Raw genomic sequence first — 72,089 nt, 5'->3', positions numbered from 1 at the left:
ATTCCTATAGAAGTCTCATTCATTCCCAGTGGACGGTCATTGCACAAGCTGTGCTTAATCAGTGATTCTCTTCATAATTTTTATGGTTGGATTTTTAAGGCATAGTAAAAGGGAAACAAGGTTTCAGGTTCAGTGGCCTCAGGATGATGTGATCCTATGGCTCATCAAGTGGTGACCTCCAGCTCATGCTGGGGCAGTTCGCAACTAGGCGTGAAGCACCTGGGAGGAGAATTAGCCGCTACAGCTCTGACACCATGGTTCCCAGCCAGAAAAGAGTGGAGTGCCTACTTCAGTCACAGAGAGACTGAAATATCTACATGTGCAGCTTCTCAGTGACATGTATGCTGCACTGGCCTGCTGTAGTGAAAATCTGAGCATTAAGGTAATGCTGTCAGTATACAATCTACTCTAATACCCACCGTTTGCCGTGTTTGAGCATGATTGTTCTTCATCCTTACTCTCCAAATGGGCTTGGCTCTTCCCTTAACAATCTGAGCCTAAACTAAGCGTTGAAGATCTGCACCGGGGCATGGAGAGTGATCACACTGCATACTCTGCCAACTGTGAACTGGGAATGGCACATGGTGATCACACTAGTGTTTTGTGGCTGCCCTAAAACTTACATCAATTTGTGCTCATAAGTTTGATATTTAAAGATTATTGTGTGTTTTTTCTTTTCCAAACCAAATTAAATGAGATGATATGCTTATGAGCATAAGCAGGCATTATATTGCTGTACACATTATTGAACTGACATATTTTTATTTTATGGCCAGAACTATCATACACTATATTTCCACAGTTGGATTTCCATAGAGGACTGTTGTCCTATCCACATTTATGGTACAGGGGTTGCCCTGATCAAGAGAGCCAATTGGATTTTGCAAGGATTGAATTCCCTTAAAAAAGTCTTCCCTCACGTTGGTGAAGGTTCTCAGTCATCCAGTCATCGTAGTCTAAGGAGCTTGGAAAGAAAAGCATCTGGACTTTTTTACGACACTAGCTGTCTGCCATCTATCATCCAGTTTTGAGATCCCTTCCCAGACCCCTTAATGCCCACTCACATGTTGGGCCATTTGACCTCAGTAATTCACACAATAGCGTGGTGCAAGGTGTGACAATGCTGTAACTAAGTTTAAGAATATAATCCACCCACTGTTATCATCTTCAATGACCTGTACCAACATAGAGCAGAGCAGCTATCTGAACGCTACTCCAACAGAGGTCGATTATCTTGTTAATAATTTTACCTCCTCACTACGTACGACTCTGGATACTGTAGCTCCTGTGAAAACTAAGGCCTCAAATCCAAAGTCCCTGACTCCGTGGTATAATTCTCAAACACGTAGCCTAAAGCAGATAACTCGTAAGCTGGAGAGGAAATGGCGTGTCACAAATTTAGAGGATCATCATTTAGCCTGGAGAAATAGTTTGCTGCTTTATAAGAAAGCCCTCCATAAAGCCAGAACATCTTACTATTCGTCACTGATTGAAGAAAATAAGAACAACCCCAGGTTTCTCTTCAGCACTGTAGCCAGGCTGACAAAAGTCAGAGCTCTACTGAGCCAACCATCCCTTTAACGTTAACTAGTAATGACTTCATGAACTTCTTCACAAATAAAATTTTTATCATTAGAGAAAAATTACCAATAATCATCCCACAGATGTAATATTATCTACAGCTACTCTTAGTACCATCAATGTTAAGTTAGACTCTTTTTCTCCAATTGATCTTTCTGAGTTAACTTCAATAATTAATTCCTCCAAACCATCAACGTGTCTTTTAGACCCCATTCCTACAAAACTGCTCAAAGAAGTCCTGCCATTAATTAATTCTTCGATCTTAAATATGATCAACCTATCTCTAATAATCGGCTATGTACCACAGGCCTTCAAGGTGGCTGTAGTTAAACCTTTACTTAAAAAGCCATCTCTAGACCCAGCTGTCTTAGCTAATTATAGGCCAATCTCCAACCTTCCTTTTATATCAAAAATCCTTGAAAGAGTAGTTGTCAAACAGCTAACTGATCATCTGCAGAGGAATGGCTTATTTGAAGCGTTTCAGTCAGGTTTCAGAGCTCATCACAGCACAGAAACAGCTTTAGTGAAGGTTACAAATGATCTTCTTATGGCCTCTGACAGTGGACTCATCTCTGTGCTTGTCCTGCTAGACCTCAGTGCTGCGTTCGATACTGTTGACCATAATATCCTATTAGAGCGATTAGAACATGCTGTAGGTATTACAGGTACTGCACTGCAGTGGTTTGTATCATATCTATCTAATAGACTCCAGTTTGTACATGTAAATGGAGAGTCCTCTTCAGACACTAAGGTCAATTATGGTGTTCCACAGGGTTCAGTGCTAGGACCAATTCTATTTACATTGTACATGCTTCCCTTAGGCAACATCATTAGAAGACATAGCATAAATTTTCACTGCTATGCAGATGACACGCAGCTCTATCTATCCATGAAGCCAGGTAACACACACCAATTAGTTAAACTGCAGGAATGTCTTAAAGACATAAAGACCTGGATGGCCGCTAACTTTCTGCTTCTTAATTCAGATAAAACTGAGGTTATTGTACTCGGCCCTGAAAATCTTAGAAATATGGTATCTAAGCAGATTCTTACTCTGGATGGCATTACCTTGGCCTCCAGTAACACTGTGAGAAACCTTGAGTCATTTTTGACCAGGACATGTCCTTCAATGCACATATTAAACAAATATGTAAGACTGCTTTCTTCCATTTGCGCAACATCTCTAAAATTAGAAATATCCTGTCTCAGAGTGATGCTGAAAAACTAGTTCATGCATTTATTACTTCCAGGCTGGACTACTGTAATTCACTATTATCAGGAAGTCCTAAAACTCGCTGAGAAGCCTTCAGCTAATCCAAAATGCTGCAGCAAGAGTCCTGACAGGGACTAGAAAGAGAGACATATTTCTCCTGTTTTGGCTTCCCTTCATTGGCTTCCTGTTAAATCCAGAATTGAATTCAAAATCCTGCTCCTCACATACAAGGTCTTAAATAATCAGGCCCCATCTTATCTTAATGACCTTGTAGTACCATATCACCCTATTAGAGCACTTCGCTCTTGCACTGCAGGCCTACTTGTTGTTCCTAGAGTATTTAAAAGTAGAATGGGAGGCAGAGCCTTCAGTTTTCAGGCCCCTCTTCTGTGGAACCAACTTCCAGTTTGGATTCGGGAGACAGACACTATCTCTACTTTCAAGATTAGGCTTAAAACTTTCCTTTTTGCTAAAGCATATAGTTAGGGCTGGACCAGGTGACCCTGAATCCTCCCTTAGTTATGCTGCAATAGACGTAGGCTGCCGGGATTCCCATGATGCATTGAGTTTTTCCTTCCAGTCACCTTTCTCACTCACTATGTGCTAATAGACCTCTCTGCATCGAATCATATCTGTTATTAATCTCTGTCTCTCTTCCACAGCATGTCTTTCATCCTGTTTTCCTTCTTTCACCCCAACGGGTCGCAGCAGATGGCCGCCCCTCCTGAGCCTGGTTCTGCGGAGGTTTCTTCCTGTTAAAGGAGTTTTTCCTTCCCACTGTCGCCAAAGTGCTTGCTCATAGGGGGTCATATGATTGTTGGGTTTTTCTCTGTATTTATTATTGTGCTATCTACTGTACAATATAAAGCGCCTTGAGGCGACTTTTGTTGTGATTTGGCGCTATATAAATAAAATTGAATTGAACTGAATTGAATTGGGTTCACCCGAAACCTTGGCTGATAGTGAGCCATGCCTGTTTTCACACTTTGGCTCGTGTGATTAGGCAGAGGATCAAGAGGGGGTCCACGACCCTTATAGGGACCATCCCAGATTTTAGGGACTTAAAAATCTGGGACTCTCCTTCAATTGCTCTTAGAACTGAAGAAACTTCTCGGATGCGAGGTGAAACGTCTTCAAGAAACGTCCAGATGCTTTTCTTTCCAAGACTTCCCTCATGTCCCTCATCCTACATGTTTGCTGCAGTATCTGCTCAGTTGAATGATTAAATTTGGCAGCTATATGCATTAGATTTCATGGCTATAAGAAACAAAGTAGTGATTGGGACCCCTAGTAACATTTAACTATCAAAATAATGAGACCACTTTTTTTAGCAAAGCGTCATGTTTACATCAAAATCTATATTTATGTTTCTCAAAGCAACATCTCATATTCAAATGTCAGACCCTAGTTAAGACTTTAACTGAAAAAACCCAAACGAAAAATAATTATTCAGGTGGTTTAATGATGTTCTGATAACTTTTTCATAGACATCCATTCAGCTTGTTTGGTGCATGCTTTTCTTTCCCTTTGCTCCGTATTGTGTTTACTGATGTGTGCCCAAATGACTCTTTCTCCTTAGCACCTGTGAATGCTTCTCTTTATCCATTACTGGAATGATTGTGCCTCTTACCGTTGCCCCTAATACTTGACTCGTATCATTAAAAACTGCAAGCTCCTAACTAGGGGGAGCCTTTGACTTGAAAACCAAATGTTTTTGTTGATGGTACCAGATTTTTAAGATGTGTTTTCACAGAAAAAGCCACTTTTGAGCTGGAAATGCAGCTGGCAGTGTGTACTGCTGGTTATTTATCTTCTTAGATCTCTGCTTTGCTGTCTGTTTCCAAGGTTACTACTGCATATGAAGCGCAAACAGAGCCACACTCCTTTATGGACTTTATGGCATTCATCCAACGGTGTGCTAGCCTATATTGCTGCAATAAAACAAGCAACAAAAGTAAAGAAGAGATTGTCAGTTGTCTTGCAAACAAACAGAAAAGAAACAGCGGGACGAGAGAAGCCTTGGCGAGACTACATTTCCAGAAAGAAAATGAAAATTATTGTCTTTTATCTCAGTTCAGTCACTCAATTCAAATTATTTACTGACTGAAGATTTTTTATTTCCTTAAGCTGGAAGAATGTTTTTAAGTTTTCAAGTTCTGCCTCTTTGTCTTGTCAGGTAAAAGCCAGTATTTAGACTGTGTATCTATTCCTTATAATGAAAAAACAAATGCTTAAGCTAGGTCATTTGACTCTAATTTTCCTTTTACTGAATTCCCGTCAGTATCCCATCACTTTTCTCGTCTCCTCAGACCAAAAATGTTGAAGCAGATGAACCTCTAAGTCCCTCAAGGTTAGGGATTAAAAGCAATCCTAACAGATACTCTCAAGATGTCAGTTAAATGCTAGCACTGAGTTCTTGCTCCTTTGCTCTCTGACTGCATTTCAGGCTTTCATTTCAAGTAAACCTCAAGACTTCAACTGTCAGCGTTCAAGTTTTCATTCCTGTTTTGTTCTCTTTATCTAAGGCTTTCACTGCAAAACCTCTTTCACTTTTCTCCTCCTCCCTTAAACCATAAGTCTTCCTTGGTCACTCATCTCCCTGTGCTTGCTGCACTGCCTGTCCAGTTGAATAATTTAATTTAGCAGGCTATATACCTTATATGTCACTGCTGCAGATGTTAAAAACATTATCTAAACGGGTGGCGCGCAAGATAGAAATAATGCCCCTTGGCTAGGTGTGTGTGAGAGATACTGCGGCTGACAGATTAATGTGCTTAATGATGACCTTGACAAAGCCCACAAACAGGGGCAGATCTACAGAGGGATCCCTCAGCTGCCCCACCCAACATTCATGTCCACAACATTGCTATAGTTTTTCTAGTAAGTAATGCAGGGTGTGAGCAAAGGTTTTCTACTTTAAAGCTTGTAAAATAAATCACCTTATCTTTGTTTTCTTAGAAGAGATAATAATATAATAAATAGTTTTGAATTGTTTTTTCGTGGATATTTTGTTGGTTCCATTTACATTTATGGAATTTTCACATACTTCTCTGAACTCATCCATGTAAAATTTTCTAGATCTGCCACTGGCCACAGATGAATCCATGTCACTGTGACACAAGTCAGCTTTTCCTGTAAATTTTTCCTGGATATTTTCCACTCTCTGTGCACTTTGGAAGTAGATGAAGGTGTACACAATTCCTTACTTTATGTCTTGTCAGTGGACACAACACCGTTCATGCTTTTCTTTTGACTAATGTATGTAATATGTGTGGTCATGCTTGCATGGAAATGAAGTTTAGTTAATGATGTAGTCATAGTCAAACCATCATTTCATAGAGAAAATTCAATATTTCATGTATCAAGCATACATGCAGGTTTATGCCTATATGTACAATCTTGGGAATTCATCATCAAGTAAGCCAGATAGACCAATATCAGACTAAGAAGTCAGGTTTCATTACTGTATCCCTCATTTTTCCTGAGTGACCTCGTTAGCTGTCGATCCATCACCATGTGGCACCACCTGTGGCTCAGCACACAGGATTTTTCTGCTGCTTCCATCAAGTGGAGTCACAAGACAAGTAAGCAAAATCATTCGTAACCATTCTTCAACTGTGGGATTATCCTGTGTAATCCTTAGAAAGCTGTACAGAGAGAAAGGGGTGCAGACGGTGGGTAATAAAGAAGACTCCTTGTCATTTTTTGATCAAACACTCCAGGGCAACATTTGTAAAAGAAAAAATCTATCTATCTATCTATCTATCATATGCATATATATATATATATATATATATATATATATATATATATATATATATATATATATATATATATATATATGTGTGTATATATATATATATATATATATATATATATATATATATATATATATATATATATATATATATATGTATGCGATAGGAGAAGGATCGTTGAGTGCGAGAGGAACTGACCTGAAAGATAGGATCATGGCCAAGCTTGAAACCTGGATCCCCGTGGCAGTTACCAAGATTACGTGAAGTACCCTCAGAAGGTCTGCTAGATGATGTTAATGCAGCACTACGGATGATACCTACAACCACGATTACCGACAATAACAAGCTGATCTACACTACGGCAGCAGTGATCAGTGAGATGCTTGGCTACAAGTTGAACAGCCACAAGGGGCAGTACCCTCCATGGAGAAGGAGGCTAGAGGGCAAGATCAAAGTAGCACGGAGGAGGTTAGCCAACTAACGGAGTTGCAGAAAGGCGCGACAAAGAAGGTGCATAAGAAATACAGCAAGCTGTCCATACCTGAGGCCTTGGAAACTGCCAAGCAAAGACTCACAGCCTTGGCCAGCCGCTTGAGGAGGTACACCAGAAAGATAGAAGGCAGGAGAATAAACCAGCTGTTCTCCACAGAACCAGCAAAGGTGTACTCTCAGTGGCAAGGGAACAATAAGAGAACAGCACCACCAAGGCTGGAGACGGAGCAATACTGGAAGAGCATATGGGAGAAGGACGCAACCCATAACGGCAATGCTCAGTGGCTAGTGGATCTGAGGGCAGACCACAGCAACCTCCTGAACAGGGTCCAGTAACCATCACAGTGGCAGATATCCAAGAAAGGGTCTCCAGTATGAAGAGTTGGACAGCACCAGGGCCCGACATGGTTCACGCCTACTGGCTGAAGAAGCTGACTGCACTCCACGAGCGTCTGGCAGCGCAAATGAACCAGCTGCTAGTTAACGAGAGACACCCGGAATGGCTAACTGAAGGTCGGACGGTCCTGATCCCCAAGGACCCCAAGAAGGACCGGTCCCATCCAACTACCGACCAATAACCTGCCTCAGTACTACATGGAAGCTCCTGTCAGGCATCATATCGGCTAAGATGAACGGGCACATGGGTCAATACATGAGCGGGGCACAGAAAGGGATTGGCAAGAATACCAGAGGCGCAAAACACCAGCTACTGGTAGACAGAACAGTCAGCCGAGACTGCAAGACCAGACTGACCAACCTGTGCACAGCCTGGATTGATTACAAGAAGGCCTATGACTCAATGCCCCACAGCTGGATACTGGAATGCCTAGAATTGTACAAGATCAACAGGACCCTAAGAGCCTTCATCAGGAACTCAATGGGGATGTGGCGCACAACACTAGAGGCCAACTCCAAGCCCATAGCACAAGTCACGATCAAGTGCGGGATCTACCAAGGAGATGCTCTGTCCCCACTGCTGTTCTGCATAGGCCTGAACCCCTCAGTGAGATCATTAACAAGACTGGCTACGGATACCGACTACGAAAACGGAGCGGTTGTCAGCCACCTCCTGTACATGGATGACATCAAGCTGTATGCCAAGAGTGAGCGAGACATCGATTCACTGATCCACACTACCAGGCTATACAGCAATGACATCGGGATGTCATTCGGGCTGGAGAAGTGTAGTCGGATGGTAACAAAGAGAGGAAAGGTAGTCAGAACTGAGGGGATCGAACTACCAGAAGGCAACATTGCAGACATAGAGGACAGTTACAAGTACCTGGGGATCCCGCAGGCGAATGGGAACCATGAAGAGGCTGCTAGAAAAGCTGCAACCACCAAGTACCTGCAGAGGGTCAGGCAAGTCCTAAGGAGTCAGCTGAGCGGTAAGAACAAGATCCGGGCCATCAACACCTCGCCCTGCCCGTGATCAGGTACCCTGCTGGGGTAATAGGCTGGCCAAAGGAGGAGATAGAAGCCACTGACATAAAGACAAGAAAGCTCCTTACCATGCATGGAGGGTTTCACCCCAAGTCCAGCACCCTGAGGCTGTACGCTAAGCGGAAGGAAGGGGGCCGAGGACTGGTGAGTGTCAGCACCACAGTCCAGGATGAGACAACGAACATCCAAGAATACATTGGGAAGATGGCCCCAACTGACCGAGTGCTCAGTGAATACCTCAGGCAGCAGAAACCCAAGAAAGAGGAGGAGACGAGGAACCATCATGGAAGGACAGGCCCCTGCACAGTATGTACCACCGGCAGATAGAGGAGGTGGCTGATATCCAGAAATCCTACCAGTGGCTGGACAAAGCTGGACTGAAAGACAGCACAGAGGCACTAATCATGGCAGCACAAGAACAAGCTCTGAGTACAAGATCCATAGAGGCTGGGGTCTATCACACCAGGCAAGACCCCAGGTGCAGGCTGTGTAAAGATGCCCTGAGACAATCCAGCACATAACAGCAGGGTGCAAGATGCTAGCAGGCAAGGCATACATGGAACGCCATAACCAAGTGGCTGGCATAGTGTACAGGAACATCTGTGCCGAGTATAACCTGGAAGTCCCGAGGTCAAAATGGGAGATGCCCCCAAGGGTGATGGAGAATGACCGAGCTAAGATCCTGTGGGACTTCCAGATACAGACGGACAAAATGGTGGTGGCTAACCAACCGGACATAGTGGTGGTAGACAAACAGGAGAAGACGGCCATAGTGATCGATGTAGCGGTTCCGATGACAGCAATATCAGGAAGAAGGAACACGAGAAGCTGGAGAAATACCAAGGGCTCAGAGAAGAGCTCGAGAGGATGTGGAGGGTGAAGGTAACGGTGGTCCCGTGTGGTAATCGGAGCACTAGGTGCGGTGACTCCCAAGCTAGGCGAGTGGCTCCAGCAGATCCCGGGAACAACATCGGAGATCTCTGTCCAGAAGAGCGCAGTCCTGGGAACAGCTAAGATACTGCAGGGACCCTCAAGCTCCCAGGCCTCTGGTAGAGGACCCGAGCTTGAAGGATAAACCGCCCGTAGGGGCGTGCTGGGTTTTTATATATATATATATATATATATATATATATATATATATATATATATATATATATATACATATATGTGTATATAAACTATATGCATTTTTAATTATAAAATCTCACACAGATATTCTCTTATCTCTGAGCAAACTTTAGACTTGATATAACTGATGTTCCTGCTGGTTTTGTGGGGGTACACATTGTGGGGCACAGAGCTTATGATGAACTTTGCATGACCTGTGTGAACAATCAAATTTTTGTAGCAAGGAATTCATTCCAAGATGTTAGTTGTTTTCAGTCAAAAACAGAATATAGTTCTGCCAAGGGGGGTAAGGGATAGGATAAGTATAAGCCACAAGGCTTCAGCCTATTCCTTTTTCGGTTACTATTTGAGTACTTTTATGTAAAATTATAATTTGTTGTGTTGTTGTTGACTGAAATAAATTTCAATTCATATATAACAAGCATGCTATTATAGGTATATAATACTATCCTATTTTTAAAGTATTAAATAAGAAGAACCTTGACTGATCTTGCTTTATTTGCAGACACTGAAACCAAACTCTTCAGAGGGAAAGAGTTTTCAGAGAGCTGTATGATGATGAAAACTTCCTAAAAGTTTTCTTTTCTCTTTGGGGCCATGGCTATTTCTGGATGAACTCCAGTCTGTGGATCGCCGGTGCCTTCATTTCCAGTTGGGCTTTATAGACAGCTGAGGTATAAACAGGACACCTGCCCAAGAGGGGCTTCTGTGGTCGGGCTCTTTTATGAATAGAATATAAGGACACTGTCAGATGATTTTAAGACCAAATTTTACTTTTGAGTCATAAAGTTTTCAGTTAATTTCTGTGCTTTTACTCAGATTATAAATGCATGCCTTGTTGTAAAGGATTATTTCTGTTCTGTGGTATTTCAGCCCCTGTGATTTCCTTACTTCCATTCGTCAATGATGAATATGTTGAAAGCGCTTGTTTACCACAAATTTAATGACTTCATCTGCAGTTTTGAGACTGTAATTCATCATGTTTATTAGAGCTGCCGCTTCCACTTCATTAGATGCTCATTTTCTTTTTCTTTCATATCCTTTTTACTTTCCTTGTTTTGAGTCCTCTTAAGAGTTAATTTAATGCAATAAAGCAGTAATGATCAAATAACAAGGGCTGGCATTTCAGAGTTGAGACCTTGAAAACAGCATTCTTTCTCCAATAATTACATATTAATCTCAGGATCAGCACTAACATTTCTGGATCAATTTCTCACTGTCTCACTGGACATCCACACACAAATATGCAGCACATGCAATGTCACTGTCAGTAACAGATCTATACTAAGATTATACAGGAAATGGGAAATGATGGCTATGTCAATGGTTATTACTTGTCTTCGCTAAGACCTGACCTTTTGCGTTACACCCCAGAGTAATGGATGACATCAATATTTTTGGAGACCTGTAATTTTTAATGAGTTAAAATAGAGAACAATTATATGTCCTTTTAAGATTTCAAGTACAAAATATGGCAAACAACTGAACTTTAATTTGTTATCAAATACAGAATAGTTGCACAGAAATGAAACTATGAACAAGATGACTACAAGATTAGAATTACATAGAGAAAGGACCATAGCAAGTCACAAACGCAGACATTTATCTACAAGTTTCCAGAATGATGAGCTGTACAGCACCAGGACCTGACATGATCCATGACTACTCACTGAGTAGTCACTGGTTACAGCATTCTATGAATGCATAAAAGGACAAGTAACTGGTGCCTATGCAGACTGGCTAACAGAGGGCATAACAATCCTGATCAAGAAGGGTCCCCACAAGGGTATGACACCATGACACTACTGGCCAATTATGTGCCTCTCCACAGCATGGAAGCTTCTCTCCAGTGTTGTAGCAACCAAGCTGAGTAGGCACACGAGTCAATACATGAATGCAACTCAGAAGGGCATTAGAAATAATACCAGAGGATAAAAAAACACCAGCTCCTGGTTGATAGAGCAGTACTCCAAAACTCTAAGAGAAGGTAGGTCAACTTGAGCATCGTCAAATGACTCCAAGAAAGACTATGACACAGTGCCACACATATGGATATTGGTGTACTGGGCACTGCACAAGTTTAATACATTAATGAGGAACTCAGTGGGACTGTAGAAGACAACACTGGAGAGCAATTCCAAAGCAATATCACAAATATCGCAATCTTCACTAAGAATGGATACGGACATAGATTCAGGAGTGGAGTGACCATCTGACTCCTCCTGTATATCGACAATATCAAGCTCTATGCCAGGAGTGAGTGAGACATCAACCTACTGATCCACCTCTACGGCAAGGACACTAGAATGTCATTTGGACTGGATAAGTGTGGCCAAATGGTTGCAAAGAATAAGAAGGTTCTCTGGACTAAAGCAGTGGAACTATCATGAAAAACCAAGCTCCTGCACAGGATATACTATTGATAGATAGAAAAAGTGGCTGACATCAAGAAATCCTACCAATAGCACAAAGAACAAAAAAGGGCAGTCTAAAGGACAGTACAGAGGCTCACATGAACAGGCTCTCAGCACCAGATTTATAGAGGCAGGAGTCTACCATCACCCACAGTACCCAAGTTGCAGGTTATTCAGCACATAACAGTAGAATCATAGTTGGGGCAGTGTACACTGAGACACACAAGAAAGTAGTTGGAACACCCCAGAAAGTTTATTCTTTTTATCTGGATGTTGCATTTTTACTGGGAGAAACATTTCATCACCCATCTCAGTGACTTGAATCTGGAATCTGTAGCAGATATCATTTAAACGCTTTAAAGTCCCAATGGGAGACCGAAGATGCCAAAGATAGTCAAGAACAAGACGGCTAAGATCCTGCAGGGCTTAAAGTTTCAGATAGACAGGCAGCTGCTAGCTAACCAACCAGGCGTAATTGCAGTTGACAAGGAGCAGAAGACTCCAATCATGACAGATGAGGCAATCGCAGTGGACAGCAACATTAGGAAGAACGAGCAAATCCAAAAGCTGTGGAATGTAAAGTCTTGAGCTGTTCCGGTGGCAACAGGAGCCTGAAAAATGGCCTCGGCAGATTCCAGGTACAACAATAGAGGTCACATGTTGTTTAATTTAAAATACACTATGTTGATGTACAGAGGCATTTTTTAATTATGTCATTGTCCAAATACTAGTGGACCTAGCTGTAGCATCTTCACATGGCCATTAGCTCAATAGCTCCTTTTTTCTTTCATCAAACACAAAAGGAAAATTACTGTACAAAAGGAAAGGTTGACTTAATGGTGGCGGTAGCTGAAAGGTCAGGAGATTCAAATTATTACAGTCCAGCCTACATTGATGCACACAGTGTAATGACTGTCTTCAGGTCTTCATCCTCATCCAGGCAATGTCTAAGCCTATTGTCTGGCCTTTGTTTTGAGGGTGAGAGTGAACATGTACATCTAAGTGCTTGTGTCAATGTAATTTTTGTGTGCATGTGTGTGTGCTTTCAGAAGTGTAGATATGCACATATGCATACTGTGTGTGTGCTGCCACATCGAGACTACGCCTCAATAGACAGGCTACATACAGCTATTTACCCAAGGGTCAAATTAATTTAGGAGATTAAGAGGCTAATAAGCAAGGCTTGCTGCAATTAATGACTAAGTAGAGATTGCTTCAATTAATGACTTAATTATATATTACATTCACTCCAAAGCCCACAAAGCAGAGATGGATTAAACTGCAGAGTATTACCATTGAAAAGATATAAATAGGATGCAGGCATAAATTACTGATGTGTGTGTGTGTGTGTGTGTGTGTGTGTGTGTGTGTGTGTGTGTGTGTGTGTGTGTGTGTGTGTGTGTGTGTGTGTGTGTGTGTGTGTGTGTGTGTGTGTGTGTCACTGCAGAGCTCTTCTATGAGGACAGCAGTATGCTTTCTATAAAACATATCTATTAGGATCTTTTTAAAAGTAAACATAACAGAGAGGTATACAGCAGTATTTCCAAAACTGTTTAATAAAAATGAATTTAATGATATACTCTGTTTAGCCTGTTTTGCACAGACACTGTAAACTTGTGCAAAATATCATCATGTCATTTGAGTAGTGGTTCTCAATTGTTTTCACATGGTAAACCATCATAGTCTTGCGCAATTGCTCCAAGTACACCTTCTTCAACACAAAAGTGACTATTATTCAACAAACAAGAAAGTGTAGAAAGTGTCAACGTTGTGTCCACTTATCTGTCAGTTTTTAGGCCATTTGATTTAACTGTTTTAATAGTTTGCACCTTCATCTGCTAATTCCCCTTTATCCATATAGTTAGTTAACAGAAACCCTTAGTCACATTTTAAAATAATATTTTATTTGTGCATTGTCTTTGGCTGTGATATTTAACAAAAAGTAAATATATAATTTGACATATGCATTACTCATCATTTTATGTAAATCTGGCATAACATTAGGTTTAAAATAATTAATTATGGCCAATTAATAATTTAAATAATACATTTATGTGTATATCATATTCATAATCAGCTGAAATCAAACAGGAGCATGGGTTTCGTGACTGTTAGACATTCTTTCCTCTTGCCTGTATGGCATATTCTCAGTTAAAAAAGTACAACTTTTCTAATTGTATTGCTCAGTAATCTCAAACATTAGCCATTTCAAAACATGACTCTCTTGGTATTTCTCTGATTTTTGACAAATGATTGTCCCCAATTGCATAATTTAAATTATATTAACCCAATAATACATAACCCAAGAGAGACCATTTCCATAAACAGAAGCTTTGAAGTGAACTGAATGTGGCATCTGCTGTTTTTTAGATTCTTTTTTTATTTTTAAATAAACTGGTAAAATTGGTAAAAACAAACAAACAAACACAGGATTAACAGGTTTGTCTGCATCGCACAGTTTGTGACACCAGGAACATAAAAGGTGATTCAGAAAGGTTGCAATATCTATTTCTTGACAGGAAGCACAAAGTCTAATTACAAGAAACCTTTGGGTTTATTAAACTTTTAATTTAAAAAAAACAGTAGCCTTTAATTGGAGGCCTATTCCTTCTATGATTACGGTGAGCACTTTAATCTTGTTATTGTTCCAATGTTTCACTGTTAATTTGCAGATGACATTTTATATTTTATCTAATTATTTTTTTCATATCTATGCAAAGTAATAGCTGCCTTTCACCTTGTAATACTAAGCCGTCTCACAGCCAACATTAATGTTACAAAAGCAACTGCATCCTACATCTCTAATGAACAACTTTCTTCATATCTGGGTTGAGGAAATTCTGCCAATTTTCCATTTTCTTCCTTATCTTGTTTTAGAGGTTTATGGTTTAACATTTGAAGGAGGAGCAGAATAGAAAGAAAGTGACTGAAATGAGCTCCCCACTCGGGTCTATCTTTGTTTGACTGTGGGTAGTAAATCAGACACCCAACTAAAACACAATTTTAAATGCAATGACCCATGGTCCAAAGACAAAAAATGCCTTTGAGCAAGAAAAAGGTGACCTACCATGGGTTTAAATGGATTTAACTACAGATCTCATGCTATCCCTAAGAGTAAGCCATATAACCCTCAGAGAAACCTTATTTTTGCCATTTTTGTCCACTGTCTTCTTATTTCTTTCACCACATAAATACATACTAAATATCAATGGTACTAAAAGTAGCTGTGCATAATGTTACATCTGTGAAATGGTTATGAGTAATTTTTCACCAATGGATAACATTTTATTTGTGAATAAATTCATGAATAGTTCATGTTAAAGGAATACTTACCTCAACAGAGCTTGACTTTTGTCACCCTGGCTACAGCGCTGAAGTTCTTATTTTGAAAATTAAGATGTTCTTTACAGATGGCTTTTTGTAGAGCAACAAACTATTTTTCCACACTAAATAAGGAGCTTATAACTTGCTATATTGTATCTCACAAAAGTGAGTACACCCCTCGCATTTTTGTAAATATTTTATTATTTCTTTTCATAAGACAACACTGAAGATATGACACTTTGATACAATGTAAAGTAGCCAGTGTACAGCTTGTATAACAGTGTAAATTTGATGTCACCTCAAAATAACTCAACATACAGCTATTAATGTCTAAACCACTGGCAGCAAAAGTGAGTACACCCCTAAGTGAAAATGTCCAAACTGTGCCCAAAGTGTCAATATTTTGTGAGACCACCATTATTTTCCAATACTGCCTTAACTCTGTTGGACATGGAGTAAACTAGAGCTTCACAGGGTGCCACTGGAATCCTCTTCCACTGCTCCATGATGACATCATGGACCAGGTGGATGTTAGAGACCTTTCGCTCACCTTCTGTTTGAGGATGCCCAACAGATGCTCAATAGGGTTTACGTCTGGAGACATGCTTGGCCAGTCAAGTACCTTTACCCTCAGTTTTTTTTAGCAAGGTATTGGTCTTTTTGGAGGTGTGTTTGGAGTTGTTATCATGTTGGAATACTGCCCTGGGGCCCAGTTTCTGAGGGGATCATGCTTTGCTTCAGTATGTTACAGTACATGTTGGCATTCATGGTTACCTCAATTAACCCCAGTGCCAGCAGCACTCATGCAGCCCCAAATAATGACATCCCACAACCATGCTTGATTGTAGGCAAGACACACGTGTCTTTGTACTCCTCACCTGGTTGCTGCAACATACCCTTGACACCATCTAAACCAAATAAGTTTATCTTGGTCTCATCAGACTACAGTCTTCAGCAGACTGTTTGCAGGCTTTCTTGTGCATTATCTTTAGAAGAGGATTCCTTCTGGGACAACAGCCATGTGATATAGTATGTGACGTATGGTCTGAGCACTGACAGGCTAACCCTCCATGCCTTCAACCTCTGCAACAACAACCTCTGCACTCATACCTCCATTTTCAAAAGACAACCTCTGGATATGATGCTGAGGATGCCCCCTCAACTTCTTTGGTTGACCATGGTGAGGTTTGTTCTAAGTGGAAAGTGTCCTGTTAAACTACTTTATGGTCTTGGGCACTGTGCTGCAGCTCAGTTTCAGGGTGTTGGCAATATTGTTATAGCTTAGGCCATCTTTATGTAGAGTAATAATTCTTTTTTTCAGATCCTCAGAGAATTCTTTGCCATGTTAAACTTCCAGTGACCAGTAAGAGAGAGTGTGAGAGCAATAACACCAAATTCAACACACCTGTTCCCCATTTGCACCTGAGACCTTACAACACTAACGAGTCACATAACACCAGGAGTAAAAGTGGCTAATTGGGCACAATTTGGACATTTTCACTTAGGGGTGTACTCACTTTTGTTGCCAGCAGTTTAGGCAATAATGGCTGTATGTTGAGTTATTTTGAGGTGACATCAAATTTACACTGTTATACAAGCTGTACACTGGCTACTTTACATTGTATCAAAGTGTTATATCTTCAATGTTGTCCCATGAAAAGCTATAGCAAAATATTTACAAAAATGTGAGGGGTGTACTCACTTTTGTGAGATACTGTATATCTATATCTATATCTATATCTATATATATCTATATAGAGAGAGATATAGATATAGATATATATAGATATAGATATAGATGTAGATAGTGAAACTCAATTTCCTCTCCAGGTTACGAGTTATCAACTTTAAGGTGTGCGTTTCAGAGTTATGCCAGAGAGTCAAGTGTTGATTGACCAGTAATTGGGCTTAACTCTCTCCCTTCATTACCTCACCAAAGCCTTTGAAACAATACACTGGCAGTCTCAGACTTCATTTTTTCACCACTTGTGAAGCCCCCTGAGTATTTGAAAACTCCACTTAAAGTAGTAGCTCAGTTGTAACCCCAACTGGGCAATTTACCTTCTTCTGTCTGACAACTATGGCTTCAGATTGGAGGTTGTATTGTTCATCCTATCTGCTCAATTAAGCTTCAGACCACCACAGTGCGAGCTGGAGACCACCACTCAATGAAGCTGGTCTGCCAACTCTGAGACCCTGTTGTGAGTTTCACGCAGTGTTGCACAGGAATGTCATCACAGAGAGCTGAACAACATCAGCTTAACAGCTTAACACAACATACTGTTGTGTAACAAAAGGCATACTATATGTAGAAGGAGCGATAGAGATATAAGATCTTGGGATCTATCATCTTGTAATCACTTGGTTAACATAGCTGTTTATTTCAGATGGGATTTAGGGACCAATTACTAGACAAGTGTGATGCCAACACTAGTAGAAACTATGGTAGCCTAATTATTTATCAAACCTAACTTGGGCATTCTGTCATAATAAAGAGTTTTAGAACTTGTACCTAATATCTGAACCATGTACTGTGACATTCAGTTTCCCTGTTAATAATAATTTTTACTTTTGTGGTGAGGAAAAATAGTCCTTGGCTCTCTCTAAAGGACTGCTCTGTAGCTGGAGCAGCAAAAGTACAAACAACACAATGAATGTAATTTTATTTTACAATATATATTATTTCTGTTGACAAATCTAGCCTGTTAACTGAAAATGATCCCCTAGGAGGAGCTGAAAAAACCTTTCAAGGGACAGGGGATGTCTAAACAACCTTTCTTAGCCTTCTACCAATGCAACTTGACATAAGCATCAGAAAATCAATGAATGGGTGAATGGATGGTTCCATAACACCTTGGGCACGCTGTCTTGTCAGGTCAGCTGGCCAGTCAATAAACAGTTTCTAGAAGTGGGATCACCATTCGGTAAAAATATCAACACAGGATACACTTACAGACCCTCTCTTTGACCTTGTGTAAAAAAGATTATTGTCACTGCTCTTGGCAATTTAAAGAGATATTCTTGATGATAGCAGACCACAGGGTAGTCCCTATTTCAAGGGCTGTAGAATGGATATGTAACACTACCTTTGCTAAACATTTGAAAGGCAACATTGTCATTGTGAGCAAGTTAGCGTGCTTGTTAGCATACAGGGATGACAGCTACAACACTTTTTTTTCATAACAAATACATTTACAAACGAGAATGGATCTGCAAATTAAAATGACTGCTCCCCTCCATTAGCTTTTCTTCTTACTGCATAGTCAGAGATCCACACTCTTTTCTAATCCACAACTGTTTGGATTGCTCACTTTGTACTTGAACTACAACTTCGTTTTTAGTGCTGTTCAGTTCACAAAATAATGCTGGACAAATATTTATGGGCATAAAGGTGGAAAAACATTTTGACAGATGTTTCCACTTAAATTACACTATTTTATTGAGTGGAAACATATCCATTATATACTGTATGGATTAATAAATGAAGGTTGGAAGTTTGGTTTCAGGAAGGGAAGCAGCTGGTAAATGCTAAAACAACGAGAGTAAAACAATCAGACCTTTAGAGAATAGAAGCAGAAGAAGTAGAAGGTGAAAAATCAGCAGCTCCGCTATTAAAATGCACCCTACAGAAACGACTTGCCCTTTTCCTTAATTTAAAGCATCTCATTGAACCGACAAGTGGAGGTGTATTTACTCCAAGCTGTGAGAGTGTGAGTTTCTCTGCGTGTGCGTCGCTCCTTCTCTGTAATGCAAGTGGAGCAGAAGCTGCTTCACAGAATGGATGGCTGCTGTCAGATGGAGTAGAAGAGCTAGATTGATAGTGGTGGAGAGAGAAAGAGAGTGAAAGACACGGGTTGAGACAGTGTGAGAGGTGTGAGACTGATAACAGATGGTTTGCAAGAGATGGAGTCCTCTGCTCCTCTTTCCACTCTCGTAGGGGGAGTAGAAGTGGAATGAAGATGAACTCTGAAGAAATAAGAATAATACTGTTGTTATTATTATTATTATTAATTCTTCTGCATTTCTACTGCATTTTGACTGAGTCTATCACTTCTGAAATATAACCTTTTCAGAAAAAAAAATCCTATTAATCAAATTCGTTATATTAATACCTAGCTTTGCATTGTACTTACCTACCAGCCACCACTCCACGAATCTTATAGCATATCAGATATACCGATAGAAACCTTGTCAAATAGCAGAGTGCAACACAGTTTGCTTAAAGAGCATTGACATGATGGTAAGTGAAATCCATAACCTTTTATCCTTCCTTTACAAGAAGGGCTGTTGCCTGCATTTAAATTCATGCTGATAGCCTTAGGTGATTTTAACTGTGTGTGACTGCAGGTCTTCGTGTGGTTCTTAGGCTTTATCTAAAGGAAGGAGCATTAGTTGTTGTCAGGATGAGCTGTCCTTAATTTTTCATTTTTAAAGTATTAGTTTTATATTGTGATAGATTGTTGACGTGTCCAGAGTGTGTACTGCCTCTTGCCCAAGGCAGCTTGGATAGGCTGGGAGAGGATGGATGGAAGGTTTTATATTTTTAGAAATTTGTTGTTTTGTTACTTAATATAAATCCTAAATTTCGAGTAACGTATTGATACGGTCAAAATGAATGTTTTGCCTTGGATGCTTTATTTGTTCCAAACACTGCCAGCTGAAATAACTGATAAACAATTTCAGGAGTGGGACAAATTAATTTCCAGGTTTATATGGCAGGGGAAAAGACCACGAATTAAGTACCAAACTATGCAGCTGGCTAAGGATAAAGGGGGGTTAGCGTTGCCATGTATGAAAGATTATTGCGTTCAGCTTAACTGAGGACCCTAGTGTGTTGGTGTAATGTAGATTACCAAGCGAGATGGAAAGAAATGAAAATAGCTGCCTCAAGAGATTTTCCAATTCAGGCAAGCTTAGGGGACACGACACTTATTAAAAAACAAATCAATCAAGGAAACCAATGGATTAACTTGCATTTAAAAATGGTTACAATTTCTTAACAAGAATGACTGGAATGAAGAGGCTAGGATCTTATAATGGTGCGCTTATGATCTTGATTTTTTACCCAATAAGTTAGATGCGAGATATAAAAAGTGGGCAGGACAAGGCTTAACGGTATACCGTACATTTTATGATAAGGGAACTCTTAGGGACTTCCAGTCAATAAAAGATCAATACCAGTTAAGCGATGCATATTTTTTCAGGTTTCTCCAAATCCGGCATCATCTACATAACTTTATACCCAAGAGAACAAATCTTTTCTCTCTTTCTGTTCTGAATATATTTGTTAAGGCATACCATTTGGATCAAAGTGATTTCTAGACTGTACAAGGGTTTACAGGAGGTTAAGAATTTGAATACAATTAACATCAAACAAAAATGGGAAAGGGAAACAAATATGGTAATTTCAAATGACACTTGGTATCAGCAATGTGCTTTTCAGGGGAGAATCTCTAGCTCTAATATATGGAGATGTTTTGCCTGGAAGAGTCTTTGTAGATTTTTTTATTACACCTGCGCAAAGTAAACATTATTCCAACTCCTCCAGCTGCTGGAGAAGCTGTGGGGCCCAAGGAGTAAAGCACCTCCACTTGTTTTGGTGAACTCTTGTTTGGATGTTTTCGCTCAGTAAACGTGGATAAAGCGACCAAGCTGTTATATGGCATTTTGAATCTGGCTGCCTGAAAGACTGTCACTAAGAAATGGCTAAGTGTAAAAATTCCATCACTAAATGACTGGCATGAGGTTGTCTATGGGTTGTTTAAAATGGTAAAAAATTACATTCTCTAACAGATTTCAATATGACACATTTGTTGAGATTTGGGACAAATGGAAACATTACATTTTGTCAAGGCATCCCGAATTTGTATAAACCGTAATCCAGCATCTTATACTTTTGAATTGTTATATATGTATGTTAACTAGTAGGTACATCCCTTGTTTTGTTTTTTTAATTCTTGTTTATACAGGTTGTGTTTTATTTTATGTTCCCTATTTTTAAAAAAATAAATATATATTGTATATTTTCGTTTTTGGTAAATTCTAAATAATAAAAAAAGACATTTGTTGTTGAGCGTTAAACCATTTTTCTTTTTCAGCTGGAATTAAATTCAAATATTTTTTCGCATAAGTTTGAAAAAAAATATTATTAACACAGGGGATATCTGCAGCTGAGTAATAGTTGAGTGGGTACACAGAGGCTAGCTTAGCTTGTAATGAAATCTGGCAGCAAGGAAAAACAGAATTGTGACTTGTTCCAAAGTTTAAACATACACATACTAGCATTTCTAATGCTTAGATTGATCTTTTTTTAAATTCACAAAAAAGTGAGAATTTAGTGTTATTATAGGGTTACATGGTGGTGTTATTTGTGGGCATTCACTAGTAGTAGTGTTACTGCCTGTTAAATCTCACAATGACAATGTTTAATATAATGATAATTATTCCACCCACTCAGTTTTAATGTAAGCCCCTTTATTGTCTCCTTATATAGATACACGAATGTCAGCATTATTCTACTGGAATGCAGTGCATGCCTGTCGCTCACCAGTTTCAAGCTCATGTTAGTTTGTGAACTTTCAAGGGGTTGGTAGCAGTAATATTTTACAACTATGTCAAGGAGGTCATGATGTCAGATTTTCAGTTCAAACTATAATAGTCAAAATATAAATAAATTAGGTAAAAAGAAAAAAAATCACAAAAGTGGCATCATTACAATATCTACAGAATACGTTGGCCGAAACAGGCATAATGTTATCGTCATTTTCATCTGTGTCTTTGTTTATTGTATTTAGCCACACAATAAGAAAGAACTGTACTAAAGAGTACTCAATGACCTGTGAGCTAATTATTTATATACTATATGACATGTATGTGAATTATTGACTCAACATTTCAGTTTTAAATAGTCAAGATCTGAGCCTACGATTCTTTTTTAGGAAGCAGTGGATTTTTTCCCTTATGGTTGGAGAGGGTTTTTACCCCAAGTCAGAGAGTTAAAATATAGCAGGATCTTTTTCACAGGTAACTGGAAGGTGAACCATGAGACAGACTGGCAGATTGGTGCAACATCTGCTGGAATGCATTAGTTTCAGTGAATAGTTTGATAGTTTGGAGCTTAGAGTGTATTTACTGCTCCTTTGTGTCCTCCTTTATGATGTGGAGTAAACTAGTCTCTCCTAGGAGCACCTCAGGTACCCCCTATGAAAAACTGGAAAACTTTTCTTATGAAAAGAACTTATGGACTACCTGGCAGGCGTATTTGTGGTGCAGTCTCACAGCAAGAAAGTTCAGATGGGGCCTTTCTGTTTGGAGTTTGCATCTTTTCCCTCTGCCTGTCTGTGTGGATTGTGTTAATGTAGTCTGGATTCCAAATTGATTGTAAGTGTAAATGTGAGCATGAACGGTTGTCGATCTAAATGTGTCAGCCCTGCAGCAGATTGCCAATCTGTCCAGGATGTAGCCCACGTCCTGCTCTATCACAGCTGGGATAGGCTCTAGCCCCCCGTAATTCTGGAGTGGGAGAAGATGGATGGATGGATGGATGGATGGATGGATGGATGGATGGATGGATGGATGGATGGATGGATGGATGGATGGAATACTTGGCTTATATGTATTCCATGGCAGTATATGATCTTGTAACATCCCCTCTTCCATATTTGCAGTCTTTCTTGTCACTAGATTTAAGATTCTAGACAATTTCTGTCACTTTGATTATCCAAATGCTATTGTGTGAAATACTTACAGGTCCCATGTAGCAATATCAGATAAAAAATAAGCTTTAAAGTAAGGAAAAATACTATAGTACATAGTATAAAAACAACATAAAAGGCAACAATGCATTAGGTTCTGGTACTGTACACTGTTGAGACCTGACATACACTTTTGCAATACGGTATGTATTGCTCGTGTGTTATATTCAGTAATGTTATAGCTTGTGGGAGAAATGTGTTCTTTAGTCTGCTGGTGTGGGATTTGTAGCTCCTTTACCCTCATACCCTCTGTTACCCCCTGATACTATCATGGAGAATAGGCTGTTGTGTGGATGTGTTGTGTCCTTTAAAATCTAAGGGCCTTCCTAGCTGTGTGTATAGTTCTTTCTGGTAGATTGGGCAGCTTACACCCAATAATGCGCTGAGCAATGCACACCACTCTCTTAAGGGCTTTCAGATGTTTACTGGTGTAGTTACCATACCAAGTAGTGAATCCACCAGTCAGAAGGCTCTCTACATCTTTTTCTGGTCAAAAAGCAGTAAGGATTTGAGTTCTTAGACAAAAGATTTTTAAACATCTGAGACCACAGAGGCTTTCTAAAAAACAACAGTTGAAAGGCGTAGCTCATGTTGAGTCTTTGTGTAAGGTATTTAAAGGTGTCCGCTTTTTCCACCACTGCATTATTTATGATCACTGAGAGATGAGTGACTCCCTTTTTCTGTAATTTCTTCACAATGACCTCCTTTGTCTCAATGACATTCAGGGATAAATGCCTGTTTTCACTTTTCACTTTTCCAGGGCATGCAAAATCATTCAACTTCACAGTGGTGTTAGTAACCTTCTATGCCATGCAGTTATAGCAGAGTTAGACTGAACGTTCATGCTTACCACCTGGAGATTATCAAAAAATCACCCAGGGCTGTTTTTAAGCCAGATCCCTATCTTACTGACAAATGTGGAGGGCAGTCTGGTATTGATTGCTACACTGTAATGCTGTGTGTACTACATCTCCAACATGGCATGAGGGGAAAACTATACAGTATGCACAAAAATGCAAAAGGGGAATGGCTGGTAAAGCCTGCCACTAGATTTGAAGATAAGAAAGAAATGGGCAGAGATGCAGGCAACATTATCAGTTTTTTCATCAAGTCATAAGACTTATTGACTTTATATTTTAAAGTTGTCCCTTACACACAAAAAACCTTTAGCATTTTATGTTAGATTATTTAGCTTTCAATTTGCAGCACACTGTATAAACATTTAACACTTCTCAATCCGATGTGTCTTGACTTCCTACCCACTGAGACTTCATGCAAATCAGCTGAAATCAGTTATGAAATGTGTGAGAGGGAAGCAGAGACAATTGGGATTTAGAAGCTTAGGCTGAACTGAAGACATGATTGTCACCCACCAGAGGAAGGCAACATACATAGTTAAGGAGTTAAAGACTTTAAATATTTATGGATTGATGTTGTTGATGCTCAGCTATTGCTTATATGTTCTTTTATTATTAGGACATGTCCTACCTGATCTGAGCAGCACAAGCTTTAAAATCAAGCATCATTGGACAAAGGAAAGGATGTCTTTTTCCTAATAAAATTCTCCGATAGTAACTAGATTGTGAACATGATCAAATATAGCAAAGCACATGTCTAGACAGGAGAGAGTGAGTATCTTTATACTGTATGTGTGTGATTCTGGATCTTTTGATGAGTTCTGCTTCAGGTCTGCTGGCAGGAGCAAGCCACCAGCAGCGTGACGATGTGCCCTGCTGATACAGCAATTCATAAACACAACGAGGCAGGCGCAGCGATGACAGAATCCATTCTACTTGGTCATTTAGGTTATGCTAGCCAGCTTTCAGGAGATGAATAAATAAATAAACATGAGGTAGGCTTAAAGGGACGGATTGTGTTATGTGGGCCAGCAGAAATGATACCAGCTTCATGGCAAACTCTGACCCAAATTTGATGTCTGGTTAGATTACAGGGTCTCTGGTGAGTACTGTTTAGCTGCAGGCACAAAGTGCATAATTGCACATACACATTCTAGTAAAAGCTGACCTCTACTGATGGCTCAAGCAGAGGTTTTGCTCATACCTGGCAATGTAAGCACCTGGCCCCTGGAGAGAGAAAACATCTTCATTTCACATAGTGTTTGATTTAATTTGATACAATGATAAATAATGTAACCACCCGCAAGGATTTGTTGAAGCGGTCATTGGCCCTTCACAGTGTAGAAGTCTTTACACAGTACACAAAAGTACCGCATGTCTGGAAGATGTACTAAATCTTGTACTAAGAAACAGAAGAGATATTGTTTTGTTACATGGTCTCAGACAGCTGGAGAGTTACAGCAGCCTTCAAAAAAGGGGGAGTTGTTTCTGTAGTTTCTTTCAAACAGAACACATCTTTGGAAAATCAAAGTCTCTTCAAATAATACAACATTTGTGATATCTTTTCTGAACCATGAGGGATGCAGTGAAACAAATGTGTAGAGAAAAATCACAAACCTACAGATACTTCAAAAGTCTTTGTTTTGATTAAGATTAATGGAGACAATGTAACACTTTGTCTGTTCAATCTGTTACTGAAGCAGTCAGCCTTATTAAATCGATTAAATCTAATGTGTAAGTAATGTTATCATTAAAGTTTCAATTAAAAAGTGCAATAATGAGTAAACAAGGTTACTTTTGCAAATACTTTATATTTTAAAACATCCAGTTGTTAATTCTACAAGTCTGTTGTACCTTTAGATATTTAATTGAGATAATTTCATGATCAAAGTTTTCAACAATTACACTATAAGTTGTAATCTTTTAGTTTCAGTTTCAGTGTTATTTATATAGCATCAGCTCACAAGAACAGTTGTCTCGAGTTGCTTTTGATTGTAAGTTAAACGCTTCACAGTATCAGAGTGTAAAACCTAGTAATCACTACACACTTGGTGACAGCACTGCTGCAACTGGTTGTAATTTGAAAATTCTGTCAGAACCTGATGTAAGTGCTGCCAAAACAAAACTTGTGATCTTCTCATCAAAGCCACTGAATCTTTCATCTGTGATTACTTATCAGGACTCTGTGATCCAGTCTGCAATTTCAAATAAAGTCTTGCTTATCTTTGAAGGCCAAAAAGCGACTGCTGCCACTTTTGTATCTGTGACATTATGTACATGCATGCATCCTTGCAGTGTTTTAATGCATCAGGTACAGTATGCCATGGGGCATGGGGTTAATTAAAAACTAAACCTCTGACTTAGGCTTCACTATTGCCTACCTCATCAGTCATTAACCTGTTTGTGTTTATAAGACATGGCTCTAGCATATTTACAACTATATGGCCTTCAGAAATTTATGGTAGTGATTTTTTTTTACAGTACTCTTACCCACAATCTGTTTCCAGAGCTGCTACATAGTATGCTGCTTCTTTTCTCTAAAATCAGTCTGGGTCTGACTAAACTGACTAAAAAATTCAATATGCAATCAATAGATACAAATATATATATATATATATATATATATATATATATATATATATATATATATATATATATATATATATATATATATATATATATATCGATAGATATATATATATCGATAGATATATATATATCGATAGATATAGATATAAATAAAACAATTAAATACTATAAAGGAAAATGCTGTTTTTTAAAAGACACTTTCAAATAGTGGAGATGATTATAAAGACATCTGGACAAACACAAGTCAATTTTTTGTGCCTTCTGAGATCAAAAATGTTTACATTGGTGAGATTTTTTTTTTAACTGATTTTGATATTGAGTATATGAATAATAATATGAGGCCCACAACCCTTTATTAGCCAGAGTGTTGACTTCTCTGGGCATCTTATTAATAAAAATGAACATCTACAAAGCAAATTTGTGTGCTTTACAAACTAGTACCTTTTAGTACCTGGATTCACAATTTAACCCCTTGTTTTGTCCTGAATCTGAAGAAAGTAGTTCTGGTTTCAATTTATGTAACTAGAGATTTTATTTTGTTTTAGCAAGTCAAATATTGGTGAAGCAGTAATGTCGACGTTTCATCACAGGCAGAGCAGATGGTCACACTGAGCCAGACAGTCGTCTGCTAAACAACATGAGCCACAGACCGAACAACAACCCACACTGGCTTTCTTGTTGAAGTCTCTAGCTTATCTAACTTTGAATATGAACATGCATCTTCTCCTGCACCTTGCCTTGATTGAGCCAGAGAGCAAACATTCAGGAGAAACAGCTCTTACCTTTCCAAATAAACTGCAAACAGCATGTAAATAAACCTGAAAATGTCAGTTCAGCGTGGTTAGATAGTGCCGTCCTCAATCTTCAGTTCCACTAAAGGCACACTGTCTGCTTTGCTTATAAGCTAAAGTACACACTTATTTATTGTGTATCTTATTCATTACATTTGCAAGAATAACAGCAGTAGTATGGTTCTTCAGCATCTGCTGTGATTCAAGCATTGACAAGAACAGATTTTTCCAGTAATCTACAGTCATTTAGAACAGACACTTTTCATATTTGTCTCATTTCTTGCTTTTTATAATAAGCAGCAGGACTAACAGCCACAAACAGTGCTTCTCGCTGTGAGCACTGTCACCTCCCAGTAAGAAGGTTCTGATTCATAGTTCCTGGTTCGCTGGAGCCTTTCTGTGTGGCGTATGTATGATATGATCTGCCTGCACTGGTTTCTTCCAGGTACTCCATCTTCATTCCACAATTCAAAGACATGTTAGGTTAGGCCCAATTAATCTAAATTGGATAAGTGGTTAAAAATAAAACAACATCATCTTGGCATTATTTTTGCCTGCTGGAATGTCCATATTAGTTGCCGAATAATTTGATTTTCTAAAAAGTGATTTTAAAAAGTGCTCCAAAATACACAATAACAGCACAAGAAAACAGTTAAGAGGTCCAGGTCAGTGACTTGAATGGGTAGAGATGAGGCCTAGCAGACTGTGACAGTTGGTTGTGTCTGCACTGCTGAAAATTAGGGTAACTTTAAGCCTTTATAAAAATCTAAGAGGATTAGTCATAAAAGGCTGTAAAAACCAGGCTGTAAATTTGTCAATTTCTTCTCTGAGGTTGTGTTTTAATTGTAATCTATGGGGCCTCTAGTGGCTTTTCATGGAAATATTTTTTGCACTTTTGCGAAGGCTTTATTTTTCAGCACTACATTTTGAGCTCTCACTAGTAACTATTTCTGAATTGTTTGACCTGAATGTATTTTACCTAAAACAATTTTTGACAATTTAAATAGGGGTTTGGGAGAAACAGGACAGTCAAAGAGAAAAACAAAGGAACCCAGCACACTGTTGCTAAAGTAAAAGGAAAATCATTTCAGATTTATTCAATCCTCCACATCTGTATAAATCACATGTGGAGGACTGCACTTATAACAAGCAGCCACAGCCAGATGCGCCTGATTGAAACAACTGCTGGTGCTCCTATGGACAAAGCAGCAAAGGTAGCTGCCACACTGTCACCACGGCTGGATGCCCAAACAGAATGATCTTAAATGATCCTGTGTGTCTCTTTTTCAGGTGTCTCTTATGCTGTCATCATTTCCATCACTCACTCTGACCCTTCTTCTGTAGTCTGGCCCTGCTGAATAGTTGAAAAATACAAGATATTTCCACATTTCATTTCTGAGATTCAGCGTAGTTTGTTTTTTTTTTAATCAGTGCATTTATCCACATACTGTGTCAGATCTTTAGCCTGGCTGATACTGATTTTTCGGGGCCATTAACAAAAACAGGGAGACATGGCAATAACATAATGTCCAAGATTATTTATTGATACATATTCATAAATAAATTTTAAGATGGAACATGTTAGACTGAAAAGGGAAAACAATGAGATCATTTTTTATTAACTTACCAGCAGTGCACTCCACTATGTTGCGTACCATGAAGACACTGCTTGACTGCACCACCATCTGCTTGGCGGCGACACGTACTCTGTTACATGTGTTGACAGTATTGTAAATAATGGAGTCAGAGCTGCTGCACTGGACAAATTATGTGATAACACCAGTTCTAAATTACACTGGCCCTTATTTTCTGTACATATTTGTTTAAAAAAGAAACAAAAGCAATTAGTTTCCTATTGGGTAACACATATATTAGATATATATCTGTCATATCTGCCAATATTGACTAAATTATATATTGGTTAAAATCGAGTGAACTCAGAATCAAGTATTTAAGCATGCAGCATAACATTACCAGTATCCCGGGGATTTGCTAGATAGCTGCCTGCTGGTTTTGACCTATTCACCATTTCACTTAGTCAGCCTGGCTGTTTGTGAAGGGGGGGAGTGTATGTGATGGCAAGTCTTCCCTCTTTGTACAAAGCAAAATCAAGACTGGTAACAAACTGGCTTAGTGAGAAATCTGCAGTGAGAAGTCAAGGTGCAATCAGAAATGTGAGGAAGTAAATCAATGGATCACTCAGACGGTGTGCATTTATGCAAACTCATAAAAGAAAACACCATTTTGAAAAAGCTGCTAAAATAATCATTTTTTAACCAGAACTTTTTTCTGAGTCTTTAGGTGGATTTGTTTCACCTTTGAAAAAAAAAGATTATTAGTCATATGTTGTGAGTCACACCAGCGACAGTTTTCGTGTAATAAATTAGCAACAGTGGCACAGCGGCAAAAAACGCCGTACAGTAACGACAAATGCACTCATGCTCTCTTGTAGTCTTCAGAAGATAGCTTAAGAGATTTCTTTATTTGATCTTTTCAGATGTGTTCAAAGCAGAGAAGTAAACACTTGTTCTTTTAGAAAAGGACAGAGGTTGGTGTAACATAGAAATCTTGCAGAGTGTTGTTCATTTTACAAACAAAATATTGTTATCATACTGATACATGTGTGATTATGAGGCACCACACAATAATACTGTATCATCTTAATTATTTACACTTGAACAAAGCATCAGCCCTTCTGGCTACAAATGCTTGAGATGGCTGTATAAATCAGTTTTATCTCTGTGCGTGTGATAATGATGTATATTTGTGTTCTTACTATATATGTGTGTGTGTGAGCAGCAGACACTGAAACAGCAATAAGGTGTTTGGTTTTAACTGTGGCTATAAGGGAGAGAAGTTGAATGACAAAAATAGGAAGGAGAAGAATAGATACACATTTGACCAGAAAGAGTCAGGCCATTTGGAAAAGTAGGTTTACACGCAAACATTCAGACATGCACACACATTCACTAACAGGCAGGTGGGATAAGATGCGGTCAGTGTTGGGGAGTAACGGAATACATGTACCGCCGTTACGTATTCAGAATACAAAATATGAGTAACTGTATTCCGTTACAGTTACCGTTTAAAAAGGTGGTATTCAGAATACAGTTACTTTGTTGAAATAAATGGAATACACGGCGGTACTTCCCTGTTTCATATTGTCGCGGGTCAGGATTATTTGGGTTTGTTTGACAGCTACGTAATGTTGTTCCAGGCGGCAGCGTTACGGTTGCCATGGTTACAGGGTGACGCGCTCTCTCTCTGCGTGTTTCCTGGGTGAGAGAGCGCTTTTTTGTTGTTGTTGTTGTGCTAAGCTAAAAGGCAGAATGCTACAGGCATGGCCCTAAAGAATGTAGCCTGATGGGCAGTGTAGTCCGTGCTGCAGGGAGAATGGACTACCATACCCGTTATGTGTCTGTGAGCGAGGGAGGGAGAGAAAGGAAAAGTCCGAGCTGTCACGGAGCAAAAACGGGAGCTGGAAGCATGTAAATATAATAATAACCACAGCAACCAAGAAGAGTGCCTGACGAGCCCAGCTGTAAGTAAGCTATTAAGACTCAACTGTACACTGTGTTCGTGTTTTCCTCCGGAAAAAATAAGTTCCGTTGGAGCAGCCTTTCAACGCCTCTCTCTGTCTCCCGCAAGCAAAGTTGACCCAGACAACAAAGTAAAGCTAGTTTTCGGCTACCAGCCCGACAGGGAACCGGACGTATTAGCCAGAGGTCCCTTTACTACGTTTGGTACTACGTACCTTCAGTAACAGTAATAAATCACAGCAATAGGACATTCATGTAGTTGTAAACAGCATGATAATATATTAAGTATTCCAAAGTATTCAGAATACGTTACTCTCATTGAGTAACGTAATGGAATACGTTACAGAATACATTTTGGGGCATGTATTCAGTATTCTGTAGTGGAATACATTTTAAAAGTAACCTTCCCAACACTGGATGCGGTAAACCCCCCAGACTGCACGCACACACACACGCACACACACATACAAATATGCACAAACAGTGAATGCCTCAGTAGATGCCCATCTGCTTCAGTACTACCTCAGTATTCCATCAGCTTTCCTCGTTAGTGTGAGGAAGGTGAATAATACCTGTCTGTGATACCACTCTACTGCACGTGTCATCCAATCAAAGTCCACCATAACATGATGAAAGTTTCCACTGCAGCACACGGTTTAGACATTTTTAAGTTCACACAGAACACTGAGGCAGAAATATGAATGTGTTTTTTTTTTCATGATGTCTTTTTTTGTTTGTTTGTTTTCTTTTGTTAGTTTTTTGTGTGAAACACTTTTGCTACTTTAACAGTAAGCAAAGAGCCCCTTCGTCCCATTGGTCCTCCTGTCGAGAGTGTGACATAGGAAGTTAAAGAAAAACAGATTTATAGATAGAGAGAAAAGATACATACTATTATCTAACGTCACAAACAACAGTTGTGAGGAGATTGTCAAGGCCTTCGCATTATATTCAGTGAATGAGGTCACATTGTAAATTGGCTCTGTCTCTGTAAACCCTTTGCCTCCTGGGAAGTTCATGAGGTGCAGCCAATGTGGCAGGCATGCATCAGTACCTGTTAGGAAACCATTTATGTTATTTAGGTGAAGACAAAAGTAGTATAGGGTGAACCAAAGCCCACATCAGGGAAAAAACAGCCTAAAAGTCATCAAATAAGCCTCCTCTGTGAATATTATCAGAGAACCTGTAGTTTAAGCCCCTTCTTTGTGCATTTGTTAGGTCTGTTAATCATGCCTTCATTTCTAATGCAGTCCCTGAAAGTACAGATGTGAAAACACCCGAGGCCAGCACATTATCAAATGGTTCAGAACAGCATAGCTTATTGTCTGCAAAGTAAAATGTCTATTACACACCCAGCTGTGCTGTATCCTTCAAAAAGAGCGTTTCCATGACTTACAAAGGATTTTCTGGAAGGCTCTGCGGAAGTCCTGGTTGAAGATGGTGTAGATTACTGGGTTTAGTGAGCTGTTGCAGTAGCCAATCCAAAAAAAGAACTTGAAAAGTGTTAGAGGGATCTTGCATGGTTCACGGCAGATTCCATACAGACTGTAGGAGAAGAAGAATGGGAACCAGCAAACAACAAATACGCCCATGACCACAGCAAGGACGAAGGTGAAGCGTTTCTCCCGAGCAGCTGAGACTTTCTTCCGATTGACAGTGCTCCGACGTTTGCGACGAGATGAAAACAAGTCTATGGATTTGGAACTGGCACGCGACTTCCTGCTGGAGTATTTAGAGGCGGAGCTGCTCTTTCGGCTAGCCTTCCTGTCTTTTCTGTCTTCATGATGATGTTTTGAGGAGCAAGAACTTTTTTTAAGTTTCTCATCTGACGAGCTACTATCTTCAAAGTCATCATCGTTGTCTGTTGGATGTTTTGGCTCGTTTGGTAGGGGGGTTCGAACTGCTTGCTCGTGGCAATGCCCATTCTGGCGTTCCTGATTTTTCATGCTCCCGCCCCTGTTGGACTTTAAAGACCCACCTATGCCCGGTTCAGCTTGGTCCATCCCATTCTCCAGCGGTGAATCCACATCCCTTTTCTTCTCTGACAATGTTCTGGTCCTGGTTTTTGCCACTTGGTAGATCCGAATATAGACCAGGATCATAATAACACAGGGAGCAAAGAATGATCCTATGCTGGAGTAGAGGATGTACCAGGTCTCATCATTCAGCATACACTGGGGACTGGCCTCGCTGCTGCTTCTGTCCATTGATATCAGTGGAGGGAAGGATATTATGGCTGAGATCAACCAGACCACAACAATCATGCCTTTAACTCGTTTAGGTGTTCTCTTTAAGTTGTACTCTACAGCCTGTGTCACAGACCAGTACCTGTCCAAACTAATAGCGCACAGGTGAACAATAGAAGAGGTGCAGAACAAAACATCCAGAGCTAGATAGATGTCACACCAAATTTTGCCAAAAAACCAGAAGCCCATAAGTTCATTTGCCAGTGAAAAGGGCATGACCAGAGTGGCTACCAGTATGTCCGCACTGGCCAAGGAGACGAGAAAGAGGTTCTGGGGTGGTTTTAGAGCTCTGCTCGTTAAAACGGCGATAACAACCAAAACGTTCCCGACTATGGTAAACAAAATCAGGAAGCTGACAAGTCCAGCCAGACCCCAGATAGCGAGCAGGGTATACTGGCTCTCAGAGGTGGAATTAGAGGAGATATTTTCTGCCTCTACCCCGTCGTCCAGGCTGGAGATATTAAAGAAATCCATTTTTAAGTCCAGTTTTGATTTTTACAAAAAATTAATGTGCGGAAGTAATCCGAAAAAAGAAATATCCAATTAAGACTTGAGTGCACATTTCACAATAAAAATATACATGAAATTGCATTTTTCTTCTCTCCGCAATGTTCCACATCCTCCATATAAGTCTCTCATATGCATTTGAAAACAGAGAGAAAGGGGGAGGAAGACAAAGAGCATGAGATGTACAAGTCTTTTAAGTCCTTATTCCAAGAGCGCACGCTGCTCAGCAGCAAAATTTCCATGGTTAGAAAGCGGACTCCTTCCTCACCGTGTCCTCTCCCATCCCGACTGCGCCCGCATCTCTCCACCTCCGCCTCCCCGCTGTGTCCTGAGAGAGGTTTGTAAGAACCACGTGTCTTTTTTTTCTTTTTTCTTTTTTTCAGAAAGAACTATCAGCGACGCGCTCCGCCCCGGAGAAGAGATGGGAGCGATTATTGGAGGAGAGGAAGCAAATAAGCAAGCAAACATTTTTTTTTTATAAGTTATACGGGAATAGTCGATAAGATCAGTGTTGGCTACTGCTGGGGGAGCTCTTGCTTAATGTGAGTCCAGTTTAGCTGCATTGTCGGTGTAAAGTGGCTGACAGTAACAAATTGGACAGTCGATCAGACAATCTCTTTTCTTATTTGACTCTTGAAGGTCTATTTTAGAGTACGCTCACGCCAAGCGCCAGTGTGCAGGAGCTGCTCGTTGGAGGTCACATTGCTGTCAAACTGACAGCGGCGAAGTCCCGCACCAAGGAAAGCACGCTCTGCTTTGTCCTTCTGTGCACACACTGGAGGTCAGTATTGTTACAGTCAGCTCCGGAGGGACAAATTGGCCAACACATACGATGCATATGAACATTAGCGATAGTTTTCTTAAACAAACTGAATATAAATTTTTTTATTATTATTATTATTATTATTATTATTATTATTATTATTAAGCTATGTGGCCCATCATTTAACTTTCGCCCTGGTTTATGAATATAAGAAGAGCACGTGCAAACACATAATGGGAATAATGTCCCCTCTTTTTTGCACTCTACTGCCGTTATATTTCATGTGTTTGCATGGTGGTAATTAAAAGGGTTACGCAGTTGTGTGTTCCGATGGAAAGTGAGACGCACGCGCCTTTAGGGAATTTCAAAGGCGCAAAATCTTCGGCGTGGAAAGCCCTGCAAATACATAAGCTAGAGAACAAAATAGGGCGTGCATGAAATATGATTAATGAGGAGACATCTTAAAGACACGAGTTCATCCCCTTGGATGCAGTAGCCTAATAGGCGGAATATGTCTGGAGCATGACATCCAGGTTATCCTGGCTTTATATTTTTTTTTATCCATTCTGTCCTTGGGACATGTGCATGCAAACTTTAGCCACAGCCAAAGGGACACTTAATTCTATTTCTCTTTCTCTCCTTATCTCTGTATCTTTTTCTCTTGCACACATGGTGCAGCAGCACAGTGCCAGGTTCTTTAAATTAAATCCAAGTTCTCTTTGGTAAGGTCAATCCCCAAAAAAGCCTGTGATAAGTTTTTGGACTTCCTTTGTGGACTTCCTCCGCTCCTGTTATCCCTGTCCTCTCTGGGTGGCTTTGCCTCCTGGAGAAACCCTTTCTTGCCTTTGGCATATAGCCGGGTATTAAGTTCCTTGGCCAGTGCGTTTATTGACCGTGTCTACCGGCTAAGTACCTGCCATTAATCACTAGAGCACGCAGCCATACTGAATTAAAGAGCAGCCACAGCCGCAAGAAATGCTTAAGTCCAAATTGATCTGCATCAAGACTATGAGGTGGAATGAGGAGGGCTCAGGAGCTCATGGTCCATCTGCCTGCGTGGAATCACAGTCACTAACCTTCCCCCTGCATCCATCCAAAAAACAGAGTGTTCCTTTACATGCTGCCTTTTCAAATTCAACCTAGGCTAGAGTGATGCCGTAGGTCAGTGTAGATGCACTCTAAGCTGATTTTGAACAAACAGTCAAGTCTTATTATGGTCATTAAGTTGTGTCCTGGGGCCACAGCTCATCTATATATAACTGGGGCATCAGTGAGGGATCTCAGCTATTACCAAGCCTTTTTCTTGTTTTCAATGTTGAGTCTTCCTCAGAGGGAATAAGTTGGCACTTCCTGCAACTAGCCAGGAGACAGCTTTGAGCTGTCAAAGAAACTGAGCTGATTATTTTTATCTCTTTAAACCAAGGATATGTACTTGTGTGCTCCGAATTACCGTGCTTTTTGTTCTGTTTCATTCTTTTTTATTCTAGTATAATCATAAACTACAGCTCTGTTTTTTTGGGGGGGTTTTTGTTCTTTGTTACAAAGTCACTCCTGGATCAGAAATCTGCATTTCTATTGAAATACTACAAGGCAGAATTTGTGGAACTGAAAACAGAGACAGTGCCCAGAGCTTTACAGCAGAGAAAAGTATAATGAGCCTCTCAGACTTTCAAAAATATAATAACACCTGATATGTTCTCACAAGGTTACATGACAAGCCCTTTGTGGCCCATTAAAGTGACTGCTCGAGTCACTGGCTTTTATCACACAATCAGAGCCTCATTATAGCCAGAAGACATAATTCCAAAGATGGCCACCTCCTCTGATCATCTCCCTGCAGGTATAAATGTTCAGCAAGCACATCAGTGTTTAAACCAAGTATCCAAATACTAAATACTCTAGTAAGGCACATGTTTGCAAACCGTAATTCCCCAAAGAAATCAAAGCTGTTACCAGTAACAACAGCCACTTCTAATTTCCACCCTCTCTAATGTAAGGTGGTTTCCATATTGGCTCCTCTATAAACTGAGGTACCAGCTGATGACAGTGACAAATGGCAGTGTTACTCGGGCAGATGACTATAGAGCCAAGAACAAATAGTTCAGCAGAGAAACATTCAGCCTAGGGGAGTTTCTCTTCTGCTAGCAGCACCTCACAAAGCAGGGTCTGCTTCTTATCTACCACCTTGCCTTTGACAAATTACCTATTAGGAATTTAGATTGATCTGAAATTGATTTTTTTTTTTTCACATGAAAGAGGTTTTCTTTTGGGTAGACCTGCATAACAAAAAATAAAGTTGTCAGTGTTTCTAAGCTCACATATCTCCTTCTGAAAAATTGCATATGTGGCCAAATGATCCCAACCGCTCAGTCACTCTCTTCATCATTTGTGGCAGTTTCTGTGGGATTGTCAGAGCTACTGGAGCTCAGAGAGATTTTAAAAAAAATAAATTTTTATTGTATGAATCATATCTTAAACTGGTGTCTTTCTCAAATTTTTCTTCCCCTAAAGATTGCCGGCAAATCCACGGTGACCTCGAAGTAGCTGTCACAGTGAAGCCTGTGGCTGGATGTCAAGCAGGATGCGTTTTAAAAATAACAGGTAAGAGATTTGTTAGCTTCTCTCTTGTAACTCTGGGGAATTAAGAAAAAAAAAAGAAACTCAGGGATGCATTTCGACTGTGTGGAAACTGCCCTCTGCGTGAACTGACAAATTAGTGGATTTGCACGATAATATGGACAGTCTAGTTAACAGCTAAGTCTTTTGATTATCAAGTTTAAAATCTCTGACTGCTTTATTATTCCCCAGTTTCAGAAAAATCTGCTTTTAAGAATTAATCTGTGCTGCGTTTTCTTACTTACTCATTTACTATTCAGTGAATGGTATTTGCTTATTATATTTCCATCTCTGAAACAAATATTTCTCTTTTCATTCACATTTTTGTGCTTAATCAGTTGTTGTTCATATAGAACTCCTCTGTTACAGTTTGAATGAATCAGCTTAAGGAGTATTGGGTGTGAAGAGATATTGTGCAACGAACTTAATGAATAGTTTGGCGTGCAGCCTTAAAAATGTGGCTGACATTCAGCTCAAAAATAATCATGTAGTCGGTAGATAGAAACTAATGAAACCTGTGTAGACTATGATTGTATAAAGTATGTTTTTACATTTTGGCATTTTAAAATTCAGTTTAAGCTGAAGGATATGTAGACATTTAGCAGCACAGATTGGATGTTATAAGAGGACAGATGTGTTGTACTTTTATTGGTGCCACGGCATTATCTGGCATTGAGTATTTTATAGAGTAAGGACCGTCTGAAGAGAAGTAAAATATCAGGCAAAGGTATGCATTGTGAAAATAACTGTAAGCCTCTTTCAAACACTGCAGGTTGTCAGCGTAAGGGACTCTTGTTCAAAAACCCACAGCTTTGAATTGAAAAGGACAAAATGTCGGGGGTGTTTGCCTTTGTGTGTTCCTGCCGAGTAGAAAGTGCATTACTCCGTCGCTCTTTTGGGAAAAGGTTTGTGTGCTGTCACTAAGGCAAATGGTTTTCTTCCCATTACACAATGCACTATCAGCAGTAAAGATATTAACTCTGTATTTAGCATCAAGAGATGTATCTTTTTCCTTTTCTGTGAAGCTTTTTGGTTCATAGCATTACAAAGAGTCAGCTGAGGGATTGAAAAGCCAAACGTTATACGTTATATGTTTGGATTTCATCCTCAGATCGTGCTAATATTAAAGTTGACCTTCAGCTATATATAAGTTACTAGGCAGAAAAGAAAGACTTCATCATTTCATTCTCTTACGAGACTCAAGGTCTTTTGTCGTGTCGCTTTTGTCATCTTTTATTAACGGCCTGTGTCTTTTCAAAAGAAGTCTCCAAAACTCCAGTTATAATTAACAGATATGACTACAATCACAAATCAAATAGCTTTTCCAAAATTGATTCTTCACAGTGGACATTATAAAACTATTTCAACCTCATAAAGCATTTGGATATTTGCTGTGGCACAACAGACTTTTGCACTGCAGATAAGATTACTCAACTGTCCCGAGAAAGGTTGACTGTCCAATTATAAGATGAGTGGCTGTGCGGTGTCTGGCCTAGCAAAGTCATTACTGTCCATCTGAGTGACAGTTGGGCCAAACTTGCCGATCCGCAGGCAAGTCGAGAATTATGCACAGCGTGAATGTGTTAGAAACGTGACACCCAGACATAGACGAGCACCAGTTGACTAGGAGTTGCATCATGATCTGTACACCAGATTGACTTGATGTTGGTGAAAAATGACCATCTGTGAAGTTTCACTGGCTAAGAGATCACAGATTGGCCAAGAAATGTTAAAAGGATTCATGTAGAAATCAAATTTTAGGCTGGAGAAAGGGGGGAGTAAAGGGTATACAGCTAATAATACACTAACATGTAGCTGATTGATTTCGGGTATATTATTCATTGAGTCAGTGGTTACTGATTGGAGAAGTAACATATTCTAATGCAAATATAAATATCACCTTCAGGGTCCTCTCGATACCAGTGCAAGTTTCCAGTCCCAAATGTGTCCGCTGCAATGGGAGCACTACTAAATACAATCAAACATGGGTGAAGACTGTAATGTACCATCTTTAAGTCAACCTGTTTTTTCATTACAATACCTCTTCCGTTTAAACCCTGGTCAACAGATATTTTCACAGCCTCCGATGTCCACAAGGCATTTTTTCAGATGTTTCCAGGCTTCTATGAGATTCCCGGTTCTCTAGTGCAATCAGTCCAGATGCTTCTGCTGCTTGAGAGCTTAAAGCTTAAACCAGTGTGAAAAGAACAAAGTTTAGGAAACATGAAAAGACAGGAAAACAGAAGAGGGCGGAAAGAACAGAGCTTCTTGTTCCTCATCGGTTAATTAGCGAGGTTATAAAGGTATTCTTCGCACTTTGGGAATTGAGTGGCAAAGCGTATTTCACTTTTCGTCTTCCTCTTAGTCGTGTTGTCACATCATTCTGCTGTATCCAGGGATTTTGTTGGCGAGTTCACGCTCAACATTTTTCCCTTTCTTTTTTTATTCCGTCACACTCACAGGTCTGCATTAGCACACGGGCAGTCTTAAGCATGTGCTGGTGAATGGCTACTTAGGGAGGCGCATGTTATTTCTCTAAATTAGAGTCATTTCATGGGTAGTGTAGTTCGGGCCAGATGGTCAGATGTTACCAAATGAACACATTACGACAGTTGGTGACATAAAAGGGATTTATTCTGTGGGTGATCTCACTGTGACCAGTGGTGAGGGTGTTCAGTGATTTTATCAGTGTGTTTTATTCTGCTTTTCAGTGGAAGAGCGCAGTTTTATTGGCCTGCTGACAAACGGACCGTACCCTATTGTTGCTTGATCTGATGTAGTAAACCTCTTCAAGAGGGAGGTTTGTCTTGAAGCTCTCTTCACTCTTTCATCGGTATCTCCTGCACTTTGTATCGTTCCTTGTGATGTAGAAAATACATTTACATTTGATGAGTTCTGGGGAAACTTTTCTGACACACTGTCACGCCGTTTCACTTCCAGTTTTCTTGTGTCTCAGCACATTACACGATGAAACCATTCATACCCATCCTGTCTTGGTCCTGGACTGTCATCTGTATTATCTCCAATAGTTTTTTTTCTATTTGCAATTTAAACCGTAACATCTTCCATGCTGTGAAAGTTGTGGCTCGATGGTGTTTCTTGCTGTGTGTTTGTATGTGCTTGTGGTTTTTTTTGCTGTTCTCCGCTAACCTTCCCGTTATCCCAGTCTCACTGGAAACATGCTTTTGTCAACAGAAAATCAAAGCAGCTGAATCTTCTTTAAGTTTGGAAATACTCCCTATCTGCAGACTGCCTGCTTCTAAGCCTGTTAATTCTCCGCTGTGGACAGGCACCGGCAGTGCTTGCTAATTCGAATACAGACTTTGCCTTTGTGGTGTCAGTGTGGTTTTTCAGCTGGAGCAGTGACATCTCAGCTTCACTGCCCGATCATGCCTGTTCCCCTTCACTGTGAATAATAGAGTGATGCATGTGTGAGTATGCGTCCATGAGAATTTGCATTGTGTAGTTGAATGATGCCATAGAGGGAGAGAGACAAAGTGTTAAACAAATTGTGTCAAAGCAGATGTGTTGGTTTCATCTTGTGAGGGTGTTTCTTTTTCTGTCACACTCAACACTTTTTATATGGTTGTTCTCAAATGTGTGTATGAATGTGTATCCATGTTTACAATAGTTTGACTGGATGGAGTTATATCGAGCACATAATGATTGGGGGAGATTGTGAGCCTTGGGCAAACTAGATAATACTGATTGGACTCAACTGGACAACTTTGATATCGTCAGACTGCATCCGAATAAAACTGATATAAAATCTTTTGAAGTACAGATCACAAAATGTTCTCACACTCCTCACCGGTGTTTTCTCTCATTCCTTCTCTGTGTTTTTCATTCATTAATTCTCCGGACACACGATCCAATCTTTCTCTCTCTGCTCTGATTTGTCATGCTCATTTCTTTTTGTATTCTTCTATTTGAACAGTGCACCAGTGCTGTTTTTGTACCTGTAAGTAGTGACAGAGGGAGGTTTAATTTCAGTATTTTGAATGGGTGTCATTCAAGGGGAAAATGTCGAACTTAAGATTGCAATCTTCCTGCAAAGCAGAGCATGTTTGTGTGCTAAATTGAGATTCTGGCACAATGGGGGAAAAAGCAAGAAAGCAAGCAAGAAAGAAAGTTCTCTTTGGCTATCTAGATGGAAAATCTAAAATACCCACTTTATATTATTGAATTATCAGTCAAAAGTATCAGACAGGGCCATTAACTAACAGCCTTGACTTTGCAGCCTTTCATATTGCATTTTCCTACTTGTGTGTGGGTTCTGGCACTCATTAAGCTTTGATTTTGCTTTAACTTTGCCAACTTTACATCTTTAATCCTTGCACTCAAAGGCAGGCTTAGCCAAAAGACAGGACATGCAAAAGCACAACATGTAACTATTTGTTTGGTTTTTTAAGTCAATCATGCTTTCATACAGAAGAGAAAACAAGACCTTAGTAAAATGTTCTTCTTATAAAAATTACAGCGCATGTCTTTACATGATACGCGTACCAACACCTTATGAGTACACCTATTCGCCTTAAGTATCACTGAATCATGTGGCAACATATGCTGTGATCAGAATTTGTCTCAAACAACATGAAAGAATGGCATCTATCCTGCCTTGTATCAATGGTTCATGCATCTGGTAGTGGTGTTGTAATGGTTTGGGAGATATTTTATTGGTACATTTTGGCCCCTACCAGTGGAACACCATTTAAATGCAATGTTCCAACTCACTGTGTCTTTATTACTATAATGTACCTATCTTCTAAATGTTGCTTGTAGCAGGATCCACAAACTCAAAGTTTGTGGTAGGATGTGGTAGAATGGGAATTTGCATTACATATGTGTAGCAAACAAATCTGTAGCAACTGCATGATGCTAACATGTTAAAATGGACAGAAATCTCTAAGGAAAGTTACCAGCATCTTGTTGAATATGTGCCACAAAGAATTAAGACAGGTCTGAAAGCAAAAGACGGTCAAAGCCAGTAGAAGCAGTAGTCATAGTGGAGTATAATTTAGGAACAGCCAGGAATTACCATGCTTCAGCAGCTGTTTCAAAGAAAGCACTCTTATAAATGATTCATGAGTGTACTGCTTTGATTCTTTTCACATTATATGTAAATACAGCTATGGGTGGACAGAGCCTCTTCAAAGTCTAAATCGTGAGACTAAATGAGACCAAGACTGGCTTTTTTTTTAAACACCATATAATGTGACCCTGTGTTAAATTTCCCAGTTAACTCTACTATGGAGAAAAAGGAGAAAGAGAAAAAAACTGAGAAAAAATTCCCCACGCACATAAAAAAACTGCCACAATCCTGACAGAATGTAACAGCGGCCATAGCCTGCTCCTGTCGATGCTGGATATGAGCATGGAATGACTAATTCAATTACAGATGCACATAATGAAGTGAAGATTTTACAAAACATGCACATGCACACCCATAATCAATCACATGCACACAGAGACTGCCACTTCCACATAAGTGAGGAGAGTTCACTAATTTTTATTCCTTACGCATGTATCCTGATTCCAGCAAGTAAAAGTGACCTCTCACACACTCGCTTGATAATTTTGTCACACAGATACACAAGAGCAGCTACAGACACAAACACTTGGTTGCCCAAGTAAATAGGAAGACGTTTATCTCCAAGTACAGGCCTTGATAAATTAAAAGAAACGAGGCGAAACAGGATTCTGGCACACCATCACTACTAACTAACAGAAGGTTGAAACTTATATATTCTAAATCGATTGCAGAAAGAGAGCGAAGAATTTCTGATTGATTTTAACACTAGAAATCCTTACTGAGAAAAGAACAGCATGCTCTCTCATAAGAACCTTTCCATTACAAACTCCATTTTTGAGAGTAAGGGTGTCCATAAGTGCGCTTGACACCAGGATGATCATCAGTTTCATTATCCCGTCATCTGACCTGTGGCCTCATGTCTTGGACACCGAGGTGAAAAGAGGAGCTGAGCTGCCAGCTGGTCTGCACTTGGTAGTGAGTTGGATCAAGTAGCATAAGACCAGGTTGGGAAGTCCTTGAACTCTCACGTCTGGTAAAGGTTTGACAGCATTTTGAGAGAGGCGCGTGACATTTAGGGACCAGTTTCTACACCTCTGTTGCTAACATAGCTGAAAAGGGTAGGGCTATAAGGAGGCTGGTTCTTCAAGTGGCAGAATTTCTCAGCACAGCTAAGCAATAGAGGGTGGTTTGGTGGCCTCTAGATCTTGTCTCTGCTTTTTGCAGATAACATAATTCATCAGGCGATCTCCTCCAGCTTGCACTGGGTTAGTTTATAGGCAAGTGTGGAACAGCTGGGAGCAGAATCAGAACTCCCAAATCTGCCGATATGGTTTCCACACCAGAACACTGTAAATGGCCTATTTGTATAGCGCTTTACTAGTCCCTAAGGATCCCAAAGCGCTTTACACATTCAGTCATCCACCCATTCACACACTGGTGATGGCACATAGGGCGCACGGACAGAGGCGAGGCTGCCGGACACTGGCGCCACCTGGCCCTCTGACCATCACCAGTAGGCAGTGGGTGAAGTGTCTTGCCCAAGGACACAACGACCGAGACTGTCGGAGCCGGGGCTCGAACCGGCAACCTTCCGATTACAAGACGAACTGCCAACTCTTGAGCCACGATCGCCCCAGTAGACACACTGTGTTGTGTCTACTCTGTTCTCTTTCTTAATGATAGAGTGAGTGGCTTGGTCATTCAGAAGGTGGTCAGAGTAGACCACTTGGGGTGGGGGGCTCAGGCATCTGACTAGAATACCTCACCATGTATGTGAGGTATTTTGGGCATGTATAACTGGAAGGTGACCATGAAGCAGACCCAGGATCTGCTTAGGCTGATGTTGTGCACCCAGAATAAGCAGCCTGAGACTGAGTGACAGCAGCTTTCTAACCTTGCCAGACCGTGCAGTCTGAAAACAAATCCTTAGGGTATGTAAGTTTGTGTGTGTGTGTGTGTGTGTGTGTGTGTGTGTGTGTGTGTGTGTGTGTGTGTGTGTGTGTGTGTGTGTCTAGGTTAAAACCAGATGTGAGTCTTTGGTAATTTAAGTGCAACACAAGCTATGATTCCAGCAAGTGGATAAATATTAGGCTCAAAGATGGTCTGGATTAATTTAGTTGAAAGTTTTTAAGTTTTCCCAGTCAGTGAATCATCACATTATTATTTCAAACAACAGATGGCAGTTGTATGGAGGCTGCACATGATTGACAGCTACTGTCTTGGTGTCACAAACCTCCCACCCCAGTTATTTGTCTTATTATTTCAACTCAAAAGCCGTCTTTCATATCGACTTAATTAGACTTGTATTAAAGGTTCTCTGTGAAGTTTTCTTGTAAATAAACAAAAACTTTGCTTTCTGATGATTTTGTGTCTGGGTCACATAGTTTGGACTGTAGTTAAAGACAGTGTCTTAAAAGCTTTTAGGATCAGTATCCAAATAACAATTTCAGTTTGAAATTCACCATTGCTGACAGTAACAACTATAAAAACAAAATTTAAGGTTTATTTAAGAATTATGTGTTAGCATCAAATGTGCAGCTCTAAATTAAGCTCATTAAATGATGTGACTGTTGGCAGAGGGGACTAATAGGTTTTCATTTTCCTACAGACCTTGAAAAAGAAAAAATGTATGTTGTTTACATCCATGTTTGCTGACATGTAAGCCTCTTCTTTACTACCTTCATTGGAGCAATTTTAGTTCTGTTTTGTTTGTTTAAGAGAATGTCACTTGTCAGTGTAAACTTTTTCAATTCAATTCAATTCAATTCTATTTTATTTATATAGCGCCAAATCACAACAAAAGTCGCCTCAAGGCGCTTTATATTGTACAGTAGATAGCACAATAATACATACAGAGAAAAACCCAACAATCATATGACCCCCTATGAGCAAGCACTTTGGCGACAGTGGGAAGGAAAAACTCCCTTTTAACAGGAAGAAACCTCCGGCAGAACCAGGCTCAGGGAGGGGCGGGGCCATCTGCTGAGACCGGTTGGGGTGAAAGAAGAAAAACAGGATGAAAGACATGCTGTGGAAGAGAGACAGAGATTAATAACAGATATGATTCGATGCAGAGGGTCTATTAACACATAGTGAGTGAGAAAGGTGACTGGAAAGGAAAAACTCAGTGCATCATGGGAATCCCGGCAGCCTCGTCTATTGCAGCATAACTAAGGGAGGATTCAGGGTCACCTGGTCCAGCCCTAACTATATGCTTTAGCAAAAAGGAAAGTTTTAAGCCTAATCTTGAAAGTAGAGATAGTGTCTGTCTCCCGAATCCAAACTGGAAGCTGGTTCCACAGAAGAGGGGCCTGAAAACTGAAGGCTCTCCCTCCCATTCTACTTTTAAATACTCTAGGAACAACAAGTAAGCCTGCAGAGCGGGGCGCGAAGTGCTCTAATGGGGTGATATGGTACTACAAGGTCATTAAGATAAGATGGGGCCTGATTATTTAAGACCTTGTATGTGAGGAGCAGAATTTTGAATTCAATTCTGGATTTAACAGGAAGCCAATGAAGGGAAGCCAAAACAGGAGAAATATGCTCTCTCTTTCTAGTCCCTGTCAGGACTCTTGCTGCAGCATTTTGGATCAGCTGAAGGCTTTTCAGCGAGTTTTTAGGACATCCTGATAATAAAGAATTACAGTAGTCCAGCCTGGAAGTAATAAATGCATGAACTAGTTTTTCAGCATCACTCTGAGACAGGATATTTCTAATTTTAGAGATGTTGCGCAAATGGAAGAAAGCAGTCTTACATATTTGTTTAATATGTGCATTGAAGGACATGTCCTGGTCAAAAATGACTCAAGGTTCCTCACAGTGTTACTGGAGGCCAAGGTAATGCCATCCAGAGTAAGAATCTGCTTAGATACCATATTTCTAAGATTTTCAGGGCCGAGTACAATAACCTCAGTTTTATCTGAATTAAGAAGCAGAAAGTTAGCGGCCATCCAGGTCTTTATGTCTTTAAGACATTCCTGCAGTTTAACTAATTGGTGTGTGTTACCTGGCTTCATGGACAGATAGAGCTGCGTGTCATCTGCATAGCAGTGAAAATTTATGCTATGTCTTCTAATGATGCTGCCTAAGGGAGCATGTACAATGTAAATAGAATTGGTCCTAGCACTGAACCCTGTGGAACTCCATAATTGACCTTAGTGGGTGAAGAGGACTCTCCATTTACTTGAACAAATTGGAGTCTATTAGATAGATATGATACAAACCACTGCAGTGCAGTACCTGTAATACCTACAGCATGTTCTAATCGCTCTAATAGGATATTATGATCAACAGTATCGAACGCAGCACTGAGGTCTAGCAGGACAAGCACAGAGATGAGTCCACTGTCAGAGGCCATAAGAAGATCATTTGTAACCTTCACTAAAGCTGTTTCTGTGCTGTGATGAGCTCTGAAACCTGACTGAAACTCTTCAAATAAGCCATTCCTCTGCAGATGATCTGTTAGCTGTTTGACAACTACTCTTTCAAGGATTTTTGATATGAAAGGAAGGTTGGAGATTGGCCTATAATTAGCTAAGACAGCTGGGTCTAGAGATGGCTTTTTGAGTAAAGGTTTAACTACAGCCACCTTGAAGGCCTGTGGTACATAGCCGATTATTAGAGATAGGTTGATCATATTTAAGATTGAAGCATTAATTAATGGCAGGACTTCTTTGAGCAGTTTTGTAGGAATGGGGTCTAAAAGACACGTTGATGGTTTGGAGGAATTAATTATTGAAGTTAACTCAGAAAGATCAATTGGAGAAAAAGAGTTTAACTTAACATCGATGGTACTAAAAGTAGCTGTAGATAATATTACATCTGTGGGATGATTATTGGTAATTTTTTCTCTAATGATAAAAATTTTATTTGTGAAGAAGTTCATGAAGTCATTACTAGTTAACGTTAAAGGGATTGTTGGCTCAGTAGAGCTCTGACTTTTTGTCAGCCTGGCTACAGTGCTGAAGAGAAACCTGGGGTTGTTCTTATTTTCTTCAATCAGTGACGAATAGTACTGAAACTACTCTTAACCTCCTAAGACCCCAACATGTATTTTGGCATGTTGGCATGTATTTTCAATTTCTCTTTGCTATTTGGGCTGATTGGGACCTGATGAATGTAAAAACAAAGAATTACCTGATTTTTTTTTTTTTTACCTGATTTTTGTTTCTGAGAAAAATGAGATCCACATATGATGACATTCATTTTAAATTTTGATAGAACAGTGGCAGTATAATGTCCTCATAAGTGGACATCAGGCCCTTGCAGCGCAAAATTTAGTATTTTGGTCTAGACAACCCAAAATGTGATGTCCACATATGTGATGTCCACATATGTGGACGCCAGGTCCTAGGAGGTTAAAGATAAAGGCAAAGAAAGGGGTGAAAACACAGCTTTTACTCACATATTTACACATGTGGGTAACAGCACAAACAGACACGCAAGCATGCATTTATATGTGAAGATTGTTGGCTCGGTAATTGCTTCTTCCATCCTTAATGGTGTCGAAATCGCCCATCTGCTGCCTTATAAACCCTGTGAGCTCTCTGGACTCTTTCCACTGTGAATGTCCATGTGTAGCTCACTTGCTCTTTCTTTATTTCTACTTTCAGTTTCATTACACCCCTTTGGTTTCTTTCATACATTCACATTCACACGCTGATGCCCACCCTTGCTCTCATGAGCATGTATGTGTAGAGGTCATTGTTATGCTGGTCGTGATGGGGTGTATTTGTGCCTCAGTTTATCCCCAGTGATTACAATCTAAAATCTAAAATCACCTCTGTAATGCATGCTGGATGTGAGTGGTGGTTCTCTGCTCACAGAGGCACCATATCACAGACACAGCCTTTGAAGCTCCTCCATTGTTTCTCTGCATGCTTGTCTAGATCCAGAAATATCTGTCTTAATCAAAGTATGTCTCCACAGTACTGTTTGTCTGGCAGATGGGTATATAAAAAAATATTCTTATGTTCTCACCTCTTGTGTTGCTTGGTGGTCTTCAGCAAACCTGTCACTGATAAAACTGCAAGAAGTCAAGAATGAAGCTGTACAGTCCAGAAAGAGGAATGCTTATATATTCAAGTATGTATAAGTATTCGGACCCCTTTGCTTTTTAAATATACATAATAATTTCAAAATTTAAAAAATATGTCATTTTCTCAATCACTTGAAGATTTAGCAAATTTATTAAAAATCAGGAGCTTGAAATAGAATTTTTAAAAGGTTTCAGTCCAGATGTTTAGTATGAGCGCCGTTGGTGGCAGTTACAAGTTTTGCCCACATGAATTTGGGAAGTTTGTACAAGATAGTTCTATCAGACTGAAGAGAATGTATCTGTGGACTACGATCTATTGTTTCTCCACAGATGTTTTATAAAGTTACGCTTGGCTTTTTCTGGGCCATTCCGGGACAAAGACTTTTCGCTGAGCCAACTAGCATTGTCTGTATGTATTAGTTCACTGTTATGCTTAACAGAGAATTTTTGACCAAGTCTCAGCTTTCATGCCCTCTGCAGCAGGTTTTAATGAATGGATGACCTATCTATACGAGGTCTGACCAAGAAGTGCTGGTAATGGCATTTTAAAAATCTGAAACCTTATCTTACCTGATTTGAAACTGACTGAGATCCCCATTGAAGACCAACTTCTCATGCACCTCTGGACTGGCTTCACATCAGCTGCTTTTTTTTAGATCACTCAGTAGAAGTCTCTTTATATCCACTTGTACTTGTACTTGTACCTCTGTAATTCATGCTAGATATGCATAGAGGTTTAAAACAACAATCCTTCTACTTTAATTTCCATTTTCAGTGTTCTACAGTTCAGGCCCTGTGTGCCAAATGTTCTTCCTTAGTTCTCCTCATGACATAACAGCAGAACTGCTGGGTCATAGGAAATAACCCAGTGGTTATCACCAGTGATGATTGTACATGAAAAGGTTGAACATGTGCTTTCTGAACAAGTTTGAGGTAAAAGTCAGAGGTTAAGTAGTCATAATGGGCCTTTCAGAAATAGGAGGATGGCAGGGTGGCTGCAGGGGATGAGTGGAGCAGTTGGTTTGGGGAACAGTACTACCGGCACAGTTGTGGTCCAGCTGAGGCCCCGGCAGCTATCTCAGTAGCCGCCCGGAGAGGTGTGATGTTCAGAGAGGAGGCAGTGGGCTGAAGAAAATTCTTTGAATTCGCGTTTTGATTAATTTAAGTGAAATATACATTTTTTAGTGAGTAGTGGGTCCATTACCAGAACTCTCAGTTGTCCTTCATTTTTGGCTGTATTCGTTTTCCCTTTAATTCTGACAAGCTTCCATTTCCCTGCCACTGATAAGTGCATGACACTGCTACCAGCATGCTTCTCCAGACGAATGGCAATACATAGGTAATTTCTTTTAAAAGGTTCTAGTTTTGTTTCATAAAACCAAACAATCTTCCAGATTCAGTTTTACAACTTCCAGTATGACTGTTATGTACTGGTTACTTAAAGTGGCTACTGTCCACTGCACTCTAGTCCCAAGCCTCTATTGGTCAGGCTTATAAAGTGCTTGTAACATCTGGCAGGTTGTCTAAACTCTGCAGGGGAATTCAGTTAGAGAGACCATTACGTTGTTGGTCACCTTTCTGACCGACAATCTCTTGTTTGAGTTTTTCATTTGGCTTGTCAGCCAAAGGAGGAGCCATAGGAGTTGTTGATTCTATACTTCTTCCTTTTTTCTCCCATGATTGAAACCACTGTGCTGCTGAGACTGTTCAAAGCTTTAGAAAAAGATATATAAACCCTTGACCTGCTGTTTCCCAACTCAATTTGATGACAGAGGTCACAGAGTTTCTCTTACCAATTTAAATAAACTCACCAGTTTTTCCAATGATTTCCTTTTGCTGCAGATGCCCAGACAAATTTTATATTTAACTGGTCATTTAATTACTGACCTTGAATTTCTTATACTCATGCAGTCAGTAATTAAATGACCATTATGAGTGGTTATTTTGTCTGTGTGTGAGTTAATCCTACTGTCTTTCCAGTTTTCATATACTGCAAATGACTGAAGGCAAACCTTTGAGCGTCAGACAAGTTTTACCATGATTGTAAGTATGTGATTTTGGTTTCTCTTTTTCTGGATTTTATTTTTGAGTAACTGTATGTGTAAATAGTTGCCTATGTATTGTAAACAATTCATATTGAAAAAATACTCATATAATATCAGAATCCACATTATATAGAGATTATGTAGATTTCCAGGTGGATACTACATTCACACTCTCTCTGGCCGTACACCTTATATGCAAAGTATATGCTGTAGAAGATGAAGTTCACCAAGTAAGCATGTCATGTACAAAAGACATGTAAAGCCTATCAAAAGATAAGTAAAGGAAAATTTAAATGAGATTAATGAGATGCACAGTGGCACACTTATGCACACTTGTGTAACATTTAATCATTATTTTTAATGTAATGTGGAATTGTGAACAGATGAAAGCACTTAAATACATTTTGACACATGGATCACTTTTATGTTAGAAATCCATGACATTCACCACATGTTCAAAAGACTTGATATATTTGTGACAGGGATTAGCTGCATCAGCTATCAGCTGCCATAATGGGTAACTTTCAGCTTTCAATATTCTGCTCTTGTCTCTTCTTTTCACTTTTCTTTTTTTTCCACACATTTTCTGATACAGAGCACTGAAAATAACTAAAAGGCATCATAGACTGTTATGGACCTGCCCAATGAGATGTTTTCTCCCTGTTTTTTTCTGTGACTTTCATTTTGCGCTCTGACCTTGCTTTGTAAACCAGGGTTGAAACTCCTTTTGTACTTGCACTGTATGTTGTTCTCCAAAACCCCCTAAAATATAAGCTGTTTTAACATTCCAGCGCTCCAGTACAAAGTTATGTCCATAAGAAACTGTCCACAGAAATCACTGCGAGGTAGTGAGCAGATGTCCTGTACCTGCCTTCTGCACATTCCACCGAGGCAGCTATCTCTTACTTGAAGCAAAGGGAGTAGTTGAGTACTGAAGTAAACTATCTCAGCATGCTGCAGTCTCATATTTAAAAATAGATATATATGAATGTTTTTATCTTAGTGGAGATTAGAAACTGAGTTGATCTGCTAAGGGAGACAGGTGTAGATGTATTCTTGTGCATGGCCACGTGCATATCAGACTTGGATGGTGTTGGAAATGAATCAGGATACTAAGTTCAACCTAATAAGATTGCCATGGTGACTTGCAACGAAAGTGACCGGGGTTCTCATTCACACATAAGGGCAACATGTTTAGATGCTGTCAAATTAACGGAAAGGAGAGCATGTGGAAAAGTTATCTTGGGCACAGATATTTTCCAGAGGTGAAGGAAATGTGTCCCAGGCTGCTAATTGTATTCTCACAGTCATGCTGGAGGAGAGCGCAAGAGGACCACCAGAATCAGTAGGATTCAACAGAGGAAAAACAATACAACATTTTCTAGCGCTCCATTCATTAATCGTTATTCATTATCAATAACCAAAGTGGTGGATCAACTGTCCACCCAACGGGGTGATGATGCCTCCATTCTGACAAGATTAAAACTGTTAATCTCACAGATACTTTTGCATAGGGCTCCAAGTTTTCTCATGCAGAAACTTTTGTGATATATTGTTGTTTCCACCATCCTTCACCATGCCCTGTTTACATCAGCTTTACTCAGATTGCGTCTATCTTTCAGCATACCCCGAGGACCTTGTCTGCAATCATATCCTGCTAGTTTTTTGTTTGTTTCTTAATTTTATTTCTGTTTTTGTTTTTTTTTTACATACTGCCACAGAAAACCCAAGAAGGTGAGGCCAAAATACAGTTGAACAAATGGAAAAAAGAATACAATAGAGTACATGTTGCCTAATGATCTATTGAGTGTTTTGTTGAAAGGAAATAGTGCAAAAGGACTTCCTTGGTCTTATCATATTTTATTTTATTAAAAGCAGTATTTTAGTGTGATTTTGTATCTTTTACTGTTATCAAAGGCTTACAGACTATGGAGTGTAATCCTCTGATAGTCTATCTAGAATTGAATCGGTTTCAGCTGGTCACACTAAAGACTCTGTTGTTGTACATAAAGTACTTTCAGGCTGTGCCTCTCATCCCTTCTTCCCATGGAGAAACTCTGAGAGTGGCATGGAACATTAACACCTCCATTGCGGTGTTGTTCCCACTCATCACTCAGCAGTGTGAAACCAGATGGATAGCTTCTCATTGGGAGAGTTTTGCATCGTTGCTGTTTTTTGCTTCAGGATCCCATAAACAGTAGGTGAGGAGAGTAAAAAGACAATAAACATGCTTCTGTCATTCACATACATTTAAAATAAAAACGTTGCTGGTGTTTGTGTGAGTTTCAAAAACTCCTAGCTGTATCACTTCTTGATGTTTATAAGCACTAATCAATGCATATTATTATATGGAGTGAAAAGGCAATAAGGTGGTTCTAGGGAGGTAATGATTAGCCACATGGACTCCACTCTCCTCCTCACTAGTTCTTGTCCCGTCCACTTGAACCACTGTTCTTTTGTCAGTTTTCATTATAAACCAGGTAACTAGCACCTACAGCACACCTTCCTTGACCCTGTAAATAATTTGCTGAAATGTGTTTAGATTTGAATCTTATATTGATAAAGCTGTCTAGAACAACGAGTGTCTACCAGTGACAAAATTTGAAGAAAAGTTTTCTAATAAATTTTCCCTGAAGTTAAGAATAAATCTGTTTAATGATCAGAATTATTAACAAAGCAACTTCTCCCTCAAGAGAGGTCATAAGGTGGAAAACTGTTATGAGTAAAGAGGACTTTTAAGAGGCTGAAGTGTCTGTTTAACATAAATATAGAACAAAGAAAATGGTAGAAATATAAATAGTTGTTAGAAGTATTCAGATGCTAATGAAGTGCCATAGGTTAGATGGTGCAGGGATCATTTCTGTGGCTAATCTTAATAGAGGTGCAAACAGCTCTTTTCCTAAGCAAAAACTCTATAAAGCTTGAGGTAAAATGATCACAACAGTAAGATATTTGGTAACTGGAAAAATATAACTGTCATGGTCCTGGGTCTTAGATTCAGATTTTTGAAGTTTTTGGACTTTTAAATTCTGTTTGTCATCAAATATTTTCTATTTGATTCTTAGTTTCCTTATTGTTTACATTTTGTACTTATTTCATTACTTTTTTAGTTTCAGTTACTGTCTATATTAGAGTTTATTAGTTCCCCCAGTTTTTCTGTCTGTGTTCTCCCTCTGTGTCTTTTCCCCACTGTGTTGCCTTTCTGCCTTGGATTAGGTTTTCCTTCTTGGCATGCATATGTGTCCTTAACCTGCATACAATGACAATGACAATAACAATGCAGCTTTATGATTTAGATCTGCTGGGGATATCAATTAGCAGACTGCTCACACAATCACAGCATTTTCACACTCGCACATTGTGGCACAGTTCATTACAACAGGGCATTCATGGGAATTTGGACCCTCACTGGTGTTATTGGTGTACTAGATAAAAAGCTGAACCATTGCCTTCACCCACTACTGTCATCTCATTTAACAGCAGATAGATTAGGCAGGGAAATCACCAGAAGTGGAGGGGAGACCAAAACTGCATCAGCAGGTTTGTTTCTTTGTTTCTAAAATATGGTTTACAATTCATTCAACTGAGATTTTCATTACCTCCATTAAAATGAGGTGTTAGTGGTAATTACGCCTCTTTTTATTGGAGACTAAATTCAGTGATTAGGTGTACAGTATTTATTTAATTGTCCAGCAAATTATCCTTGAGGGTTTTTTCTTTTTTGGAAAAAAAAGACCATATGCTTGATTTACCTGCAGCTGCAGAATAAAGAGCTGTAGATATACATATTTGCATACTTAGAGCCCAGAGAAGCATGTTTTAGCTTCCGGATTATATTAAGAAATTACCCTATAAAACCTTTTAATTGCACCTCTGGGTGAATACAACTCGAGTTTTAGCTTTGCACACCCTAGAACACCAGAAACTATGTTAACCTTCATCTCAGCTCTTATGTGTTCTTATACGCAGCGTTTTATAAGATAGGTCTCCCAGCAACAGTACAGGGAGCAAATCTTGAACCTTGAGAAGCTCCACCCTTTCAGGCTTATCACTGGTTCTGATGGAAGTGATGATTTGCTTCCCTGCCTGCTTGATCTCATACCACAGTAGTAGCTGTGGGCAGCATAATAATAATAATAACAACATTTCTGTTATGTGCATTTTTATAAATGCTCTGCAGAAATGTGAGTGGGAGAGAGTTGGACCGTCCTGAAATTACTGTGGGCTTGTATTTATATGCCAACACAGAGCACATGTTGTAAAGTGAGGTGTGAAAGCCAAAAGTTGCATACCCTTGTAAAGTAACTTACACTTGCACTGATTAACACCCCTCTCAAATCCATGCAAATATATTGGATTCGTTTGAGTTGTAAGATGGGAAAATACCCATTGCTGCAGCTGTGCATGCTGTATGTTAGCAGACATTCTCAGCTTATCATGTTGCTGCTCTTCTGAGCTCCTACTGGGCAATAACATATCTGTTTTAGATTTGTCTTTTTCATTTATGCTCCAGCTGTCACAGTGACTTGTAATTTTTAATATTATATAATGCAACTATATTAAAACTGGAATGTAGAGTACAGAATAGTATAGAAATCACTGCACACATACAAATCAGAGAAATCCAATGAGAGCTATTCCTTTGTGCTTTGTGCGGTTTGAAAAGACAATCTCTGAAATCTCCCAGACAGATGTGCTTGGATAGAATTTAATGCAGCTGTGCTTCAATTTACATGCAGTCAGCTGCATCTCTGGATGTGCCTTCACATTGCACAATGTACTGTAGACACACATTCAGAGGACCTCTCCGTAGTTACATGCTCAAACTCTTGTGCATAATGAACATACATTTGAAATTATTTTCATCATCGAGTGTAATATAAAAGAATGCATGTGAAGTGTTTATACACAGGCATGCACACACACTCAGACTGTGATTGATGAAAGCAGTCTTCCCCCATGACCAAAGACAGCTCATGCAAACCCATGAGTGTAATCAGTAGTTAAAGGTCAGCATTCGGCGCTACACCCACGCTCACACATGCGTGCATATAAAAGTATATAAAGTAAGATAAATATACAGCATTGTCTTACTCCTACTTAGTTTTCAATTTTTACATCATAAGTACTTGAAGATGGGATTCTTCCATTCTTCTTACCATGAAAGCAACATGTTTCATCTTTCATGGTGTGATTGACTATTTGACCTCTAGTGGTGAAGTGCAACAACAGTTGGATGAATTTTCTATGATTTTTTTTGAAAAAGCTGATAATCTGCCCATCACTGCTTCAAATGTTTCACTTATGCTATGAAACACTTATGCTTCTGGATTGACCAAATATTTAATGCAGGCATTTATTATTAGATGATGTACAAAAAAAAAAAAAAAAAAACTGTACATCATCTAATAATAGATGGATGAAATTTTCATGGGGAGTCATTTTACAAAATAGTTATAAGACTGATCTCCTTGAGTTGATGCTTGATGTTTAGGGCACTTTCCATAACAGAAATCTCTGCAGCTTAGTTTCTGGCAGAGGGCCAGTGTTACATATTATACTCCTGTCATTCCCGTTTCCTTTCTGATGTTGTTTTTATCTTCATCCTCTGCTAAGTAAAGGGAAAATAACTACAAAACAAAAAGAAAAAAAAAGATTGCATGTCATTGATACTTCGGTCAGGCATCTGAAATGCAGAATGTGTGGCAAAGGGAAAATGGTTTTTAAAACGAGAAGCTTAGTATGGTCAGTCACTGGCAAATAATCAATCTAAAGGGCAAAAAAAGCAATTGCAATGCACAAGTATAACTTGTAATTAGTCATTTTTGGCTTTGTAATCAATCACTAGAGGACGGAACAGGAAGTCTTAAACTAGATATTCCCTGTCTGCTTTCTGTGCAGTTTCTGGATATACCGGAAGCCCTGAGACCTCTTCCCCAGAGTCTGACTAAGCAGATTAAATAATGGGATCCTAGACTGGCATGATTTCAGTGTATTACCTCCAAAACTGATGACAGAAAGATTATTCTCATCTTTAAAAATCATTCATTATATTGTACTTCTTTAAAATGACCAGTAAACCCTGGGAGAGCTGTTAGCATAGCTATAGATTCAGTTTCCGTTTTTTGTTTTTTTAACTTCTGGAAGTTTCTGCACGTGCAAGTGTGTGGTTGTATAGTCGTGGGTGTTTGCTTGGCTGCATGCTCGTCTTGATGTGTTAACGGTGAATAGCAGCTCCATATCAGGCACAGCAGTGAATCCCCTCTCCTTTGTGGGCCTGTTTTCATGTTGTTTTTCTCAGCAGGAAATGCAATATTGCCAGTGCCTAGGGCTGCAGGGCTTCTAATGCAGTTACTATTGTCTTTTCTCTTATCCACCCACATGTCTCTATCTCTCCATCTCATTCTGTCCTGGTTCATTCTTGTCTCCCGGGGTTCTCACTTGTCTTTACACAATTAAAGTAGAAACCCTCATAGTCACATCTCCATATTTTGCCTTCTCACCTTTATTTTCTGCTTGCATTTGCCTTCTGTTGCTCTAAATCAATTTCACTTTCTGTATTAGTTCAGATTACTCTCAGATAATTTTTTTTGTTCATTTCATGGTATCGTAGGAAACATGCGTAGCATATGTAAAAACATTGAATTTGTGCAGATCTGCACAGAAAGGAAAGCGTAGAGAAGCTGAGATGAAATGAAATTTCTTAGGTGGAAAAGAAGCCATTTTCTGAGAAAGGAAGTACATATGGGAAAAGATGAAATGGACAAAGAGCTGGTCTGTGCTTAATGTTGTTATAACACCACCATCAGACTCTCTTATCATCCCTTTGGTGTCCCTATCAATCACAGAGTAGACCATCAACCACCCCTATACATAATGCAGGGAAACAGAGTTGTCACTCAAAGCAGTCACACATGCATCACCATCCATGTGCTCTGTCCATCCATATCAGACACACACATGCACACACACACGCACACACACACACATAAGTCACAAGGTTAACAATGGTGTGGCACAAACACCGGCTCAGGAAGAGCTGCTTCCTCACTCTGTCTGCATCCTGATTTGCTAATTTATGGCCTGAGCTCACCTGGATAGCTCACAGTTATGCACCTCAGCAGCTTGCAACATTATCACATCTGTCCGTTTGGTCCTACAGTATGGATCAGCAGAGCGTGTGATAAGCCAGGGTGAGTGACAACAAGAGTGACTGCAAGGAAAGTTGCAAAGTAGGGAGGAACTGGGTGTGGAATATTTTTATTCCTTCTTCATCCATGAGCTGTTTTAAATGGGCACAGATCATCAGAGCATGTGATAGGGGAAGGCCAGAGAAAAGAAAGTGAGAGAGAAAGAGGGAGAGCGATAAACTGAAAGGGGGGCATAGCAGACATGTAAAGTGCGATCTCTCTAAGGTCCTGTACAGGAAGAGAGACACCACAGCAAGTGAATTAGCTCAAATTTAGCGATGACAAAAGGGCACCCATCGGAACAGAGACAGAAGGATCATCCTTCTCCTAATATTAGCCTGTTGATCTTATGAGAAATAGAATGGTAAGAGAGGGGCTGGAGATTAGAAAGTTAGAGAAAAAGCAGCCTCTTCAGTTTCATACGTGGAAATAGCCCAGCAGATTAGTCATGTTGAGATATAAATGGTATTTCAGTTACAAAAGACTAAGAGGCATATTGGGTGGAAAGGAATGAACTGAAATGCTTATCCCACACTTCTATGTGTGATATAAAGTTAAGGCTTGAGGAACAAAGAAAATACTTTGACACTGGCAGTTAAGAATACCAGGGTGTGTGTAAACTGTGTCAACGCTTTCTTAAGGCAACTTTTCCATAGTGTTGCCTATTATAGTGGGGCAAGCACAGCCTCAGGCTCTGAATCAGAGGCACAGTACTGTATACAACAGGAGGGAAATACTCCATTTGTCTTCACCGTTTAGGAGAGAATGTATGAGTAAAATAGAAACAACAGCACATTAGAGAGACAGTGTTTTAGTAAGCCATGGTGTACTGGAACTGTTGTAGCAGTGCAGGTGGTCAGTTCACCTGTATAAGACACTTTTTATTTTTGTTCTTGTGTTTTTTCTGCTTCATTTGTTTACATACACTGACATATATTTTGAAATATTAACAAAGATTACCCAAGAATTCAGCATTCAGTCAAACACAAACAATAAATGACAAAAATAACACACCATCAGACAATGTACGACAAAACATAAAAGTACAACATGAAATTCCACAGTAGAATAAGAAAACACGACAATAAATAAACCGGTTCCTCGTTAAGGTCCTTTCTCACAGGAAAGCCATGTGCTGTGCCGACGCTAGCTGGAGAGGATGGTGCAAACTTTATTTTTTTGCACCTTCTCTATGTCTTCTAGATGGCCCTGCTCCCCGTCATTTCCCAACATGCATCTCTCTTCCATTCTCTTAAAGAAGAATGCTTTGGCACTGTCCCTACTACTGAAGTGTAGGAATAGTGCTGCCCAAGGTCTCATTATGCATGTAAACCTGGGTCATAAAGTTCACTCTGATGTCTGACCTTTGCATTACATACTAAAATCTTGTATTTTATTATCTTTGTCTATGTGATTGGAGCAGAAAAACTTGATCAACTTGTCCAATTTTTCAATTTTATTTATATAGTTGTTAACATAGATTCATGCAGTGTGGTTGTGCAAAATGCTATGGCATCATTGTGACGTTGTAGGGCATCATATAATAAAAGTAAAAAGGTTGTTGTATGTTATACTCGCTGAGCTCATGAAGTCTGTTTGTAATTGTTTGGTCAGAAACATGCACATGAGTAGTTCTGGAGAGCATTTTGTAGGCTGTTGGCAGTGCTCCTCTTCCTTCTCAGACAAAAGAGCAAATACGCGTCCTGCTGGCGGGTTGAGGCCTTTCTATGGCCCTGACCAGCTCTCTGTGTGTAACGGCCCATCTTCTGGTATTTCCTCCCAACTCTTGAGACTGTGCTGGGAGACAAAGAAAAGCTTCTAGTGTCAGCAGGCATAGACATGCCTTCCTGTAGGAGCTAGACTACCTGTGCAAGTTCAATAGATTACAGGTACAGTCTCATGCTGCCTGAAAAGAGGTTAGTGTTTCCACCCTTTTCCCTATTTAGCCAAGATGGCAACCACTGTGGTGAGAGGTTTATAGTAGTCGGCACTTAACCACTCGTGTTGCTCTTCATGTAGCCATTATTGTCCATATTAATGCACTTACGCACTCAAAACAGTGAGCGTTAGTATAGAAGTATGCAATGAGAGACACAGCAGTAATGTGTACAGTGAGCAGAGCAAGTTCTCAGATTCTTATTCAGTCCCAAAAGGTCTAAATAAGATATTAACCATGAGAATCAGGTTCACAAGAATACGTAAATTAAAATGAACATCCCACAGTGATTCACCATGTTTTGCAGTAGCATAATGAAGTAAGTCAAGAATATGGGAGAGAAGAGGAGACAGAAGCTTGTTCCCACTATGGGTTTATAATGAAACCCAGATGTTTGCTGCCAAATACATCCCCAAACACACTAAACAAGTATGCCATCCAGGATTAGTTTACTTTTTTTTATTATGAAAATAAATATATGAACCTGAGGTCATTATGAAATCACAGCTTAACTGTTATCATTTAGTACTCAGAATCATCCAGTATAAGCTTTAAAATTGTATGTTAATGTTTTCTAAGAAGAAAAGTTAAGAAATAGAAAATTCATATGGGCGCATTTGAGGAAGAACTAACAGAGAATGTTAAATGATGTCTCTTTAGAAATGTTGATGACATTATTCAAATGTGTTTTTATCCCTTTTTAATGAACAGGATGTGCCACTGTGATATATCATCAGCATCTGTTTTAACTCACTGCTTTCTCTGTGGGTTTTGTCCAAATACTCCTTCAGGAGATGTATGCAGGATATTGCTGGAAGGGATAATTTGTCACAAGAAAACTGTTGACAATGTCAGGACTCTTATCTGCTGTGTCCATTTTTTTTTTTTTTTTGGGTACGACAAGGCTGTTCTTATTCCCAGGGTGTCAAATCCTGTCATTTTCTCAAAGCTGCTGTCATCTCACAGGCACATGCAAGATTTTCTTTAGTGTCATTTTCATGACACACCAGGTAATAGCAATACTGAGTTAAGACTCGTAAAGGATCCCTTAACATTACATTTAAATGCAGAGTTTTTCAACGTGGATAATGTTATCAAGTAGTTTTGACCCAAACCACAATCTTGTCCTAAACCTTCTCAAGTTTTTGGTGCCAAAACCTAAACGACAAATAAAAGAAAAAGAAAGGAAGTGAAAAACAAGGAAAACAAAGCTTCCGAACAGGACTGTGGTCGTCTTGTTGAAAAACGTACTCATCTTCCCATCAGCCACTGCCCCCAGTGCAAACTCTGGGACTAGTTATAGGTGGGACATTATTTCATCACCCAATATTGCCATATCCAGTGTGCCAAGTCACTGATACCATCTCAGGGACGCCAGCAGCACCTGTCTCATAGATGCTGTAAATCATATTACAGCATCTATGTATCATATAAAGTCTGCTCATTTAAACTGAGAAGAACATAATTTAAATATAATAACATGACACAAACCTAGGGAAAAAATGTATGTACTAGTAATATGGGAATTACAATTGATTACAAAAATCTGATTAAACTTTCAGACCTAAAATTCTTTCCTGTCTCAATCACCTGCTCTTTTAGGAAGAGGAATCACTTCTATTCCTTGGAACATACTGTAAAGGAACACATGATAGCAAGCTGAATTAAATGCCTAGGCATTTAAGATCTTTCATCTTTGCTCCTTGTGTTTTCTTTTATGTTTGGAGATCCAGATTTTTACATCTTATTTAGTTTCCCCTGCATATACTAGCCCACATGGGCATTTCAACAGTACATTTAGCTTTTAATTTTGAATTTCTTTCAACTGTAGGGATGTGAAAACAGATTTCTTTTGATCTTAGCTCTAGACAGTGCGCAAATTAAACATGGATAAATTCCCACCTGGTAAATCAGGTAAAATATGTTGAGGAGCCTTATAGTAATCAGCTCCATTTGCCAAACATATGGTTCAGAGTTTTTGCCCATTTATCTGCAAATATAGGATATATATGGGATCTTTGAAAGAATGACCTAATAGAGGGTCAGTGTGCCACTTTTTAATGATGCTTTTATTTCATTAGATAAATAGGAAAATGTGGTGAGCACTGCTGGTGTAGTATGTTATTCAGCACACTATTGTTGTCCTTATATGTGAGATAAATGCAAGTAACAGTATTGTTTTTTGATTTGGGTCATATTAACATGACGTTTATGAAGAAAATATGTCCTTTTCCCATCTTGCCAAAAAGTGTTCTGTGTTGAAAATATTTAATTTAAATCCATCAGTCAAATTCAAAGATAAAATGGTACAACGTATGCATCAGAATAGTTAAATAGAGGTTACACGTGTACATTTTCTCCTTGACGTCGTCTTAACTGAACAACAGAAACTGCTAAAGAAAAGAAACAAAAGATTTTCAAGATAAAGGAAGAAAAAAATCTTTAAACCTCAGCACCCTGATTTCTGTGGTCATGATGGACTTTTCCCTGACCGTCATATTCTTCAACAGAATGGTTGAGATGGTTGAAGGCCAGGGTGCTGATTGTCACAGTACAGTTAGAGCTTTATAAATTCCCTCAAATGTGATCCAGCTCTGGTTGTTTTTCACAAGTCACAATTCTTTCTCTATTTCTTTTTATATCGGTGTTGCACTGAAGATGCTGAGATTGAAAAGGAGAGGTAGACAGCCCAAACGCAAATAGATATAGATTATAATAACAGCTCTGATCCCAGCTGCAGGGGAATATTATTATTTTGATTTTTTTTCATACTCATCTGGGTTATGGGGAAAAACCTATAAAGCTTCTATAAAATGAAGTTGAGCTAAAAAAAGCCATTTCTCATCTGATACTGATTGATGCGAGTGTAGGTTTCAAAAATGAGATAACAATCAGCTAATGAGTTTCACTGGTTCCCTCAAATATAGAATTGTTTTTACATGAAGAAGCAAATATTTATTTGCTTTTGTTTTACTTGATTTACTTAATATTATTTTATTTCACGCCTGGTAAATCAGATGTAGTGAAGGTTTTATTCAATGTGGAGCTAAATATGTATTTTAGAAAAAGCAAAATGTTTTGCAATAGTGAGACACAGAAGTACACAGGTATATATGTCCTTCTATGTATTCACCTATGAGCATAGACATGAATGCTCAGTATAATTGGCATTGTGGACTTCTTGGTGACCACATACAATTACCATTTCCCCCAGTAGCTGTGCAACTGCTCTGTGACACCTTAAATACTTAATGTGAAAGAAGGGCAGGTAGAAAATTGCAGAGCTGAAGCATTTCCTTAATATTAGCCAGCCAGCTTATAGCACGTTCATTTTTTCTGGCGATTTAAATACTTATAATCTAAAAGCTTTCTGCATCCAAAAAATAGGACTGCTGACTGCTGAAAATACATATAAAAACAGTTTGCAAGTGCAGTGACATTCAGTTGAAAGAGACTGTGCAATGAATGTGGATATTGCTGTCAGAGGAACTGCTTCAAGGTTAGTGTTCACCATGGGAAAATCAGCTGAAGTTTGCACTTAACTTGCGGTACCTACTACATGAGGCGAGCACTTCACAGACAAAAAGCTATACATGTATAATTTTAAGGGTTTTCCCTAGAAAAAAAGTCACACTTTGAATCTGTTTTTGATTCAGTGAGTCCATATTTAATATTCACAGGCATCAGAATTTGGCTACGGTAGCAGCTTAATCTTTGGTGGAGCATTCTGTTGTCATTTTTGTTTATTTATTTATTGATTTTTGACAAACGCAAAATTGCACTATACACAAGGGAATTAGACACCACATTGTTATACCAAGGCTTTGTTTTCCCAGCCACTGCATATAGAGACTGTTGACAAGAAAAAAATAACCTAAAGTGGATTAGTAAGCTGGTGGGCCACCAGAACAGCTTTAGTGCACTATTGCATTGATTCTGAAAGTCTCTGACAGGCTTCTGGAGAATGAAACACAATTTTCTACTATATGAAGATATTACTTCATATGGTGTTTGGATGACAGTGGTGGAGAGATATATGTAAGAAATCCACCCATAATCTCACATTGAATCAAATATTTAAATGCAAAGAAGTATGTATGTATATTATAAGGATGGGCAGTTTGAATAATGCATGTTGGTAAAAAAAAAAAAAAAAAATGTGCTGGATCACTTTAGATTGTGTGCATTTATAATGTCACAAGACTTTCACACATCCTTAGTAACACTGTTACTCATGCATATGTCCCTTTAGGGCCAGATGTGGTTTAAAGAATCCTATAGAGAACTGCACTGAATAGTGTTGTAAAGGGAAAGATGGCAGATGTCCCACCCCCTACTTGGTTTTAGAAAGACTTTAACAGCAGGCAGGACTGCAAACACTAAGGACTGGCTTCTTACTGCTATGCTAATATTATCCAGCTTTAGGAAGCTTTTCTATAAAATATTCCTTGAAGGTACTGACTGAAATTATTTAATAAAAACAACAAGAGGAAAAAAAAGATTTGTTTCTAAGCAACAAATTCTGAAGTGGCGTGTTCACAAAGGCATTAACTGTCTAAACCTTTTTCTCTCTCAGGCGAATTTGTCAAAGATCATGGCAGAACAGGGAATAAAAGGAAGACTGTAGGAAGATTAAACCATCTAAACCAGTAGACAGTACATCTATTTAACCAGTCAAACTTTAAAACACCCTATATGTAGGTCAGTGTTATCTGACACAAATTTTTATCAAAAAACAGTTGGAAAGTCAGGTTGTAAAATACCAGTTATTAATAACAGATAACCCTCGATAAGATCAAATTAAATTCATTACAGGAAATAGGATATTTTTAAAACATCAATGCAATGAACAAATAAAACACTTAGGAATTCAAATAATAAAACTAACATACAATACATTTTTTTAAAAATCCCTAAGGTAAATTTTTAATTGAAACAGTTTGGACAGCTATCAATTTAATAGGATCTTTAAAAGAGCTGTAACATTTTTTCCACTTGTATCTGCATTGTGGGTCCATGAAATAGACTCTGAAGTAGTACCAAAGCTTTACAGCTCCTCTGTTTTTTTTCTCATCTGTTTACAAATTCACCATCCTCTTCTCTTTTTTTCTCTCCTTCCACCATGGCATTTATCCAAGACCACATCTCTCCCCTTTCTTACGCCATCCTCCCTTCTCTGCCTACTGTTTCTCCAATTGGCAATGCCAATACTCAGACACAGACTTTCCAGGGGGTAATAACAAATTCTGGCAAAGCTACAGTCCACTTCAAGGACGTGTGTCCTAGCACCTCCTGCTCTGTTTTCCCTGTATCAGAAGTCTTTCATCAGCTGATACAAAGTGATAACCACACTCTGGTTCCACAGATTCTTACTGTATTTGGTTTATGCCTTGGTGATGTATGCTGTGTCAAACTGGAAAGGAGGAGATAAAATTAGCTCATATATGACTGTTCTGCTTTTCTCCTTATAAATTCCTGCATGAGCCAACAGAGTCTATTTTGTGATTTCACAAAGGCGAGCTTGACCACACACTGACGAGTCCTTTAATTCAGATTGGCAATAGTAGTGCCAGCCAAGGAAAAGACAGAGCTGTATATTCTTCCCAAACACTACTTGACCTGTGTCGTTCTGCTTTTTTGACATTAGTTCAGTACACTATCTGGCCAACCAGTGTCATGTCCCACATCTTGTGGGAGAGGAGGAGCTCAGAAGAGGAAGGAGAAAAAAGGACATTAAGACAAAGACACACATTAGCACATCACAAATAAATGGAGGCTGTCAAACACTTGGCAAACTGCCTCTTAAGGGCATTTCACAATTCATTACCTCTTTTCTGTCTGGATAAATACAACCCTCAAAAAATGATTGTGGTATTCAAAATTTACGTAATATGAAACAAGGAATAATTGCATTAGTCTTCATAGCCAAAAATCCCATGAGCTCATAATCCTAATGAGCACAGGGACACACAACTCAAGGCCCCAATTAACACTTCTACCTTAAAATTAGCCACATGAGTCTTAAGGTAGATTTATATTATACAGGGTGTATCAAAAAGAATCATTCGATTTTAAAAGCCTATATTTTTAAAGTAATGGACATGGAATGGAAATTTTTTTTAAACATTTCTGAATATTGAGTTACATACAAAGGGTAAAAGGTTCACAAATGCTCCAGATGCACGGCATAAATCAAACAATAGTCAAACCCCTCTCATAGTTTTGTGAGCTTGTCATCAGTTACTGCAGCCACTGCTGTTATGCTACCTACGGGCAACCACGTGAACCTCATGAATCCACTCATCCTAACAGAATTTGTTTCGATCGTTACCAGTGAACAAAGTAAAGTGAGCATATGTCTGTGTGTCTGCTTATGCACAGCAGTAGGAACGTGTTATGTATTGGATAACCACATACCCTCAACATTTGACAGTGGCTGATTCCTATTAGTTAATAAATTATTTAAACATTGATGATGTGATGAGAGTGCCCTATACAGCCATACTGGACACAACATAATCAATAACACATATCAGTTGGCTCTTTGTGGGTTTCGTGTTTTGTTTCATTTTGTTTCACCTCTCTATTATCACTATCTAATGAAAGCAATAAATGCTCCGAAAGAATCACAAACAAAGAGATGAGCATGAAGACAGGACTCGACATGATGTTTGCCAGTAGATAAAGGGTTACAGAAGAAACGATACTGTGTTACCTTCTGCTTGTAAACCTTTTATATGAGGACTAAGAGTCCACTATGTTCTCGTAATATGAAGGTCTGAAAGAAATACTGAGCAGCTGCTCCACGGAGCTGGAGATGGATCTGAACAAGTCACTAAGGTCAATTTTAAAAGTCAAGGCTCAGGTATCATTGCATTACATTGCAAACATGCTATCACCTTCATTAGTGGCAGGAAATATCAAAGACCTGCTCATCTGAAGCCATAAATCCTTTCAGTATGTCGCAATCAGGAATTGTTGTCTTGTCTTAATCCACCACCCAAAGCTGTCCTTTAAGCACTGAAAACCTCCTGGGAAGATCAGTGACTCTTCAAAAGGAAACTTGCCAAGTACATGGTGCTGATCATTGAATGCAGAACAGGAAGTCTCAGAGCACAGAGCTTACCTACAGAGGCTGGATTCAGCAGCTTTGGTGCCTAATGTCTGTCTGACAAGCTGACAATTCATCTCGATGGGCATTAAGGAAGGGAAGAGAAGCAGAGGAGCCATTAGCAGCACCAGATGGTGGAGGTTTTATGATGTTGTAACATCTAATTACTCTAGAAGCATAACTACTGGTAATAAATAAATCCAGTTCTAATGTATTTCATATCTAGCTTTCCCTATATTTTTAAAACTGTAATTCGCTTTGTCCATTTCTTCTAGTCTAATTCCCCTCTGAGACTTAGTTGGGAAAATATATTCCCTGCTCAGTCACCAGCTGGTGATAAGCTACTTAATTCAACTATAATGTCACCTGGGCGAAGAAAGAATGAGAGAGAAAATAAAAAATACAGCCTGGAATTAAATGAAAGTAGTAGAATTCAAGAAAGTGAGGTAGCCTACAGAGTTGAAAAGTGTACATTGAATTCTCGAGGTTCTCATTTTCTCTGTCTATGCTGGCCAAAAGTTACCATATTTGGAAGAAACTATCAACTAGCCATCTGTGTTAGCGAGCACAAATTGTATGGGTGCAGTGCACAGACACACATATCTGCTAATTTAGCGTGGTGTAGCAAGAAAACTACAATTTCACTCACTACACTGAAGCAGACATTGATTAATCTGGACCCCAGAGCAGGACATACTGGTTGTCAGAGGTCCAGTTCAGTGACAATTAATAGAGATGACGCCTATCAGACTACCAGGCTACAACAAATGCACTTGTAGCCCACTGCTGTAGGTACACCTGTCAGTCAAAGCAGCCATGACTCTAACCCAGCTGAAAGGGTTATAACCCCCCCACCCCCCACCACCAATAGAGCTGGGGGAAATAAATGCATGCGGGATGTAAGGGGGAACTATCCACAGGGACCAAACCACTTTTGAACCAGGTGTTTTAATGCCATAATGTCAGAATTTTAACAATGTAAGATGTGGGTTGACTTGCCACTAGAAGAAATGTTTTTGGCACTTTTATCTTGGCTTAATTTTTCACCCCCAGAGATTTCCACTTTAAACACTTTAAACAGGTTAAACAGGAAGGTAAGATAACACTGTTTCCCTCATGGCACGTTCAGAACTCATGAAAAATTAAGACAACGTGGTCACGTCTACAGTATGTTTAATAATTTACAACCCACCTGTCAGCTGTACACAGCAGTACTAAATTCAGTGTAAAAGATTTAAAATCATTTTTATTTACTGCTGTAGTCTGTAGTGACGAATATTGGATTATTTTATTCAAGAAGAAATGTGTCTTCCAAATAAAAACAACAAAAGACAAAAATGAAGAGATCTATTTTAGCAAGGAAAAACCAGTTTGCAGCGCTGCCATGCTCATATATTAATAGTTAATAATATTTATAAGGTATAAGAGTTTAAGCAAATACACCTACATTGCTTTTTTACATTGCAAGGGACTAGAAAAGAGGAAATGAGGAAGATAGCCATAGGGGAGAGGAACATAAAAATTGGAAGACAATATTAAGACAGATGGAGAGAAATGGCCAAAATAACACAAGAGAGTGTGACACACGTAGTGAGACATGGAGAGTGTGGTTCTGATTACAAGGAAGATTGCCTTGGTGACATATTAGTTTAATCAAGCAAAGCTGTATGGGGAAACGGGGAATCATTCAACAGGGCTGTCGTCATTTAACTTAACTGATGTTGCCCTTTCCTCATTTCCATTCTCCATGTGCCTCTGATATATTAAGGAGTACACCGAAGGCAACAGGAGCGAGATCTGACCAAAAATTACCAATTGTTCAAATCCTGCTTTGTAGTCTACGGTAGCTTCAGTGTAGTATATGCAAACGGCTGTTATCCCTCTCTGTGGATCTGTATTTGCAGATCTCTGCATATGCACGTGTGTGAGTGCCTTTCCCAGAAGTGGACTGCCTGCAGCTCATTGGCCACCTGGTCTTCTGTGTTAGCTTTAACCCAATAAGCAGAGAGAGGCTGACTGACAGCAACTCTCTAACCTTACCAGACCGTGCAGGCTGAAAACAAAACCTTGGGTATATGAGTTTGTGTGTGTGTACTAGTGTGTGTAATAATGTGTCCACTAACTTGACATGGACTGTGCGCTCCTCTCATTTCTTTCGCAGTGTGTGTTTTATTGTGCACTTGATGAATACTTCCATTCAATTCCACAACACTTTCATTTTTTCAGCAACCTAAAGCACAGCCCCTTCTTTTCAACATGAATATATTAGGTTGACATAAGACAAGAACAAGGAGAAGAACAGTAATTCTTGTCATACTTGTCTTTTATGTTAACACTGGTGACAGCACAAAGCAGAGTGACAGCCTAAACAAATAATATGCATGCTTGCCCACTGCTTCTGTATATAAAGTTAAAGTTTTACTGTGAGTTTTGAAAGAACCACTTTAAGGAAAGTGGGAATGCATCTTGAAATACAGCTGAAATAATATAAATATAATAACCACATAAAATGGCAGTGTGATATATTCATGCATTCTAGGGGCTTTTTAATATGAATTTGGTTAATAGCTGCAAAGGATAATAAGGAGGTACGCTAATATGTGGACCTAGGTCCTTAACACACACCAAAGACCACTGATGTCATACAGAGTTGCTGTTTGAAAGAAACAAGACAACTAATTTTCTATAGCACACACATGTGTAGCCACAACACATTACATTAGATTTATACGCAAGGAAACTGCTGTTTCCCTTGGGTTAATGGCAGTCTATGTGCAGAGGGGAAATAGGGAAGTCATAAATAATTGTTGGCATTTGTGTATGTGTGTGCGTGCAGTGAGAGATACAAAATGTAGAAATGTAATATAATAGATTTGTTTCTATGAACAAAGCGAGATAAGGAGAGAGGGCTTCTGGTTACTGTTTCATCAGAGCAGGTAGAACGGACTCCGCTTTTTCTGTCCCTGTCAGCCAGTTTATGGCCAAACCCTGGAGACACTCTGATATGCCGAACACACACCTCTTTTCTAGTACATGTACTATGTCACATGTCCGTATATTTTAATAATAAACTATGATTAATATTGTTTAATAATCTTACATTAATATAACACCTTTCTGGGAAATTTAAATATATGAAAAGACAAAAATAGAGAATTATGAAGTCAGGACATAGGCAGTGGTGACAAGTGACAGTCAGTAAGACATTTAAGATCTCTAATGGGAGGCAATTACAAACAATTTGATGGTGGGGAGCAGTTGTGCAGACACTGAAGCTTGTGCTGGGCTTTGTTGGGTAGTCCATTAAGGGTCCAGATGAGAGGCACTGAAAGTGTGCATTCAGTCTGACAGGGATGAACAGACTCTTGCAACATTTTATGAGGTGATGGAAAACAGATTTGATGATGGACTGAGGTGTAATATGGAATAAGAGGGTGGAGTTTATGATCACAGACTTCAGAGGATGAGCAAACAGAGCAGATGTCCGCTTTAAAAATATCACAAACCATGACATCACTGTTAATGCTGTTTATTTTGAATATACTGAACAGCATCTAGGTTTTGTGCAGAAAGTTGACTGCTGGGCTTTTTTTTATCATCATAGACAAGAAACTGCAGGTTATGATGGCCAAAATCTGTCCAGCGGGGAGAATGTAGAAAGGGAGAAGATAATAAGGACATTTTAAGTAATGTCAACTATGATGGGGCGCAAGGGTAGGTATGTACTAACCAAAGTCGAACCAAATCAAGAGTATATAAGAATTGCTTTGCTTTGGTGACCAGCTCAGCACCAAAGCAAACAGTTACTGTGTGCATGGGAGAGAAGGAGGAGAGGCAACAGAGAAACCAATTCTTTGTGGCTTAGGTGTGCAAATGTGTGTTTCTGTGATCATGAGAGGGGGGTGACTTTACTGAAGCAGCACCACTGATACACTGTTTTGACTTTGCAATAGCTTTGTTGAGCTGCATACATTCTGAATAAGTAACATGTTGCAAGTCATATGAATTCTGTTTGCTTGTGACTAGTGTAGTAGTTGGCTTGTGGATTATAATCATAGTTGCTATGATCAACTACAATAATAACCATTTGCTGATTTTAATGTTAACCAGTAAGTTATAAAAACCCTGAAGAAAGTAATCCCAATCCAGTTCTTTTGATAGGATTTGTGCATATGGTGGATCATTGTTCTTTTCCCAGTCACATTACAGCATGCCCCTTGGGTGTTACTGCTGTAAAATATCATTCCTGTCAGTATGCAGTGGTTATACTCGCTAACACGAACCGTCTTTTTATATGTACTGTATGCTATGGTAGAGTTGTTGGGTACATTAGGGGATTATGTAATGGGGATGTAGGTGTATGTTCACAGCTATACAGTGCCATGTAAATGAAGGCTCAAGCAGTGCATCAGTGTTGTTCCCTGCCTTATTAGTGCTTCCCACTATCCTCTCCTTGAAATCATATTAATCCAGCCTACACTCCTTCAATTAGAGACTATTGATTAGCTGACATTCTACAAAAAGGTACCATCTGTGATCATGTAACTGCATGTAATAATGAAGAGCCCAACAAGTGTAGCACTTTGATTTTATGCTATACTGTAAGCACTATCGTACATTTTTATGCATTATTCATTTTGTGATGGAAGGGTACATCACAAAAGGGTTTTCTACTGGGCTGTACTGTGTGTAGGCTAGCCCATATTTGCTGCTCAGAAACACATCAAGTCACTGGAATATAAGCGTATTCTGACAGTGAAAGGTTATTAGGTGGAGGAGTGGCCAGCTGAATAAAATATTCTCACCTCCATCTGATATATTACAATTCATTTTAGCATTTACAAGTAAGGGGACATCCTAATTGGGATGGGAATCAAGAACCGGTTCTAGTAGTCAAAAATCTTGGAGTCGTTAGTCTGCCTGCCCTTTAGATTCTCTCGGTTCTCGCAATGATCATTTATTTTGATTGCACAAAAGTATGAAAGCAAGATGGTAGAGCGGAGACTGCTCCAGGACAGAAACAACTGCATTACACAGATAACATAGCTTCAGCTCTTTGCAAGCACCTGCACAGACAGCATGCTAACGCTAAGCTAGCCAACAGCCCAGATTGATGTTAGCTGACCCCAGCCCAGCACCTTGTAAAGTGAGTCGTCATCTGCAGTGAAGCCGCTGCTAAACTTCAAGTGGTAACAAACTGATTAACAGTCGGGCTGAAGCGTCTGTTTCTACCTGTTCGTGTTTGTAAAGTAGAATCATTGTGACGATCACTTTGTCTCTTTGTGCTGGTTTTAATCTTTGATTTGTGTTTTCGGCTTTGTGTTCATACCTAAATACTAAGAGAAAGATCATGTGTGTCCTCATTAGGATAGAGATTTGTGTTGGTGTGTGGGGCTGTAGCCTGTGTGTTTCTATTGTTAACTGGTAATTATGAGACAGTGTGTTTCAGATAATTTTACAGAGTAACATAAAAGTAACATAAGGAGTAGTATAACATATAATTACTATTCCTGGGAGTAATTAAGTAACATACTGCTTTACTTTTAAGAAAAACTTTGTGTAATATGCGCTATAATTACTTTTTTGGATAATGACCCTAACAATGATCAAAACAAAGAGGGTAAACACCTCAAACATCCACAAACATTTGACCAGGCAGCATGTAATTAATTTGCATGAATGTAAGGTCTTTGACATGCTGTTTAGAGATGTGGTGACTCTCAATA

At 39.3% G+C, this 72,089-nt stretch overlaps 1 protein-coding gene and 1 long non-coding RNA gene across 2 annotated transcripts; one reads left to right on the top strand and one right to left on the bottom strand.

The window, feature by feature from the left end:
• Positions 1-30,826: 30,826 nt before the first annotated feature.
• On the top strand, positions 30,827-50,124 carry LOC120440799. Its single transcript, XR_005613524.1, has 5 exons — positions 30,827-30,885; positions 34,017-34,175; positions 34,273-34,414; positions 36,908-36,997; positions 50,062-50,124. It is a non-coding gene; the product is annotated as an uncharacterized LOC120440799 (long non-coding RNA).
• On the bottom strand, positions 31,250-33,916 carry adra2c (adrenoceptor alpha 2C). Its single transcript, XM_031750408.2, has one exon. It carries the CDS (start codon positions 33,598-33,600, stop codon positions 32,251-32,253), a length of 1,350 nt encoding a protein of 449 aa, XP_031606268.1. The 5' UTR covers positions 33,601-33,916; the 3' UTR covers positions 31,250-32,250.
• Positions 50,125-72,089: the final 21,965 nt, after the last annotated feature.

Source organism: Oreochromis aureus, linkage group 6 (assembly GCF_013358895.1).
Source record: "Oreochromis aureus strain Israel breed Guangdong linkage group 6, ZZ_aureus, whole genome shotgun sequence".
NCBI classification, from domain to species: Eukaryota; Metazoa; Chordata; class Actinopteri; order Cichliformes; family Cichlidae; genus Oreochromis; species Oreochromis aureus.
Note: the sequence above shows the minus strand (reverse complement) of the source record. Positions and strands in the feature narration are given on the sequence as shown.

What these genes read in the sequence shown, in the direction of transcription:
- adra2c (XM_031750408.2), bottom strand. Translation starts at nt 33,600, where the DNA reads ATGGATTTCTTTAATATCTCCAGCCTGGACGACGGGGTAGAGGCAGAA.